Source organism: Vicugna pacos, chromosome 9 (assembly GCF_048564905.1).
Source record: "Vicugna pacos chromosome 9, VicPac4, whole genome shotgun sequence".
Lineage (NCBI taxonomy): Eukaryota > Metazoa > Chordata > Mammalia > Artiodactyla > Camelidae > Vicugna > Vicugna pacos.
In genome coordinates this window covers 62,239,327-62,311,415 of record NC_132995.1, presented here as the reverse complement: position 1 = coordinate 62,311,415, position 72,089 = coordinate 62,239,327, and the positions used below count along the sequence as shown (strand labels likewise).

General features: G+C 38.1%; 2 protein-coding genes across 3 annotated transcripts; both read left to right on the top strand.

Moving 5' to 3' along the window:
• The first annotated feature begins 12,562 nt into the window (after window positions 1-12,562).
• Window positions 12,563-13,510, top strand: LOC102530398 (olfactory receptor 11A1-like). The gene has a single exon (XM_006197505.2). It carries the CDS (start codon window positions 12,563-12,565, stop codon window positions 13,508-13,510), a length of 948 nt encoding a protein of 315 aa, XP_006197567.2.
• An 8,376-nt stretch (window positions 13,511-21,886) lies between these two features.
• CD53 (CD53 molecule) lies at window positions 21,887-62,816 on the top strand. 2 transcript variants are annotated; one of them, XM_006197441.4, is made up of 8 exons: window positions 21,887-22,000; window positions 39,691-39,770; window positions 40,668-40,856; window positions 42,299-42,373; window positions 42,936-43,031; window positions 59,825-59,905; window positions 61,010-61,093; window positions 61,963-62,816. In XM_006197441.4, exons 2-8 carry the CDS (start codon window positions 39,708-39,710, stop codon window positions 62,032-62,034), a joined length of 660 nt encoding a protein of 219 aa, XP_006197503.1. In that variant the 5' UTR covers window positions 21,887-22,000; window positions 39,691-39,707; the 3' UTR covers window positions 62,035-62,816. The 2 variants fall into 2 exon arrangements, with proteins under 2 accessions (XP_006197503.1, XP_072824947.1); XM_072968846.1 differs by lacking the exon at window positions 21,887-22,000 and adding an exon at window positions 33,859-34,123.
• The last annotated feature ends 9,273 nt before the right edge of the window (window positions 62,817-72,089 follow it).

Sequence of the window (72,089 nt, the reverse complement as noted above, 5' to 3'; positions counted from 1 at the left end):
AATTTCCAACAGAAATCAATATTACAGTCTATTTTATATGAATTTCCCAATTTTACATTAAACTATGAGAAGTTCAGGACTAAGCGTAGTGGACTCCTTATTTCTACTACTCCTTCATTGTATAGCTGCAGATGAAGAATTAGTTCAACTTTGGAGTTGGCCCCTGATTAAGTCAAGCATGTCCATTTATTCCCCTAGGCAGTGGCCCAGAAACCATGATGTAAGCCATTTATTGCATAGCATTCTCTACTAACAGTTTTTAGTCCAGAGGTAGGCATATGACTTAAGTTGGTCCAGATTGAAAAGAATTCTTGTTCTACTGTTTAGGTAAAATTACTTTTTCTCTGTTCTTCTGGATGTGTACAGAGAAGCACATGGTTTCTGTAACTACTATGGCTATATTAAGCCTGTGAAGAAAGCCAGTCTAAAGATAAAAGTGACACTTGGACAGCAGAACTATAGACAAATTACTCTCTGATGCAATCATAGTACCACTGAACCAAACCACCCTGAAGCTTGTCCAACCTCTGTACTTCCTGTTATATGTTTATACATTGTTTATTTTTAAAAGAAAACTAAAATAGACCAACAGATACAGATATTAACCAGAGCACTCTTAAAATAACAAAAAAGAAATAAATAATAACAATAGTATATTATTTAAATAAATTATGAGCAAATTCATACAATGAAATAAAAATCAGTCAATAAGAATATTGTTGTTGAGATATATTTATTAATATGTAGGGTTATTAGTGTTACATTAAATTATTATGAAACAGAGTGAACAGTGTTTTTGTAAGAATATGTGTGATATGAGCATTTGTGTGCTAAGAAGGAGAAGCATAGAGAGAAAGAAAAATTTGAAAGAATATACACCAAATATTAACAGTAGTTATCATTAGGTGATGGGAAGTAGTAATTTTATTTTCTTCTTAAAAATGAACTTTTAAAAAGCTTTTGTTTTCAGTCCATCTTTGACTTCACAATTAATTTTTTTATTTGCAAAATGATGAGGTGAGACTTTGTGTTACACAGATCAATCCAATGCTAAGTTCCAAATTCCTCTAGCTTCAGTTCTGACTTTCTACTGTTATCTGATTTCTGAATAAAATAATAATAATAATTTGTATCACTTTATAGTTTAAAAAACTTTTCATCTCTATTGTTTCATTTTCCCATTGGGAAAACTAAGAAAAAATTTAGTAACTTGACCAAATTTACATTGTAAAAAAACCTCCAACAGTATTAAGAGCTTAACTATTTACACAGCATAAGTGTTCAGAGTTTTAGTTCCTACAGGCAGATAAATATGTCTCAATGCTTTCCTTTAATTCATAGTTTTCTATTTTGGGTACAACTTTTCTGATTTTTTAATTTTTTTGAACCAGACACATGGTAAACACTCATTAATTCTTGTTTTTGAATGTTGTAGTTTGATGTTCTTGATTGCTGGTACTGATTTTGAATGTAATGATGTTAACTGCTGTTTGAGATGATGACAATTTTGATTTCCATTGTTATCTTTTTAAAAATTGAAGTATAGTTGATTTACAGTGTTGTGTTAGTTTCAGGTGTACAGCAAACTGATTCAGATATATATATATATGTATATTCTTTTTCAGATTCTTTTCCTTTATAGGATATTACAGGCTATTGAATATAGTTCCTTCTGCTATAAAATAGGTCCTTGTTGTTTATCCATTTTATATATAGTAGTGTGTATCTGTTAATCCCAAACTTCTAATTTATCTGTCCCTGTCTCTTTCCCCTATGTTAACATCAAGTTTGTTTTCTATGTCTATAAGCTTATTTCTGGTTTGTAAATATATTCATTTGTATCATATTTTTAGATTCCACATGTAAGTGATGTCATATGATATTTGTTTTTCTCTGTCTGACTTACTTCACTTAGTATGATAATCGCTAGGTCAACCCATGTTGCTGCAAATGGCACTATTTCATTCTTTTCATGGCTGAGTAATATTCCATTGTGTATATATACCTCATCTTTATCCATTCATCTGTTAATGGACGTTTAGGTTGCTTCCATGTCTTGACTGTTGTAAATAGTGTTGCTATGAACATCAGGGTGTATGTATGTTTTTGAATTAGAGTTTTCTCCAGATATATGTCCAGGAATGGAGTTGCTGGATCACATGGTAACTCTATTTTTAGTTTTTTAAGGAACCTCCATAATATTCTCCATAGTGGTTGCACCAATTTACATTTCTGTCAACAGTGTAGGAGGGTTCCTTTTTCTCCACTACTTTCCAGCATTTAATATTTGTAGACTTTTTGACAATGGCCATTCTGAGTGGTATGAGGTGATACCTCATTGTAGTTTTAATATGCATTTCTCTAATAATTAGCATCCTAAGTTTTCATATGTTGTATTGCCATTTTCATATGTCTCAAGATATTTTTAACTTCTCTTTTATTTCTTCTTTGACCCATTGTTTGTTTAGGAGTATGTTGTTTAATCTCTGCATTTTTGTAAATTTTACAATTTCCTTCTTATTAATGATTTCTAATTGCATGCCATTTGTTTAGAAAAGATGCTGGATATGATCCTCAACATTAAATGTATTAAGACTTATTTTGTGGCCTAACATATAATCTGTCTTGGAAAATATTTCATGTATACTTGAGAATAATGTGTATTCTGTTGCTATTAGATGGAATGTTCTATAAATGTCTTCCAGCCCATTTGATCTAACATGTAGTTTAAGTCCAATGTTTTCTTATTGATTTTTCTGCCTGGATGATCTATCTATTGTTGATAGCTATCTTCACTTTTTAAAAATTATTTTTTCTGTTTTCTCCTCTGATTGGATAATTCAACTGTCTATCTTCGAGTTCAATGACCCTTTCTTCTGCTTGGTCTAGTCTGCTATCGAACCCCCTCTATTAAATTTTTAAATTAAATTATTGTATATTTCAGTTACATGATTTCTGTTTGGTACTTTTAAATATTTTCTATAATTTCATTAAAATTATCACTTTGTTTATGTGTTGTTTTCCTGAACTAAATGAGCATCTTTATGAATGTTATTTTGAACTCTCTGTCTGGTAAGTCACTTATCTCTGCTTCATGAAAATCTGTTTTTGGAGATTCATCTTGTCCTATTTGGATATATTTCTCTCTTTCTTCATTTGCCTTGACACTCTGTGTTGGTTTTTGTACATTAGGTGAAAATGCCACTTCTCCCCATCTTGACAGAGTGTTTCTGTGTAGGAGATGAACCTTGTCTACTGGTCCAGCCAAAACTCCTGATTGCTTCTCAAATCTTTGATTGGGCAAGGTGCTGTCCAAGCTTGTTCTTAGTACCTCTCCATACCTGAGGGTGTGCCAAGACCTGTCAGTGTCCCAAAGAGAAGAATTACATTCAGCACGTAGGTGCAGGCTGAATGGAAGTCAGATCCTCTAGCGACAACTGAGAAAGTATGTAGTTAAGCTTCTTCCAAGGGAGAAGAAATTGTGATATATGTTTTTTTTGTCTGTTTTCTTTGTGCTGGGTCCAAGTGTATAGCTGCAGAGGGATTCTCCTGCACCTGTTAAGAATTGTTTATTCATGTGCTATAGCACTATGGGACTTGTTAATGCAAACCTCATTGGCAATCAGAGTCAGACAATCCAGAGGCCCATCCCTCAGGCAGCAGTCACAAGAGCTGGGAAGCCAGATTTGTGTACAGGCTCTTTCCTGGGAAAAACTTGTGACTTTTGAGTGGGCTGAAGGAGAATGCAGGGAAGGTGTCCGCCATCTTTCCCAGTTTCTGGGGAGGACCATAGCCAACTTCCAGATGCAAGCTAGATTAGAAGCCTGACCCTCAGGCAGAAAGTTTTAAAGTATTCAGACAGAGATTTTTCAGGGAAAGATGGATAAATTTTGCCTGCTCCCTCTGTGCTGAGCCCTGGGGAAACAGCCATGGTGAGTGCTTGCACCTTAGCCTGCTAGAAACTGCCTCTTTGTGATAGTTTCATTGTCTCATGGATGCAAACCTTGTTGGCTTTCAGAGCTAGGTGTTTTGGAAGCCTGTTACTCAGGTGGGAGTCTTAAAATTTGGGACCCTAATTATGGGGTCCAAACCCTTCACTCCTCAGGAAGAAGTTTGGAATGGGACATTCCCTCTCACTCTGTGACACTGTGTTGAGGGTGCAGTTTATGGCAAACTTGTCTCACTCAGCTTTCTTACCTGTTTTGCTGTGGGCATTTTTCATTCACCTAATGTGCAGGAATCACACAGCTTGCTTCTGGATTTCTCCCAGAAGTAATTGCTCTGTGTGTAGCAGCTGTGCATTCAGTGTGGAGTTAAGAGCCTCATGTCAACACCTTGGTTGATCCCTCTTTTCCTCAATCTTCTTTTAAAATAGTTTTACTTGTATCTCATTTTATTGACATTATCTCTTTGTAGTCAAAATCCCTAATTGGACTCTAAATAACATGATGGTAAGGAGTGTACTTTCATAATTTTCTATCTGCAGTACTTAATTAGCACAGTGTACACGGTCAATAAACAAACAAACATGTAAACCAAAGGGAACCAGAGAGCCTAGTAATAATGTAGGTAAATAGGTCCTTTCCTTCTGAACCTTCAAGCACAATGTTTGGAAAACAGCTTGAGCAAGATAAATTTGGAATGAGTAAATGGTTACCAAGAAAGCCTTTTCTGATTAGAAGGGAACCAATCAATTCAAGCAAACAATTTAGGTAGGCTCAAGGAGTCACCTTGAGAAATAGTTCTGTTCCTGCTTCCATTTCACAGAGAGAACAGTAAGGAATAAAGATGAAGAAGAGCTTCGAAATAAAGCCTTATAAAGTAAAAAGAGACCCCCCCTCACTCATCTTTTAACTATCGTTCACAAGTCACTTAAAAACCTAAGAAGGTAAGTTAGCACCTTCTCTTCTCATAGGTTATAAACAGGGAAGTGAGAGTGGACTGAAGCTACCTATCAACAGAGCCTGAAGCCCAGGTGCTGGAGCAGTCCACATTCCCCACAGTGCTGCTGGCCTCAAGTAAATATTAACTTCGCTATGAGACTGAGATAATAAATAAAATAACCTATGAGAACTCATCTGTAGCTAGAGTTTTTATATATATATATATATATATATATATATATATATATATATATATATTTAAAATCTTTATCTTCACTTAACTTTTGTACAGTGTAAGTAATTTATTTCTTTGCTATTCACATGTCTATTTTAATGTAAGGCCACCTCTTTTACCAAGGACCTGCCAACATGGGCCACATTCCCACCAAAACTGTGAAGAAGGCAGCCTGCGTCATCACTGAGAAGTACCACACACACTTGGGTGATGACTTCCCCACCAACAAGCACGTGTGCGAGGTGATCGCCCTAATTCCCAGCAAGAAGCTCCACAACAAGATAGCAGACTGTGTCACACACCCAAGGAAGCAGATTCAGAGAGGCCCAGTGAGGGGCATCTCCACTCAGCTGCAGGGGTAGGAGAAGGAGAGGAGAGATAATTACGTTCCTGACATCTCAGCCCTGAATCAGGAGATGAGTGAAGTAGATCCTGACACTAGGGACATGCTGAAGCTCTCAGACTTGGGCAGTCTGTCTAACCTGCAGGTTACTTAGCTTGCAGCTGGGATGAATTTCAAAACACCACACAGAGCCATTTAAATCTTTCTGTGGTGCTGTAATATTTTCCATAAACCTCAGACAACAATAACAACAAAAAGAGTAAGGCTAAGGAATGGAGTTGTCTGGTTCACACTTCCTCTCTCTATAGTCTGCATGTGAGGACAGCTTGGCTACTTGCCACTGTTGAGAATTTAGCTAAACTACTCCTTAATATTGCTGCCCTGGCATCCTTTTTATGTGGCCAGCCAGCCTGCAGGGGCCTTGAACTGACTCTAGCCCATCCCGTAAGTGCATGTCCTAGATAATAACAGCTTTTAGAGTCACAAGTAAATGTAAGATCCTGGTATGACTTGCCCAGCCACTCATGGTAAGCACTCACCCCGGCTCTCCTCTGCTTCCTAAGGCTTTGTGCATCCCCTAGATAAGACCCCCAACCCCCCCCACCCCCCATGAAGGCCACCCACCATCCCGCTCTTTTTCTTTTGAATTGACCAATCTAGACTTAGGCAGGGAATACCAAAGCATTTCATCTGTAGACCCTAATCAAGACATGTGCCCCAGGTCCTGCTGTGTTCTTTGCCAGCACCCCACCTTGACCTCCTTGCATGGCCCCTTAAGGCATACAGTGTATCTCCTCTAAGATCTGTGAGCAATAAACTTCTCTATTTCAATTCCCTTGTGGTCTTTCTTGAACTGTGGCTCAACAGCCAGATACCCAGGGCTATACTTAACAGATGTTCATTTAACAAAGTCACAATAGTCACACAAGTACCATTCCCCTCCTGAGGGCAAATCCCTAAAGAAAATAATCAGCCTCTAAAGGCTGGGCCTTGGGAATCCAGTCACTAAGAATAAGTGCAAACTTTGTAGTAATACTATAGATTTTTGTCTCATTATTTCTTGCAAATAGTTATTATCTACTATGTGTAGATACACATAGTGTCTGCACTGGGACACAGTAGCAAAAACAACGGAAGAGTTTCCAGCTCTTGTAGGATTATAGTCTTATGAGGGAGACGGCCAATAAGCAAATAAACCAGTAAATGAATTGAAATAGTGAAACCTGACACAAAGAAATAAAAACAGGGCATAATGTAAACAGAGTAAACAATTACAAAGTCTCTGAGATAAGAGGGAGCTTGGAGTTCTTAAGGGATGGGGACAAGGAGTAAACAAGAAAAGTAGGCAGCCAAACATACAGTTCACTTTCCATTATATCCACAAAGTCACATTCCTAATCATGTTGAATAACTGAAGTTAACAGATTATGCTCAAAAATCCGGTTTATTTTAACCCTTTAAACATTCTTTTTAGAATTTTTCACCTTTTTCGGACTTAAAGTATGTAGACTTCATAATTTAAATTCTTCCTGGAGTCAAAGAATCAGAACTGTAATTGCTTCTTGCACTGTGCTGTATGAGTTGAGAGTCCGAAGTGTTCAGCTGAATCTGTACCCGCTACAGAACATATCTGAAGCTTGTATTCTTGCGAAAGTTGTATCAGTGGCTTAGCTTCCAAAAAATAAATATCTGTCCTTTTTAAGAATAGAAAATGGTTTCACAACCTCTTAGAAATTGAGAAGTAGCCTTTCTGCAAAATAATTAATTGGCTTAAATATTAAACAGGTTTCTCTATTGACATTTTTAGATATAATTTGCCTTTAAAATTTTTGTTTAGCATCAGTAACTGCCTCCATTACCTAATTAACCTCAATTCAAGCGCTGGAGCCCTTCTTTAACTTATTAGGGTAACTACCATTTTGTGAAGATTTAGAGGAAGGAGCTTGCTAAAACAGAAAGAACACTTGACTTGAAGTCAGACATTTGCTCACACATTTATGCATTCATCTATTTATAACTATGTGTAAACAAATAATATAAAAATATAATAGTTTATAACTATTTTTTTAAAATCTTACTATAACTATTTATTCAAAAAAAACTTAACATAGGCTCTGAGGTAGATACAGTAGTGACTAAATGAGACATGCTCTATCTTCATGGAGCTTTCAGTCCAGCCTCAGTTCCTTCACATTCTTCTACCTGGGTAATTTTGAACAAGGCATTTCATCTCTGAAAGCATGGATTTCCACATGCATAAAACAGGCAATTTGCAGAGGGGCTATAAGGATTACAGATGATAGTACAGGCTTAGCCCAATGCCTGGCATCCATTGGTCACTTAGTAGATTTCAATAAAGACATCCTACCCAAACACCTCATGTATTCAGATACCTGTCACTTGTGAGTTAAAATAGTGACACATACCAAGGCTTCTGGAAACCTGGGTACTAGTTCATAGAAAAAATACTTCATTCTAAAGAACAAATGAGGTTGTTTCAGTTCATTGATTATTTTATTACTGTTTCATTTGTTACACTTGTTGGATAGCTATATTAACTTGTTAGCTTGAGCAAATATTTCTCCTGTTAATGCCTATCAGAAAATGATAACTCAAATTCTACAAGGTTGCAAGTCACAGACTTTCATTTCCTAGAACAAGACTAGCCTCAGTTACTATTTTTAATCCATAACAAGATTCCAGGAGGACACAAGTTCTTTAGAATCCTAATCAATGGCTTTGACAATAAATGTTTGCTATCATGGACATTTGTTTCAGTTTTCTACCAAATGTACATAGTAAGGATATGCACACTAATTTTTCTTCCTGAGGATGGAAAAAATTGAATATTTCCTTCAATATATTATTTTAATTTATTCCCCCAAAGTATAACATAATCATGCATTTTCAATTATTAAATTAGAGCTCTTTATAAAGGTAAATATATAAATGCAAATATATACATATATATATATACACACACAAAGAATCATTATTAAAGTAGAAGCCTAAGACAAAGCAAGGAAAAAAAGAGATTTCCTCTAATTTTCAAAATAACAATTCCCCACAAATGTCATTTGGGAAATGCCCATGAGCACCAATATCAGGGGAGATTACGGCTTTGCCCACAGAGGGACTCAAGTTTACATAGAGGAGGGAGGTTAGGAGAGGGGCCAAAACTCTACCAGCCTCCTAAAGGTCACGCAGAAAGACAGATCAGACCTCACTTATGTCAAGTGCACAGGGAGATGTATTTTTGTATAAAAGAAGGATTACAGATGTCTATCCCAGTTCTCTGAATCAAGGGAGATGGACATGCATTGTCTCTGTGGCCTGGATCCCCAAAGTTGATATAGACCCCTCTGAGGCACTGACAGGTAATGTTTACCTATTCCGCTTGTGTGCACATTAGTTTTTACTGTTTTAATCTGTGCTTTGCTAGATGAGGACAGGGTACAATTACCTAGCATACTAAATCAATTACCAGTTTAGTGACAAAATCAGAATATTTGCCTGTCTGGTTTTCCAGCTGTTCACCTGAATTAACCATCAGCTGGCAAGAATCAACAACTCTCATCAGTAAGTCAAATGTTGGCTGAATTGATTGGTTAATTAATTGATCACTGAATTCAGCTAAGAGAATGGCTCCCTTTCAGATAACACCTAAATCACTTCATGTCTTCCCTTGTTTTTTTGTTACTGGAGGCTACAAAACCTGTGATTATTCACTGAGTATTTGTATTTTCACTTTGCTTTGTGATAAGCCTCTTCTCTTTCCCACAAGCTTGCTTCGTGTGTGTGTGTGTGTGTGTGTGTGTGTGTGGTGTGGTGTGTGTGTGTGTGTCCTGGGGGAATGGAATGCTTTCCAATTATGAAAAAAATCAAGTACAGAAGGAATGTTAAAAATCATCAAATCCAAATAATTCTCCAGTGCTTTAGTCTCCTTTAATTGTTTTCATAAGTTGTTCTTATTGAACATCTTCATTGAAGGAAAGTAGATGCCTTCCTAAAAGAACTTATCTATCTATAGATAGCACTAACTGGGCTGGCATCATTGGGAGGAAGCAGGGAGTGGAAGAGAAAGAGATTAAGAGGAGAGGAGAGGAGGAGGAGAAAGCACATCAATTTACTGAGCACTTACTCTGGCCTCAGCTCTGTGCCATCATGAATTACAGAAATACCATGTGGTTTGGCTTATAGCTCTAGAGTCAAGCAGCATGCATGAGCAGACTTAATGTAGGTGCATGTTAACAGCGTCCACATCTCTAGCTTTTTCAATAATATCCTTTTTAATTTCCTCACTTCTGCTAAGGAGAAAGAGGGAGAGATAGTGGCTACATACTAGGGTCAGAGAAGGGGTAGTTAGTATTACTTTCCTCTCTGCTGCCCTCAAAAGCCTCCTCTGCACAGACCTGTAACAGAGTTTCTCTTTCCTTGAAGGTTATAAAATGCCTTTTCTCACACTGCATCAAGGTACAAGTGCCTGGTAGCAACAACTGCCTTACAATTGCCTGGTAGAGAGAAAGTAGTAATTCCATGTGCCCATACCCAGAAAGTGTTAGTTAGTTGTTTTCTGGGTTTTTTGGTTTTTGTTTGTTTTTTGAGATAATGGGCTGACCTGATTTTTTTTTTTAAGATTATAAAGAAAGGACATAAAAGTAGTAGTGTGAAAGCAAGACTAGTAGAAAAGGTTGTCAAAGTTTGTGACCCTTTATGGGATTGTTGCCTCATCAACCAACAAAACAAATCTCACTTGCCCTGAGTTAAAACTCAGATGAAAGTCTGCCTTCTGGAACCATTTCTCTTCCTACATCTGTGAGATAACGCAAACTAGCCTACATACCCAAGCCCCATGAGAGGCAGTGTTAGCGGTTAGGAGTGAGGGATCCAGAGCAAGTCTGAATCTCATCTGTGTCACTTTCTAGCTGATGACCATGGTTAAGTTATTTAGTTTCTCCGTGACTCCATCTGGAAAGTAAGGATAATAAGAATAACCATGACATGGGGTTGTTGTGATGATTACGTGAGTTATGTATTTTCAGCACTTAGAACAGTGCCTGGGATCAAATACTATCACCATCATTAGCAGCAACAGCGGCAGCAGCCAAGAGTTTGGCTGTACTCTGCCAGAACTGAAGCCCTCTCTCTGAGATCTCAGATTGGTATTTGTGCTTTGCAGTGGATGAAGAGAAGTCCTCTATTTGTGCCTTCCCCCTGCTCCGCTCAATGGTCTCAGTCTGAATCATCAATTGCTGGGCATTCTCTGGGCACCAGGACTGCCGATCAGCACAGATTCTGGATTAGTCTATGGGCCCCTTTGGAAAGCTGGAACTAGGGCTCCACAGAATGATATCTAGGCAATGGGTCAGTTTTAAAATGGGATTAATGTATTGAAGACCGTATAAGAGATTGCAGGAAGACCTTAACTACTCACACAATTACAGGCACACGCACTACAAGATACAGCAAAAGACACTGGGGTTTGTTGCCAGTGCCCCTTCAAAGTAAGGCAATTTCTTGGTAAACGTGAGTAATGTTAGCAGCCCTGAATAGCCAGTGATTTCCCAATCTTTGTACGTGTATTGTTTTTGTACATACTAAGCACATGTTAAGTTCTTCTCCCACTCTGTATCCCATTTTACAGATGAGAAACTGTGTCTCAGGGAAGTTAAACAACTTGTCCAAAGTCTGACTCATAGAGCAGAGCCCCAGGCTTTGTTTAGGTCTCCCTGGTCACTTGTAATAACTACCTCATTATTATACTCCCACAGAGTTTTCTATATCTGCACGTGGGTTGAGAATACTAAAATGGTTTCAGCCTAGAACTGTATCTGTGGACGGCAGTGCTTTTGGAGCAAGTTCTCCAACTGTCCTACACTTTGTGGTGAAGAGAATGGTCTGGACTGAGATAGAATTGAGAAAGAAACGTGGGCTTCCTTATCACACTCAAAAGAACCTGCGGCTATCCTATATTCACTTGGTTGGTTGCACAAAGTGCTTTTGCTACCTGGTTCTGAATCTTCTTTTCTCATTTACTGCAGCTCCAGATTTAAAAAATTTTAATGGCTTGGTTTTGATTTTATCTATTTAAAATTTCAAAAGAAAGCATTCTTGCCTTTGAATTACACCAGCATGGGCACTGACCTCAGAATCAAAGAATCTCAAACCTCACAGTTACAACTTTTCTCTGGCTAGCACTGTGGAAAACAAAACAGAAATAAGAAACTTACCTTTCAATTCACTAAGAAGATGAAAAGAAAAGAATAGATAATAGATATGATAAGGGCTATCTCCCTAAAGATAAACAGTGCTTGGGTATGAAAGGGAGGATCCCAGGCATTTGTATCTCTAGGTTCTGTCTGAGAGTTCACAAACCGTCTGGAATGTGCCCACCTTGCTTTTAGATCTTCTTCCTTTCTTTCCATAACTCCCCAGGCTACCATAGCATATTCAAGATGAGCATAGAGCAGGTGATTCACTTTCTTTTCTCCTCCTCCTCCTTCTTCTCCTTCTTCTCCTTCTTCTCTTCTCCTCCTTCTCCTTCTTCTCTTCTCCTTCTTCTCCTTCTCCTTCTCCTTCTCCTTCCCCTTCCCCTTCTTCTTCTTCTTCTTCTTCTTCTTCTTCTTCTTCTTCTTCTTCTTCTTCTTCTTCTTCTTCTTCTTCTTCTTCTTCTTCTTCTTCTTCTTCTTCTTCTTCTTCTTCTTCTTCTTCTTCTTCTTCTTCTTCTTCTTTCTTCTTCTTCTTTTTCTCCTTCCCTTCCTCCCCCACCTCCTCTTTCTCCTTCTTCATTTTTTTTGGGTCCTTCCTCCCTTTTGTACTTTTCTTCCCCTTTCTCCCATTTCCTGCTTTTCCCAAATCCTGACATTGCTCCTGATAAGAAGGGAGGATTGAAGTAGTCACAAGTTTTTATTGCAAATTCTTGTCTTTCCCATTTCAGGTCTTGAAACAAAAAAGAAGATATTCCTTCATGAAAATTAAAAAAAACCTTCCAAAACCTGAGTGGGAATGAAAATCATCCATTGTCAGTCTGTGCTCTATGTGTGAGCTAGAACTTTCTGCCTTTTGTGTGTTCTATCCCTGAGTGCTCAGGGAGGCCAAGCCATGGTGACCTTGCTCTGGAAAAACCAGACAATAGTGGAATTTGTGCTTAGGGGATTCTCTTCCATCCAAGAGGTAAATATTTTCCTCTTTATGATGTTTTTAGTTTTCTACATTTTAGTTGTTTCTGGAAACATTCTTATTGTCCTGCTAGTTTTATTCAGCCATCACCTCCACACCCCCATGTACTTCTTCCTGGTGAACTTGTCCTTTCTGGAGATCTGGTATACCTCCAATATTGTCCCCAAGATGTTGCTGATTATACTAGCCAAACAGAAGACTATCTCTGTGGCTGGCTGCCTGGCACAGTTCTACTTCTTTGGATCCCTGGCTGCAACAGAGTGCCTTTTGCTTGCTGTGATGTCCTATGACCGCTACCTGGCCATCTGCCAACCTCTGCACTATCCCATCCTCATGACTGGCCCCTTCTGCATTAGGTTGGCTGCCGGCTCTTGGCTCTGCTGCTTCCTTCTCACAGCAATTACTGTGGTCCTACTGTCTAGACTAACCTTCTGTGGACCCAATGAAATTGATCACTTCTTTTGTGACTTCACACCTCTAGTCCATCTCTCCTGCATGGACACCTCACTGACTGAGACCATTGCCTATGCCACCTCTTCTGCAGTGACTCTGATCCCATTTCTCCTCATAACAGCTTCCTATTCCTTCATTCTTGCTGCTATCCTAAGAATTCCTTCTGGCACTGGCCGACGAAAGGCATTCTCTACCTGCTCTTCCCACCTCACCGTGGTCATAGTATTCTATGGGACACTGATTGCCACATACCTTGTGCCCTCAGCCAACTCTTCCCAACTCTTGCACAAAGGGTTTTCTCTGCTCTATACCGTCCTGACACCCATGTTCAATCCCATCATCTATAGCCTGAGAAACAGAGACATCCATGAAGCCCTGAAGAAATGCTTGAATAAGAAGCCAAGTTTCCTTAGATAATGCAAAAAGGAAAAGAGCTATATTTGTCTGATGATTGATAAACTGGATTAAATAATTTAGATTCTATGTAAAAGGCAACTACCTAAACCAGTAACCACAAAGATTGATGACCAGATGCCTCTGACTGTGGCTGTGGACACTGCTAAATTCTGACAATGAAGCTGACAGGTGAACTGGTGTCTCAGGTTTGATGTAAATAGGTCAGATTTTTCTCCATTATCTTCAGTAAACCTGGATCCTTGTGTAAAAGCTCACCTACAAAATTAGTTGATAAGGCTGGTCATTCATTCATTTAAATATTCATTGAGAGTCTACTATTTCCAAGGCATTGTTTGACATATAAGTGACAAAATAAACAAAAATAGAGGCAATATATAGGGCAAAGACAAACGTTAATCAAATAACTAATGTAAAACTACATATAAACAAAATAATTATACTTGTGATTCAAAATTAAAAGTAATAAGATGGCTACTACATACCTATTAGAATAGCCAAAATCCAGAATACAGAAAACATCAAATGCTGGCGAAGATGTAGAGCAACAGAGACTCTCATTCATTGCTAGTAGGAATGCAAAATGGTACAGATGCTTTGGAAGACAGTTTGGAAGTTTGTCACAAAACTAAACTTGCTCTTACTATCTGATTCAGTGATCACATGCCTTGATATTTACCCAAATGGCTTGAAAACTTATGTTCACACAAAAAAACTACACATGGATGTTTATAGCAGCTTTATTTATAATTGCTAAAACTTGGAAGCAACCAAAATGTCCTTCAGCGGAAGAATGGAAAAATAAACTGTCATACACAGATAATGGAAAATTATTCAGCACTGAAAAGAAATGAGCTAACAAGTCATAAAAATACATGGAGTAAATTTAAATGCATTATTACTAAGTGAAAGAAGTCAATCTGAAAGGCTACATACTGTTTTATCCCAATTATATGACATTCTGGAAAAGGTAAAACTTCGAAGACAGTAAAAAGATCAGCAGTTGTCAGAGTTCAGGGTTTGAGGGAGGACTAAATAGGCAGAGCACAGAGGATTTTTAGAACAGTGGAACAATTCTGTACGACATTATAATGGTGGATACATATGTATATATATTTGTCAAAACTAGTAGAATGTACATCACCAAGAGTGAACCCTAATTTAAATTATGGACTTTGGGTGATCATGATGTGTCAATGTAGATTCATTGATTGTAAAAAATGTACCACTCTGATGTGGGATGTTGATAGTGAGGGAGGCTATGCATATGGAGGGGAAGGGGGTATATGAGAAATCTCTGCACTTTCCACTCAAATTTGTTCAGAACTTAAAACTACTCTAAAAAATTAAAAATAATAGTAATAATTATTATAAGGTGCTAATTATACATCAAGAATATGGAACTTCATTTCCTTTTTCTGGAGTAGATTTGGCCTAGGCAAAGAATTTTCTTATTCTTTGCACTGAAGAATTGGAAGTGGAAATAAAGATTTGGGGAAATGAGTCTAGGCAAAGGACTCATGACACACCTGTGATGCTCCATCTGCCCTGTGGCTATGGTTGGTAGGCTCAGTTGGAAGCTAAGGCTTCATACTTGTTGATTTCTACCTCTTCCTGCCAGACACTCTACCAGGCTCTTGCCTGCACTTCCTCCCCTCCCTGCTGGTGCATGTTCTCAGTAATTAGAACACAGGGCGTGGTGGGCATGTGTTCTTTGCTCTATGCGACTCTAAAGAGCTGAGTTGACTTTATAGTCAAAAAGCTGAGGTCAGCATTGCACACTCAGATGTTGCTTGCCTTATTTTTTGGCTCCTACAAATTATGCTCCCTCAGTGCCAAGGATAAGATGATCTCTTGTCTAAAATTTCTTTTGAAGTTTCTTCTTTTTTCGAGTTAAGAAAAGAGATTAGGTTCAAACTCATGGGCGTTACTCAAAACTCTGGCTGGGAAAAGCACAAGTGAGGTTGTACTGGGTATCAGAAAACATTCTCAGACTTTGCCTTCTGAAGAGAGAATTGTCCTCTTCCTGCTCCTCTTGTAAACAAGGAAAATACTGTGAGATCATCTTAGGGTACTCCTGGTAAAAGTGAAAGCTGTCAGCTTTCAACGGGCACAGGTGGCTCATCGGCAGCAAGTATTAATGTCAGATTAACTCTGCAGGAAGTTGGATAGGAGAGCAAGCACTTTTTAATTCTAACTCTTTCACTTTCTAGCAGTGTGCTTTGAGCAAGTTACCTAAACCGACCGATTTTAGCCTTTCTCATCTGTAAAGAAGGAAATGCCATGCCTATCTCACACTGCCCCTAACTGAGAACATGTACAGTGCTCTGGCCCATAGGAAATGCTCAATAAATGGTATCTCTTATAATGCTTCTTCTAGGTTCCACCTTCTGTACCAAATCCTAGCCAAAGCTATTAGCTAGTAGAAATTCATTTTTTGATATTACAAAGTAATAAATATTCAAAATATTTAAGGCCCACAGAGAGTGTATGGATTACCCAATCTATCTTCTTGCACAGATAAATAAATGATCCCTTAGGGAAATAAGTGGACTTTCCCTGGACAACACAGGTAAGAATCCAACACTTCTGTTTCTGAATCCAAGCCTCTATCTCCTATGCCACACCACCTGCCAACTCAGTGGCTTTTCTCCTTGCCCAGGGACACATAAGGAACTCCCCTGTATATGACAAAAATTGCCCGTAGCATCACCTTTTTGTTATAGTTGGCTAGGAGAGAGTGTAATGTATCATAGCACATGCCAGAGCCATTCACCTGCCCCTCCAGCTCCAGGCCCCACATTGCACCTCCCACAGGCTCACAGCTCCAATCTGGAAACAAAGCCTTAGGGTGTTTGTGGGCAGCACAACTGCTGTCACCTGGGAAAAATTTCCCAACTATTCCTTCTGCAGGAAGCCACAACTCCCAGGCCTTTCGAATGAGGAAGGGGAGATGTTGGGGCTTCCTGGATCCACTGAGACATGGCAATGAAACACAAAGCCTGGTTAGTGAGGGCTGCAGGACTGGAGCAGCCACAGCCCTGGCCCCACAACTAAAAATAAACCCTAACATTGGCAAGGAACCCAGGGGGTCTGAGCTCACCTGGATCACTGGTTTTCTGAATTTGGAGTTGGGCAAAGATGTCTAAGAAGCCTCCAAAGGGGAGAGGAGGATGAGCAGTCTCTGAGCCCCACCCTTGTGTTCACTGAGCAGTTCTATTTTTATCTATCTTATTTATTGCTGTTCCAGTTGTAACTTCATTTGAATGAAGACTTCTGCTGCTATGTAGGTGTACAGACACACACACAAACACATAATTTTTTTTTCTAGACCTCTCCTTTCATTATAGTTTCCCTTATTTTCCTTGCTGGAAAAATATACAAAAAAAAAGAAAGTCATGTTTGGATTAGTCTCATAAGGTCAAGGACAATTGGTGGGCCCTGACTGAAAGGAGAATAAGGAGAAAGTATTGAGACAAGGCTACGGCTTCTAGAATGATGAGCTTCTGCAGATAATTCTGCACGTCACAGTTACTTGCACTGTGCTTTTAAGCCTCTGAGTCTCTGTAACTGACTTCTACAAGGTTGAGTTGCAAAGCCACACTTGCCAATGACTTTCCCAGGTTTATCAAGGATGCTTGTCCTTGTGAGACACTGGACATATCCAGGTAGCATGGCCAAACCCTGACATATCTGTGCTTTTTGTCTTGGATTTTGTTTTGGATTGACCTGGAAAAGGAGCCTCTTGTGATCCACAGACTTAGAGTCCTTCTGAGGAAAAGTGAAGGGGAGGCTACACAGTGATGTAAGTTTCTGATTCTTGCCCTAGGGCTGTGCAGACCTTTGCTGATAGATGGGAGGGCTGCAGAGGTACAGCCAAGATTAGATGAGGGTCAGGGGAGACGGTCATAGCAACTGTTGCCATCACAGGGAATAGCTGTATTTGCACAGAGACCTGTCACCCTGTTCTCTCTCAACTCAGGCAAGAGGGCAAGGAAACCCATCTAGTCTGGGTTACAGTGTCGTATGACCTTGGTCGTTTCTCACTGGTCCACACCTACTTGAGCTCAAAGAAGATGGAACCTTACTAAGAGAGAGTCACAACTTTCAGGTAGAAGTCAAGAATCTTCAGCACAAGGGGTCCATTCCTTTTGCTTCCTCCTGGGGCCTGATCATCCCCCAACCACTGAGGTAGTGGAGGTCATGGTAATCTGCTTAGCTCTTTCCTGGCTGAGAGACCTGGGGAAGGTCTCTTCAGCTCTTTAAGTCTTAGGTTCTGAATCTGAAAAATCTGGAAGATTGCCTAGCTATTTTCTAAGGAGTATACTGCGAATAACAGCTAATGTTCATTTCATATTTGAAACTTTATAAAGCTTTTCCATATAGAAAATAAAGAAATGATCTATAAGAAATGATCCCACAGCACAGAGGAAAAAACTAAGACACAGAGATGTTAAATGACTTCCTTAAACTATCTCTGTGAATGCCTTCTGGTTTCCAGCCCTCTGTTATTTCCTTTACATCATACTCCTAGCTGTGAGATTCCATAATTCAGTTCTTCTCTTCAAGGTATGTGCTATAAACTGAAAGAGCTCCCCAAATTCATATGTTGGAACCTAACCCCCAGTGTGATGGTATTAGTAGGTGAGGACTTTGGGAAAAAATTAAGGCATGAGGGGGCACTCATGAATGGGATTAGTGCCCTTATAAAAGAGACCCCAGAACTCTCTATCATGCTCTCATACCTTTGAGGACACCACGAGAAAATGACCATCTATCAGCCAGAAAGCAGGCTCTAACCAAATACCAAACCTGCTGGTGCCTTTATCTTGGACTTCCCAGCCTTCAGAACCATAAGGAATTAATTTCTGTTGTTTATAAGCTACCCAACCTATGGTATTTTTGTTATAGCAGCCTGAACAGACTAAGAGAACATCTTTTAAAAATCATTTTTTATTGAGGTAATATTGGTTTATAACACTATATAAGTTTCATGTATACAACATTATATTTTTACTTCTAGAGCCCATATCATTCCTAGAGTCTAAATAAAAGTAGCCATAATATATCACAAACATTGTGTTAAAAGGTGCCAAACTTTCTGGCAAAATGGCATCTGGGACAATGATGCTAGTAAAGAGCAGCTATGGATGCAAGTTTGCTAGTCCCTGCCACATTGGTCTAAACATCAAAGGCACAGCGGTATCATTGCTGGTTATTGAAGCTGTAATAAAAAACATAGTGTCTACCCTCAGCTTGGGGGTTCCATCTGTATTCTTCTCATATTTCAATAGTGCCTATTTTCCAATCATTAAAAACAGACTCACTCATCTGAAAGAAAAAAGAAGTTCTAAATGGGAACCCTATGATTTCTCCATGAGGTTTTGTCCATTCAGGAGGCATTTTGGCAGATACTACTGCATGATAATGAAGCAACAATAATTTGTATTTCCACTCCTTGTCAGGCCAGCTGCAGGTCTCCTAAACTCCCAGGTTCCATTATCATCTCTGATGCTTGATCAATACCATGCACTGAAAAGACCAAACCATGATGAGTCTGAGCTTCGGCTAAATTCCTTTGCTTATTTATTTGTTTTCCCAAAGTTTTTGAGCATTCTTCTGGATTATTCAATAACATGGGCTGCCCTGAAATTGTCTTATTCTTCATTTTTCCCTTTTTCCTCCAAATGGATTGTGAATATCTGATGGTCATAAAGAGCATTAGTTCTCAATGAAATCTTGTAGGTTTGGGTTTAAGTCAATATACAATTCTCTACCCTTCCCTGACTCCCAGACCACAGGTGCCACTGGTTGTCAAGCACTTGGATCCCTCTTTCCAGTGGGATGATGGAGAAGAGTAATTAAAGGAAAAGTTCTCTCCATTAAAATGGTCATTCAATTCTGTGAGCATCTCTCATCGTGTGATATTCTCCCTGCTATTTCTAAAATTCCCTTCTAATAACCACTTCTCTCTCCATAGATGTTCACATTACATATCTCTCTCCTTATCTTACTTTCTCCTCCCTCCCTAAATCTCCAGTTCTCCTAACGTTCAGGCCCGACACTACCTGAGGTATTCAGATATTTGTAGGGGCACCCCTTATGTGCCAGACCCAATTGTTCAACATACACAGAGCAACACAGAACCTACATACAGATCTTTGAGTCTAGAGGTTGAAGAAATATTCCAGAGACAGGGAGACAGAGACAGAAAGAGAAAGGAAGGAAGGAAGGAAGGAAGGAAGGAAAGAAGGAAGGAAGGAAGGAAGGAAGGAAGGAAGGAAGGAAGGAAGAGAGGAGAGAGAGAGAATCTAGATCGACTTGTTCAAGCAACTCAAAGGAATTTGGTAAGAATTCAGTAACCAGTATGGCAGGACTATGGGGGTGGGGATGGATAAGGAATGGCCAGCTGAGGCTTAGGAGTTAACAGGAACTGTTTAAAACCTATGGGAAGCCATTGAAGAGTTTTAAACCGGAGAATGACATAATTAAATTTGCATTTTTAGAATACTCTCCTTCTCAGGACTGCAGGAGAAAACATCGAAGCTGATCGAGAAGGAGGCTGGGGTCCAGTAACTCAGGTGAGAGATAAGGATTAGTGTAATGGTTCTGGAGTGGCAAGAAGTAATCTGATTTGAGAAATATGTAAGCAAAGGTAAAATTTAAAGGACTTTGGTGGTTGACAGTGTTGAAATAACTCTTCAGGCCCAGGATGGAGCTGCTCCTGCCCCTTGGGTGCCCTGTCAGCAAACTGAAATTTTTACGATTTTCATGTCTCTGTAAATGCTTTGCTTTTATCCATCAGCCAAGTCAGCTCTAGGCTCTATACTTATTTCCTTGTTCTTTCTCACCTGAAACAATTTCAACGATGTGTCCTCAGCCAATCAGTTATTTCCTCTTTCTTTTTCTTTATTTTCTATTCTATAAAAGCTTCCTGCCTTCTGCCCCACTTTGTAGTTCTCCAGATGGAGACTGTCCACTTCAAGAAGTGTTTAAAAAAAGTTTGTGTCACCTAAATTATCTTCTTTAATCATTATTTTAGCAATAATATGTGGTGATGTGGGAGAGAGAGTAGCTTAAGAGGAAGACTGTTTTCTGACTGGGGCAACTGAGAGGTGAGTCCAGCTTTCCCTGAGATGGTAACGGGGTGGGGTTGGGAAGAGCAGACCTGAGAGGGAGGATGCCACATTGACTAAGCTGAATTTTGGACACTGTACTGGAGGTGCTTGTGTGGAGCTCAAATGAGAGATCAGATTGCACATAGAAATGTGAATCTTTGGTACAGAGAGCTAGTAATCAAAGCCATCAAAAGTTCTCCCCTCAATTACTCCACTTTGGAGGACTGTCAGTATGACAGCAGCCCTGACTGAGGGGCAGTGATTTCTCAGAGTGATGCCAGCCGAGGACAGGAGAGTTTATAACAGTATTTCCTAAAGCGTAGTTACACTGAAAAACTGTTCCCTTAGAAATAATACACACACACACATATTGTTCTATGGTCAAATAAGTTTGTGAAAATCTACGTATTTGGAGAATATTAATTAAGAGAATATTAATGACTGACATGTTCTACATTAAAGAACTTTTCCACTCAGCTTTCCCCATGAGCCAATCCTGGTCAGAGTTTATTCCAGAATCTTTATGTCTCAGGGTGAAGGAAGATAGCAGGATTATTCTTCGACTTACTATTAATAAACTGAAGCCAAGAGGTTGACATTTTCTCAGTATCTCACAGCTAACAGAAATAAAGCTGGGATGGAAACCCATATCTTTGGACTCTAAGTCAAGGGCTCCCTCTATTAACCAAGTCATTTACCAGTGATCCTTGGATTGTGCTTTGAAGTTTGTCCCTGACAATCCCCTTACATCAGGACAGTCCAGCTTCTGAGACACAAGATTCTGAAAATGGTGACCAAATCAAACTGGAGACTAGTGGGGAGAAGGTGGAGTTGTTTAAGAGACATTCCTAAGTCTCAGTCCTAGAAAACTTCTTAAAATATTGATTCTTGGGTTCCACTCGTGTCTCAGTCTACGTGAATGGGACTGAATAAGTACAGTGGGGCCAGGCTTACTTATTCTCATCCCACAGGTAATTCTGAGATGCCACCTTGATTGAGAGGCACTGTCATTTTCTAAACAAAAGCAATGCCCAAATCACCCCAGAACCCATCAAAGCTCACAGATCCGAGCCTGAACCAATTTGGCCTTGGAGTTTTTCCCCTGGTTTAGACATTTGGGTGGGTCGTAGGTGTAAGCTTCTAAAAAACCACAAGGGAGGGGTTGCATCTCTGACGCTAAAGAGGGCGGGCCCAGCCTCACTTCCTCCCTTGCCTCTTTTGGGCTTCCTGTCATCACGGCGTCATCACATTTATTCCCTCTTCACTTCTCCTTTTACACAAATAGCCCCGACATCCTTGTTACCAGCCTTGTCAAGCTACCTCGAGGATAGTCACAAATTCTATCTGAAGGACTGAGGAAAAGAGTCTGCCAAAGGTAAGATTGGTGACATTTTAATCTGGTTTGAGAACAAAGACTTGAACTGTATTATGTGGGCTGGAGTCTCTGCATACCTCTAGTAACTCTAAAATCTTTTGTAACTTCTGTTTCGTAAATATATACCGCAGGAAGTAAAATGATCAGCAAGGCCCTTGTAATTCTCGAAAGGCAATTAGGCCAGAAGGACTTTCAATTAACTGGGTTCCCGTGATCTGTTTGGCTCAGGGCATTTATGTGCTTAAATTGCTTCAGAACTTAAGTTTCTGTGTGTGGTCATTTCTGATCACCAGAGCCTTCTGTGAGAGATGAAACTGGGGGAACTTCCTACCTGCTGTGATCTTTAGAAAGTTCATCTTGTGATTTTAAAGTGAGGAGAGAATCAACAGCTAGAGCCATTTAAAAAGGCAGCAGGGAGATGCAGATCTTCTTCATTTGAGAAATTTCAAGAGTTAGTGACTCGCACTGTGATTCCTCAGAGCCACTAAATAGAGGGCATTACAACTGCTACACCCAGCTCAGAGTCAAGAACACAAGACATGCTCTGTACCTGTATTTCAAAAAGCTAGATGCCTCTAACGGATGCTTAGATTGGTTGTTTTTAAAGGGCAGGAAGATCATTGTGATCCTCAGGGTTCCCTCAAATAAACTTATCCTTAGTGTTTAAAACATGAATATCAATCAATATATGGCATGCACCAAATCTGCATGACTTACAAACAAAACTTGATATTCCAAGATTTCTAATTCACGCTCCATAACTAATGATTGAGGTCTTATGGACTCAGAAAGTGATAGCAAGCTATGATCCTGGCTTTCTGTGACCACTGTTGTTGCTGGGGGTCAGTTTACCACTGGGAACTCTAGATCATAGCTTTCTCCTTCCAAGACCTGCAAGAATCTTCCCTGGAATAGCGAGGGAAGTCCCATAGAACCACACACACCCACCTAACAATGAGGAATGGGAATGGAACCAAGGGCTCTAGATTCCCAAAGCACCTCAGGGGCTATCAAGCCTTGAATTTAAAAACAAAGACCAGACTTTTTAAATGAATTTACTTAATAATCAGATGTTAAGTGCTTCCTAGGGCCGGACCCTGTGCTTTGGAAGATATAGGTGGGGAGGAGGAAAGGCAAGTAGAAGGGAAGTATTTGTCCTGCAAACAGTCTTGCCCTTAAGGCACTCCCTTGGGAGATAAGAAATTTCAGATATGCATGCAAATGCTTTGGAAGAGAATTGAGCAAAAGCAGAATCTTAGCTGCGGGCTAAACAAAGAAGTTTTGCTTTCTCAATCTCCACCAGTATCTGCAGCATTTTGAAACTGCGGTTGTATTGGAGCAGAGGCTGAGCTGAAACATGATTTCCTGTGATGTTTCCTGTGTGGGCCAGTTAGGAGTATTTAGCCTTTAAATGAAAGCATTGGGCATCTTTAGATCTGCAAAAAATGATTCAAAGCCCAGCCCTTCACAGCTACAACTACCTAAATGACCTTGCTTTTGGTAATTGACAAGAGGCACAAACTGGAAATGTTGAACTCTGTTAGTCTTTAGTTTCTTGTGTCCTCAGGTTGACTTCTGGTCACCGGAAGTCTTCAGACTCTGACCTGTTCAGTTTCCTCACTCCCACCCTGAAACATACCAGGGACTAGGTGTGTGCTAAGCACTGGAAATACAAGGAGAGCCGATGTGGTTATTGGCTTCAAAACATTTGTAGAGTAGCATGATGGACAGACATAGCAATACACAAGCATGACACCAGGGGATCTTTTCTATAATGGAGCAAGAGTTACACAAAATGTAGGAGGAGTTTAGGAGTGTGCCAAAGATTCCCTGGGAGAGGAGGTGCCCGCTTGTGTTCATTTTCAAAGAAGGATGAGTTTTCTATGGACACTGGGGGTAACGAATGGCCTTCAAGACAGGGCACAGTGTATGCAAACTCAAGGAAATGTGAACACCCAGGCATGCTTGAAATAGGAGTAAGCAAACGAGATCAGAGTATGACAGGCTGTGGTTACAGGACCACAGGAAGTAGAACATTTCTCCTACTTGTTTCTAGAGCCCTAGCACCTGAAAGTGGAAGCAAGACCACTAATCAGGCCAGTCCCAGGCCCAGCCCTGGATGGAGCTATGCCTGAAACACCCCATGAGAGAAATGATGGAATGTGGCTTGAAATGATGGTGAAGAGGCAGATTTCTTCCTCCTCAACCTAGGTTTTCCCCTAGAGTGAAATGAAGGATGGAGCTTTTTGCAAAGTTACAACCGTTCTCTTTCTCTCAGCTCTGTTTCCGGAAATGCTGTGTTGTTTTAGTTACGGTGGTTTGGTTTATGTTCCTGAATTAGTCAGCCCACAGTACTTCTTTTACTAAGTGAGTGTCCAATGTGTATAGATGACCCTGAGCCTGGAGATGAGACACCTGCCCTCAGGAAGCTCCAGGACCCAGCTGGCATGGCAGGTGCAGAGCACTGAAGCAAAGTAACGCAGAAAAGTTAGACAGCTGTGCAGAGTGGGCCTCTGGGCGGCTGCCGAGGCAGAGGAGGAGAGGATTGCAGCTGGAGGTTGGGTGGCCAGTTTGGGAAGGCTGTCTGGAAGCAGGCTTTGAGAGAAGGGAAGATAATGCATTTCTAAAGCCAGTGGGTGAGCGCTCAGATAGGAGGCTATCAATCTCTGTGTTGGGCTATAAAGGCAAGTCCTCTATTCATTTCCCATGGTGGACTTTCTACCCAAGCAGTAGCGTCAATCCATCATAGCTGTGGCCAAAACTTGTTGTAAAAGCAAAGATGCCACAAGGAAACATTTCTATAATCATTTAAAATGCAAGCACTATGTGCTAAGTATTAGAATGTTGATATTTAAAGGGACCTTGGAGATTATTCAGGATCAAATATAATGTCCAACTCAGAGTGAGAGCCCAATTTTGCTTTTATAACATTCCAATCTGCTTATTTTTCAGGTCAGGTGACTTGTCCAAAGCCATAAAATTACTTAACTAGTTATTTAGAATGTCTCTGATTCTTTAGGAAATATTCTTTCCTCTGCACTATTCTCCCTTTTCTTATAGACTTATTAAATAGGCATCATTACACAGTGTTATTTGTTCACATGCAGACATTGCCAGTGCATTTTAACATAAGCAAACACAAAAACACAACTTAATTATAAATCCAAAAGGTCTGAAATCAATATGCTAGCAAATCAGATATTTAATATTTGTTTACTTTGTCAAATTTTGTTTGACATTTTATATTTCAGGAGAACTAGACTGAGGAATAAAGCTGAGAAATGATTTTGATACGTCACGTCTTTCAAAATTTGTTCAAGTAAATTTTAACTCATGGCTTCATATTTACTCTATCTCAGGAGCAAGTAGAGAATTAGCTCATGGTTTATTCTGCAAAAATAACTATTGTAGAATTTCAGTATTTATACCACAAGGGACTTAAGTTGTAATGATTTCAAGAGCAGAAGACCTCAGATCATTTACTCATGTTCAACTTTTTTTTTTCACTTTTTAGTTTGACGAAATTCATACTTACAGAAAGTTTACAAAAACACTACCAAGCATTTCTGATCCCCCTTCACTCAGATTTATCAAATACTAATATTTTACCACATTTTCTTTATCCTTCCCCAGCTTTCTCATTTGACAGGAATTGCAAACATGGTATCTCTTCCCCTTAAGTGCATTTTCTACAAACAAAAAAAATTCTTTTACATATCCACTTTACAATGATCAAAATCAGGATTTTGACACTGATGCAATACTATTAAAACTCTATAGATTTTATTCCACCTATTGCCCACTAATATTTTTTATAGCAAAGGGAAATCTTTGATCATATGGTGCTTTTAATTGTGGCGTTTCTTTAGTCACCCTATATCTGGAACAGTTCTGTCTTTCTATGTGTTTCACAATATTGATATTCTTGAAGAGTATAGGCAAGTTATTTCCTAGAATGTCTCTTTATTTGGATTTGTCTGATGTTTCCTCATTACTAGATTCAGGCTATTCCAAATTTTGATAGGAATACCACAGAAATGGCTTTCATTACCCCACAGAGAGCCTTGCCCACACTGGCCATAGCTTGCCTGTATGCACCATGCACCACGGAAGGGTCTCCAGGAGAGGGACCCTCCACAGCAAAATTCTACATATTTTTCAGCTAAGGAAAAAAACCACTAGTCCATTGACTCTGTAACAGTGGTAACTGTTTTATGTAACTGTTCCTGAGTCAGAAAGTGGCCTTATTATAAAGGTCCCTGTTTCAGCTCAGCTGCTAGGAGTATCAGTGCTTTTTCGGTTAAGCAGTATCTTGCTAAGCTCCCAAATGAAGTGAAATGAGCCCCCAGGATCATTTGGATTTGTTTTTCCTCATTTTTTTCTCTTCTCTTTGCTTCTTTCTTCTTTCCCTCTTTTACAAATCACCAATTCTCCCCTGAGAACAGCCTTGAAAGGAAAAAAATTGTCATCAGACCACAATTTCAGGGAAGAATAAGATGACAGACACATTCCTCTAACAAAGTGATGGAAAAACGAGAGGAAACTGATGCGTAAAAGTTGATGGTTTGATTTGGTTTTATTTTAGTATCACCCCTCCCCTTATAACTGCTCACTACTCCCTGAAGAGACATACTTGCATAACCTCCATCCTGCCTCAGCTACTGCTCACAGGGGTTTGAACCTAGGAAGATGGAGGGAGTCCTCCTGGACGCTCATCACATTGCAGGGAGGGAGCTGAGTTGGGAAGCAGGAGGTATGAAACCAGAGCCTGTGACAGTGGAAAGGATGGAGGCTTAGGAGGCTGAAAGACCTTGACCTGTGCCCTGGCTTTGCTGACTACTAGCTGGATGATGTTGTGCCTGTTGCATAAGCTGTCTGAGCCTTGGATTTCCTGCTTGCAAAGTGGGGCTTTTGACATCTAAGTTGCAGGATGGATATGAGTATTATAAGTAAAATATATTTATAAAGAGCTTGGCATTTTTCAGGATCCAGTGAACTACATCATTTATCTATATTTATTTTGTCAAGAGAGCCAAAATTTGGGGCCCTCATGAAGAAGATTTTCTTTCTTATTTAGGGAAAAAAAAAACTTTTGTTAATAAAGTCCTGAATTTTCCTCACTGATGAATCAAAGACCTCTACAGCTCTGTGTAGGAAGAAATGGGAAGCCAATATTTTCTTGCTAAATACCATGTTTTTCTATGTAAATCAGCAAATAGATTTGTATAGACAGAAATGGCTGGAAAGATGTTCACCAAAAATATTAATGGTGGTTATTTCATGGATGTGAAGTTTCAGAAGATACTAAGTGTTCTTTGTACTTTACAGTTTGACTTTTTCACAAAGGGAACATACAAATCTTTTTAAAAGTTAAAAAACAAAAAATGAAACAAGCAAAGGATTATTAAAGGCCTCCTGGATCCTGATGCATTTTATTCCTGAAAAATCTAGCAGAAATCTCAGTGTCACCCTTATAAATGGACTGTCAGGGAAGCTCTGAACTTGATCTTTTCCTCAGGATTCACTGAACCCCGACAATCTGCTACTGAGCCATTCAGGAAATATTTTCTCATTAAACCCTCAGAACAACTTAAGCAAGTTGCCCAGGGCCACGCTTCTGGTATGCAGCCCTACTAGGATTCAAAACTAGACCTGCCGGAGGCCATCACTGATGTTTGTCAAACTGTGTTCCATGGAACGCTATGTTTTCTGAGCTGCTAACAAGTCATCTGCGATAGAAGAATAGGTTTGTAGTTACATTAGTAGACTTTTAGAGATCCACAATGTACACTAACATATAACATGTTTCTCAGACATCATTCATTGAAATCTGTTTATTGCTTTATTTTATTTAATCCCATTTATTTCCAAAATTATTGACTATGGATTCCTATGGTTTTATTTATTTATTTTTGTTGGAAGAATACTTTTTAACTTCTCATGCATATAATAGTCTGTGTAACACCAAAACTGTCTTGTTGTAGCTCCAAATCTAAGATCGGATCAGATCAAGAATTGGTAATTTCTTGAAACTTCTATCCCTCATCTAAGAATAGAACAGAATAGAGCCACTTCTAAGCTCTGTTAGATTCAAGACTAGCTTAGATGGCTGCAAGGACGGGTCAAAGGAAAGAGAGAGATGGAATGAGAAGGCCACGAGACAGTTTATCAGCCGGAGCTCTTTGGTTTGCAAAACTAAAGGGCGAGCTTCCTCCCTGGCCTCCACACTGGGCTGTGGGAGGTGGCCGCAGTTACTTCAGTTCAGTCATGGAGACTTCCTGGAAGCTGACGTCAGGGACTTTCTTCACAGGGCGACATGAGTCACAGATTTTGACTGCAGAGGGGCGTCAGTTTTTCCAGACAGTGGGATTGGAAGGGGTGAAACTCAGTAACTGGCCAGACACGGTGAAGTAAGGAAAGGGGGAACAGAGTGGCCTTCTCTCTCGGTTTGTGTAAAACCTGGGATCATCATTGCACGTGGTGAGAGTAGTAACAATTTTCACAAAATGGGCAGCTTTTCTCCTTCAGTGAGGTGTGAGTGTAAGTGGAAAATCAGGGAAGGAGAAAGAGGTTCCATTTCCTGCCTGTGAAGGAAAGAATCGGTGGGGATATTCCCAGGTTTGTAGGCACCTCACGAGTTGGCGCTCTGGGGACAACAGATTACGGGGCCCTGAAGCAGCTGTCACGGCCAAGGATATTGGGCCTGCGGTGACTCTAGGAGGCACCTGGCCCAGTCTCCTTTTGTGTCAATTATTTTCCCACGTCCAAAAGATTAGTTTAATGGCACAATAAATCTCAAGCCCAAGGCTCCTCACTCTTCAGTGTCATTTTCTTTCCACTGCACCAGATTATGCAGAGTTAACGAGCAAAGTTCCAGCCATTTATTCACTCACAGCCTTACTTTTTTAATCGAATCATGTACTGTGTTGGACCTTGAGGATTCAGAGATGAATAAATTAGCTCCTACCCTCAAGGAGCTGACATTCTAGTGAGGGAAGAGATCATTGTAAAACAAAGTGTGGACTGGGTATGATGGATTAGACACAGTCAGAGAAGGTTTCTTGAAAAAATGACACTTGAGCTGAGTCTCAGGTTGATTAGTAGCTAACCAAATTAAGGGGTCAGAGGGGGAAGAAAGGGGCAAATTCCAGCAAAGAACCACTGAGCAAAGGTAAGGAAGGAAGCATGGAGAGCATTTTTCAGTGTTACTTGCTAGATTTTAAAATATAAGGCCAGGAATGTTGCTATGAATTTGGGGAGATGGACAGGAGTAAATCAGGAAGAGCCTTTTGACACATGCACACAAGCATAAAACCACCACTACAGACAGGACAACATATTCATCACTCTCAAAAGATTATTTGTGGCCTTTTGTGATCCCTTTCTCCTGCCCTTGCCTACTCCCTCTCTATTTACCTTCACCCCCATGCTTCTCTACCCCAGTCCCCAGGCAATCACTGATCTGTCTTCTGTTGCTATAAATTATTTTTTGTTTTCTAAAATTTTATATAACTGTAATCCTACAGGATGTACTCTTCTTTTGTCTAGCTTCTTTCACTCACCTTAATCATTCTGAGATTCGTCTCTGCTCTAGTGTGTACCAACAGTTCATTCCTTTTTTACTCCTGAGTAGTATACTGTTATATAGTTATACCACCATTTATTTATCCATTCACCTATTGTTGGAGCTTAGTTTGTCAGTTTCCTGGACCTAATTTCAACATATGTGTGTGTGTGTGTGTGTGTGTGTGTGTGTGTGTAGGCTTCCCCTACACCAACAGGAAATTCTTGGTTACCAGCAGAGTATCCAAGACTTCAACTCAATTCTGATACTATCTACCCAGAGACAGAATCAGATTCCATAAGTAAAGGACTCAGTCCCACAAGACTGTCTTCCATTTAAGATACCAACCCCAAGCCCAGGCTGTTACCTGTGCTTCTGACCTACTGGCTATAAATCAGAGGTTCCCAAGACCCCCTCCTTGGGTTCAACTTATTTACTAGAATGGCTCACAGACCTCAGGGAAACCTATTCACTCACAAGATTACTGATTTATTACAAAGGATATGTGATAAAAGTCAAATGAAGAGGCACATAGGGTGAAGTCCCTTACAAAGGAGCTTCTGTTCTCGTGAAGCTTGGAGCCTGGCATGATGGCACATGAAAGTGTCCTGGTTCCCCTAGGTGGAAGCTTTCTAAATCCTTCCTTTTTTGGTTTCTATGTAGGCTCCATTTAGGTAGGCATGGTTGACTACCTCATTGGCTATTGGTGATCAATGCAACCAACAGCACCTCTCTGTTCCCTGAAAATCATGGAGTTAAGACTGAAAGTTCCAATCCTCTATTCATAGTTGATTCTCCTGACAATGAGCCCCTAGCCTTAGGTTCTTTGTAAAAGCCACCTCCATTAACATAAACCCACTTGTGGTAGAAACGGCTTGTTATGAATAACAAGATACCTTTATGGCTCTGAAGCATTTTTAAGAATTCAGGATGAGACCAAATAGTACGTCAAAAAATGTTCCCATTGCTCTTATTACTCAGTAAGTTCCAAGGGTTATGGGAGCTGTGAGCCAGGAACAACGGATTAAGACCAAATGTATCTGAGAAATATATTTTAGTCATCTGAATGACCATATATATATATCACAATATCGCAGTTTGTTTCCAGTTTTTGGCTGTCACAAATAAATTTGCTATGAACATTCCTGTACAAGTCTTTGTATATATGTACATATAGGCAAGTATTTTCATTTCTCTTGGATAAATACCTTGGAGTGGAATAGCTGGATGATATAAGTGTCTGTTTAACTTTTTACAAGACAGGCAAACTGTTTTTCAAAGTGAATATAGCATTTTACATTCTACCAACAGTGTGTGAGATTTCCAATTCCATCACATCTTCATCAACCCTTGGTATAGTCTTTCTAATTTTCTCGTTGATTTCTTGTTTGACCTACGGACTATTTAGAATTATGATATTTAGTCTTCAAATATTTGGGGATTTTCTAGAGATATTTCTGTTATAGGTTTCTAAATTCATTTCTCTAGACTTATTGAAAGTTGTTATGGGGCCCAGAATGTTCTATCTTGGTAAATGTGTCATGAATGCTTGATATGAATGTGAATTCTGTTGTTGGGTGGGCTGTTCTAATACAATTGATTAGTTCAAGTTGATTGACAATGTTGTTTCTACTTATCTTCACTGATTTTCTGTCTACTGATTCTATAATTACTTCCATCAAGTATTTAATCTTTATTTTTTCCTTTTTTTATATTTTTTTATTGAGTAATAGTTATTTTACAGTGTTGTGTCAAATTCTAGTGTAGAGCACAATTTTTCAGTCATACATGAACATACATATATTCATTGTCACATTTTTTTTTCACTGTGAGCTACCACAAGACCTTGTATATTTTTCCCTGTGCTATACAATATAATCTTGTTTATCTAGTCTGCATTTTAAAATCCCAGTCTGTCCCTTCCCACCCCCCGCCACCTTGGCAACCACAAGCTTGTATTCTATGTCTATGAGTCTATTTCTGTTTTGTATTTATGCTTTTTTTTAATTCCACATATAAGTGATCTCATATGGTATTTTTCTTTCTCTTTCTGGCTTACTTCACTTAGGATGACATTCTCCAGGAGCATCCATGTTGCGCCAAATGGTGTTATGTTGTCAGTGTTTATGGCTGAATAGTATTCCATTGTATAAATATACCACTTCTTCTTTATCCAGTCATCTGTTGATAGACATTTAGGCTGTTTCCATGTCTTGGCTATTGTAAATAGTGCTCGCATGAACAATGGGTTGCAGGTGTCATTTTGAAGAAGGGTTCCTTCTGGATATATGCCCAGGAGTGGGATTCCTGGGTCATATGGTAAGTCTATTCCTAGTCTTTTGAGGACTCTCCATAGTGTTTTCCACAGTGGCTTTCCTTGCTTCCCTCTCCCACTCTTAATGATTTAGATGTCTTCTTTTACAATTTTGTGTTTATTTTATTTGTAATTCATGGCAGTTATCTCCTTTCCAGTTATGAGTTTCTCATCTCTGTAGCATCCTGCTTCTTACCTATTTAGAGTAGACCTGTGAATATTTCTTTTAGCATGGGTTTAGTGTTGCTGAAGTCTTTTAGCTTTTGCCTGTCTGTGAAGATCTTTATCTCTCCTTCTATTCTAAAGGATAGCCTTGCTGGATTAAGGATCCTATGCTGCATCTTTTTTTCATTCAGGACTTTGAATATATCTTGCCACTTCCTTCTGGCCTGTAGTGTTTGTGTAGAGAAATCAGCTGAGAGTTTTATGGGGGTTCCTTTGTAACTCACTCTTTGTTTGTCTCTTGCTGCCTTTAGGATCATTTCTTTATCCGTGACTCTGGCCATCTTGATTATAATATGTTTTGGTGTGAGTCTATTTGGGTTCTTCCTGTTTGGGACCCTCTGAGCCTCCTGTACTTGGATATCTGATTCCTTTAGGTTTGGGAAGTTTTCAGTCATGATTTCTTCCAATACCTTTTCAATCCCCTTTGTTCTTTCTTCCCCTTCTGGAACCCCTATTATGCATAGATCGGCACACTTTATATTATCCCATAGGTCCCTTGTGTTGTTTTCATTGTTTTTTATTTGTTTTTCTCTAAGTTTCTGATTGGGTGCTTTCTGTTGTCCTGTCTTCTAGGTCACTTATTTGTTCCTCTGCATTATCTAGTCTGCTTTGTACAGCCTTTAGGTTAGCTCTCATCTCAGCAAATGAGTTTATCAATTCTACATGGCTCTTCTTTATAGCTTCAATTTCATTTTTGACATATTTTATATCTCTAAGCACTATCTCTTTTAGTTCCTTCAGTACTTTGATCACTCCTTTTTTGAAATCTTGATCTAGTAGGCTATCGATGTCTATTTCATTGATCATTCTTTCAGGGGATTTTTCTTGTTCTTTTAATTGGGAATGGTTTCTCTGCTTCTTCATCTTGCTCATACGTCTCTGGCACTGTGGTTTATGGAGTGTCAGTTATCTATTGTGGTCCTTAAGGAGTTTATCTATCTATTGCCTATGTAGGAATAAAACTTAGAAAAAAAAAGGGAGAGAGAGAGAGAGACAGAATTTTAAAAGAAGGGAGAAAAGAAAGGTTTGAAAACAGTGTATAATGAATAATAGAAGAGCTAGTTGGAGCAGAGTAGCAATCGGGTTGAGACGTCCTTCAGAAACTTAAAAAAGGGGAAAAGAGGAAAAGATGTACTTGAAACCTGTGTATAATCAATAACAGGACATCAAAACCAAGAGAAATAAAAATGAAACGATGTGGATTTTTTAAAATAATAATAATAAAAATATTTTTTAAAAATTTAAAAGGGATTAAAACTGGGGGTATATATAATTGTTTAAGAAGTAAAAATTAAAAGGGTAATAGAAAACAGAACAGGTAAAAATAGATTTAAAAAAAAAAAGACGGAGGGGGTCGGTGTTCTCCTGGAGACTGTGTGCTTTTAATGCAGTCTTTCTGTCTTCGTCCTGTTTTGGAAGCTTAGCTTGCTGTATCTGGAGGCCCTCCGTTGGCACCCTTGTCTGTGCTGCTCCCAGTGCCTGTCGGCAAGCAGATCGTGCCTCCTCCCAACACTGGGTCAGGTGCAGCTCTCCTTTGCTGTGGGCGGGTGGGTCACTGCCCCTCCCGCTGCTGCAGTCAGATGTTACAGACTAGCCAGGTAGGAGGGTGGGTTGTGCCCCCTCCCAGCACCGCGATCAGGGCTGCGTTCTTGCCTGAAAGGCGGGTGGCCGCCTTCCCCCTCCCGGCCCCAGTAGCTCCGCTGCTCTGTGCCGCTGCGTGCTCAGCCTCGGTCGGCTCTCTGCAGACGGGCTCCGGGAGGACCGAGGGACAGCTCTGTCCCTGCTCCGGGCCAAAACCCAGCTCCTTGTTTGTCTTGGCCAAGCAAGTTCTCTGAGGGACCAGGATGGAAGGATCCTATCTGCCTCGGGCTGTAGACAAGTCTCCGTCTGGCCCTTGAGGCTGCTAAGCCCTTTGGTGTGGATACAAGTTTTGCCCCCACCCCCGCCTGGATGCTAAGCGCCGGAGGATATGGCGGCTGTGCCTGAGCCCCGCCTCTCTTCACCTGAAAACTTTCAGCAGGTATGCACCCTTCCCCCCAGGGCACATCAGCCGTGCTGTTTTATTGAGGGCTCAGGTTGTTCTGCCCTGTGCACCCACAACCACGGCGCACCACCCCCTGCAATCCCCCGGGGCTGCCTCAGCGCAGCCGTTCCCGTCCTCCGCCCAGCTCGGGCAGCCTGGCCCTGCCCCCAGCTGCACGGGCCCGCATCTCTGGGCTGGGTGTCGCGGGAACACTCTGTGCCTGTTTAACTTAGTTCTGTCGGTCAAGGGCTGCTCTGTACAGATCTGAATCTCAGAGGCTCCCCCTCCATCCCGCTGGCCTCTCAGTTGGAGAGGGGAGACCCATCGAACAAGCACAAGGCCTCCTTTGCCGCTCCCTCCCCGCGGGTCCCGTCCTGCTCTGTTTTGCCTTTTCTTCTTTTTCCCTTTTCTCCTACCAGATTTTTGGCGTCTCTATCTTTTGAAGAGGACGATGTTCTGTTGGAGTTCTGCAGGTGCTCTGTTTGGCTGAGTGGGTCTGTGGATGTGAGTGTTGGTGCATTTGTGGAAGAGGGTGAGCTACAAGCGGCCTTCTACTCTGCCATCTTGGCCTCCTCCTAATTAATCCATTTGTTTATCTCTGCCTCACTTGGAGTATTTAAACCATTTCTTTTTTTTTTTTTTTGGTGATATTAATATGGTTGGAGTTGAGTATATTTGTTTTCTATTTTCTCCATCTGTTCTTTGCTTTTGTCTTAGTCTGTATGGGCTGCTGTGACAAAATGCCACAGACTGGGTAACTTGTAAACAATAGAAATTTATTTCTCACAATTCTGGTGGCAAGAAGTCCAAGATTAGGGTACCAGCATGGTCAGGTGAGGACTTTCTCCTGGGTCACAGACTTCTTATATCCTCTTATGGTAGAAGGGGCTAGGGAGATCTCTGAGTTCTCTTTTATAAGAGCACTAATCCCATTCATAGGTTCCATTCTCATGACCGAACACCCAAATTATCCTAACACCTTTTCATTGAGCATTAAGGTTTCAACATGTGAATTTGGTGGGGACACAAAATCACCATAGCAGACCATAGCAGTTTCTCTTTTCCTCTTTTTCTGGCTTTGAAAAAAATTAATCCAGTATTTTTAAAAATAATTTTTATCTTCTTTGCTAGCTTATTAGTTATAATTCTTTGGGTTTTTAAAACATTTTAGTGATTACCTATGGTTTAGAGTGTACATCTTTAACTCATGACATTCTATTTTTAGGAAAGACTGATAGACCAATTCAAGATAGACCACTTCACATATAACATAAGAACCTTACAATAGTATGCTTCCATATCTCCCTTTCCAACCTCTATGTTACTGTTATCATAAATTTTACTTCTACATGTGTTATTAACCACATAAAAATTATTATTATTTTTGCTTAAATAGTACAGCATCTTTAAAAATAAATATTTTTTTTATTTTTTTTGCTTAAATAGTTATTTTTTTTTTGCTTAAATAGTCCAGCATCTTTAAAAATAAATAACAAAAAACCTTTTATATTTATCAGTGTACTGATTCCAGTGTTCTTCATTCTTTTGTGTAGATCTGTATTTCCATCTGATCTCATTTTTACTTCTACCTGGAGGATTTCCTTTAACATTTATTATAGCATCAATCTACTGGTGAGGAATACTTTCAGTTTTTTGTGTGTCAGAAAGTCTTTATTTTTTCTTAGTTTTTGAAATATATTTTTACTGGGTGTAGAATTCTAGGTTGACATTATGTTTTCTTTTTATATTTTAAAATATGTTTCTCCACTGTCTCTTGGCTTGGCTATTTCCCAATGTGGTCTGCTTTTATCTTTAGATTTGTTCCTGTGTACCTAAAATGTCTTTTTATTCTCTTTCCATTTAAAATTTTTTTTTAATCTCTGGTTTTGAGTAATTTGATTGTAAAATGTCTTGAGGTAGTGTTCATTTTTCTTGTGCTTGTTGTTCATTGAGCTTCTTGGATCTGTGGGTGTATTTTTTATGTCAAATTTAGGAAATTTTCAGTCATTATTTCTTTAAATATTTTTTCTCTCCAGCCCCATCTCTCTTCCCTTTTGAGGACTCCAATTGCATGTATTTTAGGCCATTTAACATTGTCAACTCATTGATACTCGGTTTATTAAAAATTTTTAAATTTTCTATCTGTGTTTCTTTTGAGATACTTTCCCTTGCTGTCTTCAAGATCATTAACCTTTCCTCTACAACCCCTAATCTGCCATCAATTCAACCCAGTGTATTTTCCATCTCACACATTGTAGTTTTCTTCTTTAGAAGCTCAATTTAAGTCTTTTAAAAAATATTTTCCATGTTTCTACTTAATTTTTTGAACATATAATATCTGACTTAATGTCTTAAACCACTCATTTCACATCTGGGTCAGTTTTATTTGATGAATCTATATCCATATTATGGGTTGTACTTCCTGATTCTTGCATGCATGCCTGGTATTTTGAGTGAATCCAGACATTGCAAATTTTACTTTGCTGGGTGCTGGATATTTTTATATTTCTATAAAATATTATTGAGTTTTATTTGGGGGTGCATTTAAATTACTTGGAAATGTTTGATACTTTCAGGCCTTGCTGTTAAGATTTGTTAGGTGGATCTAGAGTAGTGTTCAGTCTAGTTCTCTTTATTCCCTGCCAACTGAAGCAAGACCCTTCTGTGTACTCTACCCTGTGAATCTTGAGGTTTTCTACTCTGGTTGGTGAGAATAGGCATTAATTCCACTTTTGGGTGAATGCCAGTCACTTTTTATATGATATTCAGTCTTGGGTAGTTTGTCACATGTAGCACTAATCGATATTCAGTTAAAATCCTGATAGACATTATGGTCGACTGATTAATGGGACCCTCAGATAGGTTCATAGGGCAAAGGGAATTTTATAGAGAGTTGAATTAAACATTTTGAACTGGAGATACTATCCTGGATTATGTGGGTAGGCCTCATCTAATCATATGGGTCTTTATAAGAAAGAAGTAGATCAAAGTGGGAAGTAGCAGATATGTTTGACAAAAGCAAGAAGTTGGAGTGTAGTGAGGAAGGGGCCAAGTTATGCAAATAAGAAGCTGACAAATGCAAGAAAACAGATTCTCTTCCTGAATCCTTCAGACAGATGGCAGCCTTGCCAATATGTTGAATTTGGACTTCTGACCTTCAGAACTGTAAGAGAATACATTTATGTTATTTTGAGACACTAAGTTTGTGGTAATTTGTTACAGGCAAAAGAGAAAACTAGTAATGTAGGCATCCGCTGCAGAGCTCTGTGGTTCGTTCTCTGTGTAGCTCGCTCCTCTACATTACTCTGTCTTGTGAACTCTAGCTGCCTTGCTCTCCTAAGAATCTCAGTTCTGTCTCCTCAACTCGGATAATCTGCCAGGCTTCCTCTTTCTGCCCCATGGTCTGGAAACTATGTCAAGCAGTAAGCTGGGGAAATCATAGACTTCACATCATTTACTTGCCATCTCTCAGTGATCACTGTCCTTCATTGTCTGATGGTCAGTGTCTTGCAAGTTATCATTTTATAGTTTGAACATTTTGGAGTTGTTTTAAGTGAAAGGGCAAATCTGATCCCTGTCAATTCATCCCCAAAATGTAATTTTACATGTTCACATTAAAAAAGCTAAAATTAAAAAGGTGAAATACATTTTAGTAATATATTTTAGTTACCTCATTAAATACAAAATACTATCATTTCACACATACATGAATTTTTAGGAATGTACATACACAAAGTAAGAATTATTAATTCTTATGGTATAGAGATTCCTTAAAAAACTAAAAATAGACTTACTATATGATCCAACAATCCCACTCCTGGGTATGTATCTGGAGGGAACTCTAATTCAAAAAGATACATGCAACCCAATGTTCATAGCAGCATTATTTACAATAGCCAAGATATGGAAACAACCTTAATGTCCATTGGCAATAATTGGATAAAGAAGATATGGTATATATACACAATAGAGTATTTCTCAGTCATAAAAAATAATAAAATAATGCCATCTGCTGCAACATGGATGGAGATTGTCATTCTAAGTGAAGTTAGCCAGAAAAAGAAAGAAAAACACCATATGCTATCACTTATATGCGGAATCTGAAAAAAAAAAAGACACAAGTGAACTTATTTACAAAACAGAAACAGACCCACAGACATAGAAAATAAACTTATGGTTACCAGAGGGGAAAGCAGATAGGAAGGGATAAATTGGGAGTTCCAAGATTTGCAGATACTAACTTCTGTATATAAAATAGACAAACAACAAGTTTATACTGTACAGCATAGGGAACTATATTCAATATCTCGTAGTAACCTATAATGAAAAAGAATCTGAAAAGGAAATATGTATGTACATATATGACTGAAACATTATGTTGTTTACCAGAAACTGACACAACATTGTAAACTGACTATACTTCAATTTAAAAAAGAGTAACTCTGAGGGTCAAGACAAGAAGGAAGGGAAAAGAGAAGGACAAAATAAAGGAACAGGTATGAGATAAATATAAGTATTTGATCTTTTTAACAGAGAACATTACTCTATTATGGAACATAAGTAGCTCATCAGGCTTATCTACAGCCTGAATGAACTGTCTCTTAAGACCCTCTGACTTACAGGTACCTTGGCACTGCAAAGAAGGGATGATGGATTATAAAGCAATCTGTGCACTAGAAAAGGCATAGTTCTAATGGGGGAAAAATCCAATAAATTGACATTCTGCTTTCTGTATCAGTCTTATGTGCAGTTTTAAAATATGTCACTCTATAGAACCTCATTACTTCTGAGAGAAAATTCAGAACTGAGTATCTGGATCTCTAGAGTTGAGGACCAGACTTTAGATACTGATATATCCTCACTGAGAAATGAAATTTTATATTTTAAAAATTCAAGTTCTCATTGCTATCTCTTTTCATTTCTCCATTGGATATTTGTTGGCCAATTTTATCTCTGCTTTCATATTGACATTTTCTGGAGGATAGCTACCGCTTAGTCATGTTTGCATCTCCCACAGCATTTAGAACAGAAAACACTACATATGTTTCTTCAGTGAAAGAATGAGTGAGGCATAGATTTGTTCCCCTCACTTCCATGTGGAGAGAGTTATAGACCAAATGTAGAATGCATATGTATCTCAGTGCATTTAAGAAACTGGCTGATCAAGCCAGCACTGACCTTTTCCACAGCAGCTGATTGATCAGCCTATCTCTGACCCCAGGACTGCCTTCAGTCTCTGAACACTGGCCTGGTGTGTGTCACTGTGCCTAATCCTCCTCTTAGAATAGCTCCATTGCTTCCTTCTAGAGTGCTTAATTCAATATTAAGAATCATTGGCTTGCTGAATTGAAGCAAAAGTGAGTATTCAAGATGAGCCAATTTTTACCTCAGTTTAGAGACTAAAAGAGCAAGAAGTTCAGGGAAACTTTTCAGAGAAAATTCACAGCTCAAACTCAAGGTAATGCTGGAGATCTTTGAACCTGGACTTTTGTGGCCTCTGATCTCTGGTGCCACTTAGTGGAGCCAAGTCACTTACTTCCTCTCTTCTTATTTCTACTTTTTAGGGCAAGAATATCTCAGCATGGGCATGAGTAGCTTGAAATTGCTGAAGTATGTCCTGTTTTTCTTCAATTTGATCTTTTGGGTAAGTGTGTCTCTTCTAAGCATGATTGAGCTCACCTTTTCCCAGCTACACTCTACTTCTTTCTCTTCTCCTGAAGAGCCTGGTGTGGAATGCAACCCATGCATGCCCAGGTCATGAACAGTATACCCAGCCCAAGAACAAGAAAATAATAATTTCCTCCCCTCTTCCCATTCTGCCACAGTATAAGCCTACAAAATTGAAAGATATAATGCAGTTGGGGATGCTGTTTCTCTCTGGGAGCTTTAAGCTATCACTGCTCATTGCTGACATCTATGGGTGAGAAACCTAAGATTCTATATTCTGTGTATTGTGTGCCCCTTTTTCTTACTCTTCCTACCTCCAATCCTGGCTTCTTGGGAAAAATAGCTGATTGAAAGGGAAGTCACCTTTTCTGAGGAGGTTTCACTATACAAAATTCAGCAATTGAATTTCAGACATAAGATGGGTTGGTACTCATGCTTCTATGAGAAGATCTTAAAAGTTTGGCTTCTCTAATTTTCTGCCAAGGAAGATGAACTTCTCAAGTTCATCAGGGCATCCCCTTTACATGGTCTTGGTTTCCAAAGCGAAGACCATGTATAAGCAGTTGAAGAAACAAGAAGTAGGAATCTGAATTGTGAAGATATGAAGCATGAGCAGGAATCTGAAGCATGAAGATAACTGTGTTACTGATAGGAATGAACTTTCCTTGGTGTCTGATATGGGTAGGATAATGCATGGGTGGGACATCACAGGAGATGATAACTTTTTTCCTAGGTGTATGAGGAAATCTGAGTAAAGAGTTTGTTGGGTAGAGGCCACGGGAAAAGGTGATTCTGATCTCAACTAAGTGAGAATATGAGGAGACAGTCAAGAACCATGTTTCACTTTAGAATGTTATGTGATTCTTCCTTTCAGTTCTGCGGCTGTTGCATCTTGGGCTTTGGGATCTACCTCCTGATCCACAACAACTTTGGGGTGCTCTTCCATAACCTCCCCTCTCTCACACTGGGCAATGTGCTCATCATCGTGGGCTCCATTATCATGGTGGTTGCCTTCCTGGGCTGCATGGGATCTATCAAGGAGAACAAGTGCCTGCTTATGTCGGTGAGTTACTCTCACAGCTGATGTGGTGCTCTAAGTCGGGGGACCTGATGCCTTAACCAACAGACAAGATGTTTTATGGTAGCTCACCTATTAGCACAGGGAAATCATAGGAACATGAGATTCGCACCTCAGGTCAGTCACGTCTGTCTAGACCAATACTATTTGCTTTCCTACAGGATTCCCGGGGATAGATAAGAGAGGGTATTGCTGTCCTCCTTGGCATCCATTTTACATTGTTAATAATGACACCTGTCATTATAATTTGCCTTTATAGCTTTTTATTTCTCCTTTATATCTGATTGAAATCGAGTGTCATCCTTCTGCCTAAATCCTTGTGACACTAGTATGTATTCCCAGGATCTGACTCAGAGTCACTAACTGATGGAAAATATAGTCTGTAAATTCTTCTGAATTCTGTGACCCTCCTAAAATGGCAGAGGATGCTTACCTGTCTCACATCTGTCACAATGTGAGTGACCCAGCCAGGCGAGGAGGGCCTAGGCTGCAGCCACTGAGTTCTAACACGAGAGATGCTCCCTGTCAGTTAATTACCCTAAGGAGTGCCTTTAGACTTGGATTTTGCACTTAAGCTCTATGAGAGAAGAACTCCTCATTTCTCTAGTGTGCCCAAAACAGAGCTTGGTATAACAGTGCCACTCTATCCATAAGTATGGGTTCCCCATCACCTTGGTTCTTCCTCAAGCCATGTGGTTAATCTTCTCTCCCTTATGGATCCACTGTTAAACTGGAGCCAAGAGAGAGAATAAGAAAGTCCTTATTCTCAGATAGTTCTCAGACTAATGGCAAAAGACTAATGGCATAATAGACACGGAGAACAGGTTTAAGTAGCCACAATTTGTGTTGGAGTAAAAAGGTGAGGGAAGGTGAATAAGTGAAAATGTGTTTTCTATTAACTGTGATTAGCATAAGAATCTAAAGTTGGAGATAAATATGAGTTAGGACCATGATTAGAGCATCTCTTCTCCCCATCTGTACAGGGTTCCTCTCAATCTCCACCATCACTTATCTTCCACCCCAAAGTAGCCCTGCACTTGCAGAAAGGACCAGACCCCAAACTCTAAAGATACATGGTTTAATTTACTAGTCTTTTGCTCAATTGTCTCAATAGGTTGATGCCAAAAATGCTTCATTGAGTCAACAAATGGTATTGCATATTCATAATGCACACAGAACTCAATATTCACAATGGGAATAAGAGAACAAAGTTTGAAGACAGCTGATCTGCCCTCCAGAATCTTGGAGACTAGCTGTAGGAAAAGAAAAATATTCCTCACAGAACTAGAGAAGGCTTATAAAGGCCTGAGTAGGCAGGAACAGAACCTCCTGCACATGCACAGAGACATGCCGATGCTGCAGGGGTAAAGTGGGAGTGGGGGAAGAACTGGGATCAATGCTGTGAGCATCTCTCTGCTTTTCCCCAGTTCTTTGTCCTGCTGCTGATTATCCTCCTTGCTGAGGTGACCTTGGCCATCCTGCTCTTCGTTTATGAACGGAAGGTAAGTTATAGGGAACACAACTCAGTGTTGTATTGCTAAGAGTGGGGAGTAGGCAGTGGGGAAGAAGTTGGCACAAAATAAGTCCTATAATAGAGGTAGAATCAAGGTGTAAAGATGGAGGAAAGAGAGATTAATTGTACTTGGGGAAAGAAAAAAATTCATGAAGGGAGTTTCATTTGAGTGGTGTTTTAAAGGATAAACGTAAAGAACAGTAAAAACAAATTTATCTTCCTCCTACTCATTTTTCTCCATGTGTTTGGCAGTACAGAATATCTGTCTCAGAGCCCAAGACACCCATGCTTTTATTGTCTCTTTTCTTCCTTCGTAAAACCAGAGTTCTAGAAGGACAAGAGACAACTGTGTATTTCTTCCTTCAATGCCATTTCATCCTCAGCGTTTCTTCCTATATATAAGCTCCCTCCCCTCACTTCCTTAGTTCTGAGGAGACCATTTGGAAGGGAGGAGCAAGTGGAACCACTTTACTAGCCTATGCTAGAATTCTTTGTTCCTTCAACTCACCTGCTTTTTACAATGTCTCCTCTGCTGGAATGTGCCCACCCAGCTGAATGACTATGTGGCTGAGGGTCTGACCGACAGCATCAAGCGATACCACTCAGACAACAGCACCAAGGCGGCGTGGGACTCCATCCAGACATATGTGAGTACAAGAGGAATCCTCCTCAGTTCAGCCTGGATTTAATTTTCCAACCTCAGTTCCCTGGGACAGATCAGCCCCTAGGTTCGGAATAATGCTTGGCTGTCATAAACAGGAGAGCATGGGAATCAACCTGATCGGTACAAAACTCTCTGTTGTTCTCTTTTTAATCCTTCACCCAGCCTCACTGTTTAATCCCTACTAAGATGTAAGAAAGACCTGTATCATACTGGATTAGCTTATGTATTTTCCAAAATTCTTCTGAAAATACCATCAGAAATCTCTTAATTTCCTGAGTAACCCAAATCATTCTTGCTCCCTAGCTCACCAGCACCCCATTCCTCATGCTCCTCCCTACCAAGAAACATAAATATTGACCTGGCATTCCTGGCTCGGTGTGTGAGAGTAAGGGAGCCAGCATGACACCATAGTCTGTGTCTCAGACAGTACCATTTTGACTACATGGAGCCACCTGTGGCCCTGCCATGCCAACTCAGGGTAGAGTAAAAGAAATTGCATAGGGATTAAAGCCTGGAGACCAGACTGGGTGGCCTTGGAAAAGTCACGTAACTTCTCTGGATCCTCACTTCTTTACTTCCCTTTTTAAATTAAATTTAGAAACTTTTCTTATAGAATTTCCAGACTTATACAAAAGAAAGAAGACTAGCAGAATGAATATCCGGGTACATATCACCCAGCTTTAACAGTCAACATTTTACCAATGTTGTTTTAGCTAATCCTCTCTGCTTTTTTTGCTAGAATTTATTAAAACAAATAATAGACATTTCACAAATAAAATATAAAGATAATTACTTATTTTTTTTAAAGAACACTTGATTTTTCAGAACAGTCATATGTTTACAACAGAAATGAGAGGTAGAGACTTCCCATATACTCTCACACATGCTGCATTGTCTCCCCATTATCAACATCACTTGCCAGATGATATTTTTTTTTATGAAGGATGAACCTATATTGACACATAGTTATCACCTAAAGTCCATAGGGTTTACATTAGGGTTCACTCTTGGTGTTGCACACTCTTATGTATTTGAACAAATTTATAATATATATGCCACATTATAATATCATACAGAATAGTTTCACTAATGCTAAAAATCTTCTGTGCTCTATTTATCCCTCCTCCTACCCTCTTCCCTGGCAACAAATGATCTTTTCTATTGTATCCATAGTTTTGCCTTTTCTAGAGTGTCCTATAGTTGAAACCACACAGTACGTACAGCTTTTTCAAATTGGCTTCTTCCACTTAGTAATATGCATTTAAGATTCCTCCATGTCTTTCCATGGCTTGACGGCTCATTTCTTTTTGGTGTTACTATTCCATTGTTTAGTTATTCAGGCATCTACTGAAGGATATCTTGGTTGTTTCCAAGTTGCAGCAATTATGAATAAAGCTGCTCTAATCATTCATGAGCAATTTTTTGTGACATAAGTTTTCAACTCCTTTGGCTAAATACCAAGGAGCATGATTGCTGGATCATATGGTAAGAGTATGTTTAATCTTCTAATAAACCTCCAAACTGTCTTTCAAAGCATCTCTGCCATTTCTGATTCCCGCAAGCAGTGTATGAGAGTTCCCGTTGCTCCACATGCTCACTAGAATTTAGTGTCATTGTTCCAGATTTTGACCATCTTAATAGATAGATACTGAAAGCTTACTGATTAAATTTTCATTTCCTTGATGACATCTGATGCGAATTTTTTTTTGATGTGAATTTTTATATGTTTATTTGCTATCTGTATATCTTCTTTGGTGAGGTATCTGTTAAGGTCTTTGGTTCATTTTTTTAAACTTTTTTTTATTGGGTTATAGTCATTGTAGAATGTTGTGTCAAATTCTAGTGTAGAGCACAATTTTTCAGTTATACATGAACATACATATATTCATTGTCACATTTTTGTTTTCACTGTGAGCTATCACAAGATCTTGTATATATTTCCCTGTGCTATACAGTACAATCATGTTTATCTATTCTACATTTTGAAATCCCAGTCTTTCCCTTCCCACCCCCCACCCCCTTGGCAACCACAAGTTTGTATTCTATGTCTATGAGTCTATTTGTGTTTTTATTGTTTGTTTATTTTGGATTCCACATATGAGTGATCTCGTATGGTATTTTTCTTTCTCTTTCTGGCTTATTTCACTTTGAATGACATTCTCCAGGAACATCCATGTTGCTGGAAATGGCATTATGTTGTCGGGTTTTATGGCTGAATAGTACTCCATTGTATAAATATAACACATCATCTTTATTCAGTCATCTGTTGATGGACCTTTAGGCTGTATCCATGTCTTGGCTATTGTAAATACTGCTGCTGTGAACATTGGGGTGCAGGTGTCATTTTGAAAAAGGGTTCCTTCTGGATATATGCCCAGGAGTGGGATTCCTGGGTCATATGGTAAGTCTATTCCTAGTCTTTTGAGGAATCGCCATACTGTTTTCCACAGTGGCTGCACCAAACTGCATTCCTAACAGCAATGTAGGAGGGTTCCCTTTTCTCCACAGCCTCTCCAGCATTTGTCATTTGTGGAATTTTGAATAATGGCCATTCTGACTGCTACACCTGATATTTCATCATAGTTTTGATCAGCATTTCTCTGATAATTAGTGATATTGAGCATTTTTTCATGTGCCTATTGATCATTTGTATGTCTTCCTTGGAGAATTACTTGTTTAGGTCTTCTGCCCATTTTTAGATTGGGTTGTTTGTTTTTTTCTTATTAAGTCATATGAGCTGCTTATATATTCTAGACATTGAGCCTTTGTCGGTTTCATGGTTTGCAAAAATTTTCTCCAATTCTGTAGGTTGTTGTTTGTTTTACTTATGGTTTCCTTTGCTGTGCAGAAGCTTGCAAGTTTAGTTAGGTCCCATTTGTTTATTCTTGCTTTTATTTTTATTGCTTGGGTAGACTGCCCTAGGAGAACAATTTTGAGATGTATGTCAGATAATGTTTTGCCTTTATTTTCTTCTAGGAGGTTTATTGTATCTTGTCTTATGTTTAAGTGTTTGATCCATTTTGAGTTTATTTTTGTGTATGGTGTAAGGGAGTGTTCTAGCTTCATTGCTTTACATGCTGCTGTCCAGTTTTCCCAACACCATTTGCTGAAGAGACTGTCTTTATTCCATTGTATATTCTTGCCTCCTTTGTTGAAGATGAGTTGACCAAAAGTTTGTGGGTTCATTTCTGGGTTCTCTATTCTGTTCCATTGGTCCATATGCCTCTTTTTGTACCAATACCATGCTGTCTTGATGACTGTAGCTCTATAGTATTGTCTGAAGTCTGCAAGAGTTGTTCCTCCAGCCTCTTTCTTTCTCTTCAGTAATGCTTTGGCAATTCTAGATCTTTTATGGTTCCATATAAATTTTATTATGATTTGTTCTAGTTCTGTGAACTATATCCTGTGTAATTTGATAGGGGTTGTATTAAATCTGTAGATTGCATTGGGCAGTGTGACCATTTTAACAATATTGATTCTTCCAATCCAGAAGCATGGGATATCCTTCCATTTTTTAAAGTCTTCTTTAGTTTCCTTCATCAATGGTTTAAAGTTTTCTGTGTATAATTATTTCACCTCCTTGGTTAGATTTATTCCTAGATATTTTATTACTTTGGGTGCTATTTTAAAGGGGATTGTTTCTTTACTTTCTTTTTCTGTTGATTCATCATTAGTGTAAAGAAATGCCACTGATTTTTGAACGTTAATCTTGTAACCTGCTACCTTGCTGAATTCTTCGATCAGTTCTAGTAGTTTTTGTGTGGACCTTTTAGGGTTTTCTATATATAGTATCATGTCATCAGCATATAGTGACACTTTTACTTCTTCTTTTCCAGTTTGGATCCCTTTTATTTCTCTCTCTTGCCTGATTGCTGTGGCTAGGACTACAAGACTATGTTGAATAGGAGTGGTGATAGTGGGCAGACTTATCTTGTCCCAGATTTTAGTGGGAAGCTTTTGAGTTTTTCACTGTTGAGTACTATGCTGGCTGTAGGTTTGTCATATATAGCTTTTATGTTGAGATATGTTCCCTCTATACCCACTTTGGTGAGAGTTTTTATCATAAATGGGTGTTGAAGTTTATCAGATGGTTTTTCTGCAACTATTGAGATGATCATGTGGTTTTTGTCCTTTCTCTTGTTGATGTGATGTATTACATTGATTGATTTGCATATGTTGAACCACCCTTGTGTCCCTGGGATGAACCCCACTTGATCATGATGTATAATCTTTTTTATGTGCTGTTGGACTCTATTTGCTAATATTTTGGTTAGGATTTTGGCGACTATGTTCATCAGTGATATTGGCCTATAATTCTCTTTTTGGGTAGTGTCTTTTCATGGTTTTGGTGTCAGGGTGATGGTGGCTTCATAGAATGAGTTTGGGAGTATTCCCTCCTTTTCAATCTTCTGGAAGAGTTTGAGAAGGACTGGTAAGGGTTCTTCTTTGTATGTTTGGTAGAATTCCCCAGTGAAGCCGTCCAGTCCTGGACTTTTATTTGTAGGGAGTTTTTTTTATTGCAAAATCGATTTCATTTCTAGTGATAGGTTTGTTCAAGTGGTCAGTTTCTTCTTGGTTCACTCTTGGTGGACTGTATGTTTGCAGAAACTTGTCCGTCTCCTCTAGGTTATCCATTTTGATTCCATATAGTTTTTCATAATATTCTCGTATGATATTCTGTATTTCTATGTTATTTGTTGTAATTTCTCCATTTTCTTTTCTTATTTTGCTTATTCGTGCTCTCTGTTTTTTCTCCTTTGTGAGTTTGGCCAGAGGTTTGTCAATTTTACTCTTTCAAAAAAACAGCTTTTGGTTTGATTGATTTTTTTCAATTTTTAAAAAATCTCTATTTTACTTATTTCCTCCCTAATGTTTATTATGTTTATTCTTTCCTTCCTTCTGCTACCTTTTGGGATATTTTGCTCTTCTTTTTCTAATTCTTTTAGCGGGTGGGTTAGATTGTTTATTTGAGATTGTTCTTCTTTTTTGAGGAAGGGCTATATCACTATCACTGCCTTTGCTTCATCCCATAAATTTTGTGTGGTAGTGTTTTCATTTGTCTCAAGGTATTTTTTAACTTCAACTTTGGTTTCATCATTGGCCCACTGTTTTTTTTTTTAATAGCATATTGCTTAATCTCCATGCTTTCTTTTTTTTCTCCTTTGTTTCTCTGTAGTTGATTTCTAGTTTCATGGCATTGTGGTCAGTAAAGATGCTTAAGATAATATCTATCTTCTTAAGATTGTTGAGGTTTCTTTTGTGCCCAATTACATGATCAGTCCTAGAAAATGTTCCATGTGCACTTGAAAAGACTGTATATCCTATTTTTGAGGGGTGTAATGCTATGAAAATATCCACCAAATCTAATTTTTCTGTTGTATCATTTAATTTCTCTTTTGCCTTATTTATTTTCTGTCTGGAAGATCTGTCTAGTGATGTTAATGTGGTGTTAAAATCTCCGACAATGATTGTATTTCCATCAATATCCCCCTTTATCTCTGTTACTAATTGTTTTATGTACTTAGGTGCTCCTATATTGGGTGCATATATATTAACAAGTGTAATATCCTCATCTTGTATTACTCCTTTAATCATTATAAAATGTCCTTCTTTATCTTTCTTTATGGCCTTTGTTTTAAAGTCTATTTTGTCTGGAATCAGTTCTGCTACACCTGCTTTTTGGCTTTTCCATTTGCATGGAATATCCTTTTCCATCCTTTCACTCACAATCTATATGTGTCCTTCTCCCTAAAGTGAGTCTCTTGTATGCAGCATATTGAAGATTCTTGCTTTATTATCCAGTCTGCCACTCTATGTCTTTTGATTGGAACATTTAGTCCATTAACATTTACAGTAATTAATGATAGATGTGTGTTTATTGCCATTTTGAACTTATTTTTGCAGTTGATTTGGTATTTCCTCTTTGTTCCTTTCTTCTTTTGTAGTTTGGTAATTTTTGTTTATATTATCTTGCATTTTATTTAGTTTTTGTGATTCATTTGTAAGTTTTTGGCTTGTGGTTACCCTTTTTTTGTAACTCTATTAACCCATTACTATAACTGTTTGTATTAAACAGATAGTTAATAATCTTGAACCCATCCTACTGAAAACAGAACTTAAAAAAGCTTTCTTAAAAAAGAAAGAACAAAAAATACTCTATATTTTATTGCTTCCCTCTCCCACTCTTAATGATTTAGATGTCTTCTTTTACAATTTTGTGTTTATTTTATTTGTAATTCATGAGTTATCACCTTTCTAGTTATGAGATTTTCATTTCTATAGCATCCTGCTTCTTTTCTATTTAGAGTAGACCTTTCAATATTTCTTTTAGCATGGGTTTAGTGTTGCTAAACTCTTCTAGTTTTTGCTTGTGTGTGAAATTCTGTATGTCTCCTTCTATTCTAAAGGATAGCCTTGCTGGATTAAGGATCCTAGGCTGCATCTTTTTTCACTCAGGACTTTGAATATATCTTGCCACTCCCTTCTGGCCTGTAGTGTTTGTGTAGAGAAATCAGCTGAGAGCCTTATGGGGGTTTCCTTGTAGCTCACTCTTTGTTTTTCTCTTGCTGCCTTTAGGATCATTTCTTTATCTGTGACTCTGGCCATCTTTATTATGATGTCTTGGTGTGGGTCTATTTGGGTTCTTCCTGTTTGGGCCCCTCTGAGCCTCCTGTGCTTGGATGTCTGATTCCTTCTTTAGTTTTGGGAAGTTTTCAGTCATGATTTCTTCCAATACCTTTTCAATCCCCTTTGTTCTTTCTTCCCCTTCTGGAACTCATATTATGCGAAGATTGGCATGCTTTATATTATTCCATAGGTCCCTTATGTTGTTTTCATTGGTTTTTACCTTTTTTCTCTCAGCTTTTCTGATTAGGGCTTTCTGTTGTCCTGTCTTTTAGGTCACTTATTCATTCCTCTGCATTATCTAGTCTGCTTTGTACAGCCTTTAGGTTAGCTCTTATCTCAGCAAATGAGTTTACCAATTCTACCTGGTTCTTCTTTATAGCTTTAATTTCATTTTTGACATATTTTATATCTCTAAGCACTATCTCTTTTAGTTCCTTCAGTACTTTGATCACTCCTTTTTTGAAATCTTGATCTAGTAAGCCATCAATGTCTATTTTATTGATTGTTCTTTCAAGGGATTTCTCTTGCTCTTTTAATTGGGAGTGGTTCCTCTGGATCTTCATCTTGCTCGTATCTCTCTGGCACTGTGGCTTATGGAGTATCAGTTATCCATTGTGGTCCTTAAGGAGTTTATTTATTTATCTATCTAACTCCTATGCAGGAATAAAACTTTAAAAAAAAGAGAGAAAGAGAATTTTAAAAGAAAGAAGGAAAAAAAGGTTGAAAACCGTGTATAATCAATAATAGAAGAGAAATTTGAATCAGACTATCAATTGAGTTGAAACATCTTTTAAAAGCTTTAAAAAAAGGAGAAAAGAGCAAAAAAAAGATATTTGAAACCTGCGTATAATCAATAACAGGAAATCAAAACCAAGAGAAATAAAAATGAAATGTGGTGGATTTTTAAAAATAATAATATTTTAAAAGAAAAATTTTAAAGGGATTAAAACTGGAAGCATATACAATTTTTTAAAAAGTAAAAATTAAAAAGGTAATAGAAAATATAACAGATTTTTTAAAAGATTAAAAAAAAGAGGGGGGATGTTTTCTTGTAGAGACTGTAAGCTCTTAATAATTTTATCAAGAAGTCTTTCTGTCTTCACTGTTTTACAAACTCAGCCTGCTGCTTCCAGAGGCCCTCTGTTTGCACCCCTCATCAGTGCTGCTCCCAGTGCCTTTCGGCAAGCAGATTGCGTCCCCTCCCAGCACTGCAGTCAGGTGCTGTGCTCCTGCCAGGAAGGCGGGTGGCCACACGCCCTCTCCTGCCGCAGGTCACTCCCCTACTGTGTGAAGCTGCCCACTCTGCCTCAGGTCTGCGCTCTGTAGGTGGGCTTGTTGAAGACTGGGGAAGATGGCAGGACAGTCCTGCCCCTGCTCCGTGCCAAAACTCAGCTCCCTGTTTGTCTTTTTGTCTTGGTGGAGCAAGTCCTCTGAGGTACCTGGGCAGAAAAATCCTGTCTGCCTGGGGCTGTAGACAATTCTCTGTCCGGCCTTTGAGGCTGCTAAACCCATAGGTACAGATTCAGGTTTTGACCCTGCCCTTGCCTGGGTGTTAAGTGCCAGAGGATATGGCAGCTGTGCCTGAGCCCTGCCCCTCTTCTCCCAAAAACCTTGGGTGGGTTTTCAGAGATGGGGGTATGGCACACATCCCCCCAGGGCACATCAGCCATGTTGTTTTATGGAGGGCCCAGGTTGTTCTGCCCTGTGTACCCACTCATCCATGGCACACAGCACCCTGAAGTCCCCCGGAGGTGTCTCAGTGCAGCTGCCCCAGTTCTCCGCCCATCTTGAGCAGCCTGTCCCGTCCGCCACCTGCCACTTTGCCTCTAAGGCTGGGAGTTTCGGAGACTTTCTATGCCTGTTTAACTTAGTTCTGTCGGTCAAGGGCTGCTCCATACAGAACAGAGCCTCAGAGGTTCCCCCTCTGTCCTGCTGGCCTCTCTGTTGGAGAGGGGGAGATTAAGTGAATGAGCACTATTCCTCCTTTGCTGCTCCCTCCCCCAGGGGACCAGTCCCACACTGTTTTGCTTTTTCTTCTTTCTTTTTTCCTTTTCTCCTACCAGATTCTTGGCGTCTTTGTCTTTTGAAGAGGGTGATGTTCTGTCAGAGTTTGGCAGGTGCTCTGGTTGGCTGAGTGGGTCCGTGGATGTGAGTTTTGGTGTACTTGTGGGAGAGGGTGAGCTATGAGCATCCTTCTACTCCACCATCTTGGCCCTTGGTCCAGTTCATTTTTAAATCAGGTTTGTTGTTTTCTTATTGTAAAGTTTTAAGCGGTTTTTAAAAATATATAACTATTTAGATAAAAGTCTTTTATCAGATGTCTTTTGCAAATATTTTCTCCCAGTCTATGGCTTGTCTTCTAATTCTCCTGACACCGCTTTTGCAGAACAGAAAATTTTAATTCTAATGAAGTCCAGCTCATTAATTACATCTTTCATGCATAAGACTTTTGGTGCTGTTTCTAAAAATGTATCATCACAACCAAGGTCATGTAGGTTTTCTCCTATATTATCTTCTAGGATTTCTATAGTTTTGTGTTTTACTTTTGGCTCTATGATCTATTTTGAGTTAATTTTTGTGAAGGGTGTAAGGTATCTGTCTAGATTCTTCTTCTTTTTCTTTTCTTTTTTTTTTTTTGCTTGTGAATGTCCAGTTATTCCAGCACCATTTGTTGAACAGACTATATTTTCTCTATTGTATTGTCTTTGCTCCTTTGTCAAAGATCAGTTGACTATATGCAGGTTTGTTTTTGGACTCTCTAAAACTATTTGTCCATTTATTCATCAATACCATCCTGTCTTGATAGTAGGTTTATAGTAAGTTTTGAAGTTGAGTAGTGTAAGTCTTCCATCTTGTTCTTTTCCTTCAATATTGTATTGTCTATTCTGTGTTTTTTGTTTCTCTACATAAACTTTAGAATCAGTTGTTTGATATCCATAAAATAATTTGCTGGGATTTTGATTGATGTAGCATTGAATCTATAGATCAAGTTGGGAAGAACTGACATGTTAATAAAATTGAGTTTTCCTATCCATAAACATGGCTTATCTCTCCATTTATTTAGTTCTTCTTTGATTGTTTATCAGAGTTTTCCTCATACAGATCTTTTACCTATTTTGTTAGATCCATACCTAAGTATTTCATTTGGGGGGATGCTAATGTAAATGGTATTGTGTTTCTAATTTCAAATTCCATTTATTCATTGTTGCAATATAGAAAAACAACTGATTTTTGCATATTAACCTTGTATCCTGCAACCTTACTATAATTGTTTGTTAGTTCCAGGAATCTTTTTGTTAATTCTTTCAGATTCTCTTCATAAGTAATCATTTCACCAGTGAACAAAAACAGTTTTATGTCTTCCTTTCCAATCTGTATTTCCTTCCTTCCTTCCTTCCTTCCTTCCTTCCTTCCTTCCTTCCTTCCTTCCTTTCTTTTTCTCTTTCTATTTCTCTCTTTCTTTCATCCTTTCTTTATGCCTCTTATGCCTTATTGCATTAGCAAAGACTCCCAGTATAATGTTGAAAAAGATTGGTGAGAGGGGACATCCTTGACTTGTACCTGATCTTAGTGGGAAAGCTTCAGGTTTCTCACCACTAAGCATGATGCTAACTGTATTTTCTTTTTTTGTAGTTTTTTTTTTTTTATCAAGTTAAGCTAGTTCCATTCTATTCCAAGTTTGCTGAGTCTTTTTTTAAATCATGAATGGGTGTTGGATTTTGTCAAATGCTTTTCCTGCATCTATGGCTGGCTACAATCATATGATTTTTCTTTTTCAGTTTGTTGATACAACAAATTACATTAATTGATTTTCTAAGAGTGTTGACCTAGCCTTAATTCAATTTTATTGTGATGAGAACATTTAACATGAGATCTATCTTCTTTACAAACTTAACAGCACATTATTGTTAATTATAGGTACAATAATCAGTGATGTTTAGGTTGTATAGGAGATCTCTAGAGCTTATTCATTTTTAAATGTTGAATCAGCAAGTCTGGAATAAATCCTGCTTGGTCATGGTGTATGCTCCTGTACATACTTTTTGGATTGAATTTCAAATTTTTGAGGATTTTTGCATCTATGTTCATGAGACATTTGTCCTTAGTTTTCTTTCCTTGTAATATATTTGTCTGATTTTGCTATTAGGATAATGCTGGCTTTCAGCTTTTCACCACTGGCTGTGGGTTTGTCATAAATAGCTTTTATTATGCTGAGGTGTGTTTCCTCTATACTCACTTTGATGAGAAATTTTATCATGAATGGATATTGAATTTTGTTAAATGCTTTTTCTACATCTATTGAGATAATCACGTGAGTTTTATCCTTCTCTTTCTTAATGTGGTGTATCACACTGAATGATTTCAAATATTGAATCATCCTTGTGTCCCTGGAATAAATCCAACTTGGTCATGGTGTATGATCCTTTTTATATATTGTTGGATTTATTCTGCTAATATTTTGTTGTGTGTTTTTGCATCTATATTCATCAAAAATATTGTCCTGTATTTTTTATAGTATCTTTTTCTGGTTTTAATATCAGGATAATTGTGGCCTTATACAATGAATTTGATATTGTTCCATTCTATTCAATTTCTTGGAATATCTTAAGAAGGGTAGTATTAGTTCTTCTTTATATGTTTGGTAAAATTCCCTTTGTGAAAATATGGTCCTGGACTTCTGTTTTCTGGGAGCCTCTTTTTTTAAATTATAAATTCAATTTCACTTCTAGTGATCAGTCTGTTAAAATTGTCTGTTTCTTCTTGATTCAATCATGACAGATTCTTTGTTTCTAGAAATTTGTCCATTTCTTCTAGGTTGCATGATTTGTTGGTATATAACTATTTGTAGTACTCCCATTATTTTTTCTATCTCTGGTATTGGTTATTTCTCCTCTTTCATTCCTTATTCTGTTTATTTGGGTCCTCTCTCTTTTCTTCTTGGTGTGCCTAGCTAAAGGTTTATCTATTTTAGTTACTTTTCAAAAAAAAAGAAAGAAAGCTATGGTTTCATTGATTTTTTTCTATTTTAAAAAATCTCTATTTCATTTATTTCTTCACTGATTTTGTTATTTCTTTCCTTCTGCTGACTTTGGGCTTTGCCCTTCTCTTTCTAAGGCCTTTAGGTGGTAGGTAAGATTGTTTGTGATTTTTCTTGTTCTCTAGGAAGGCCTGAATTATTATAAACTTTCATTTTTTCACTGTTTTTGCTGCATCCCATAGATTTTGGAGCAGTGTGTTTCCATTTTCATTTGTTTCAAGATATTTTCTAATCCCCTCCTGATTTCTTCATTGACTCATTTTTTTTAGTAGCATTTTTTTTAGTATTCTTTTCCCATTTTTCTTTCTGTCATTGATCTCTTGTTTCATACCATGGTGGTACAAAAAAATGCTTGATATAATTTTTTATCCTCTCAAATGTGTTAAGATTTGTTTTGTGGCCTAGTGTGTGATCTATCTTGGTGAAAGCTCCAATATAGTTGAAAAGAATGTGTATTCTGATGGTTTTGAATGCAATATCCTATAGATAGTTACTGGGTTCTACTGGTCTATTGTGTCGTTTAAGACCAGTATCACGTTTTTGATTTTCTGTCTGGATGATCTCTCCATTGATGTAAGTGGGGTGTTAAAGTCTCCTAATATTGTATTATTGTCAATTTCTTCCTTTATGATAGTTAGTATTTGCTTTATACTTTTAGATGCTCCTGTATTAGTGCATACATTTAACAAGTGTAATGTCCTCTTGAATTTATCCCTGTCATTGTATAATGCCCTTCTTTATCTTCTGCTACACCTTTTGTTTTTGCATCCATTTGTCTGATATGAAGTATTGCTACCTCTGTTTTCTTATCATTTCCATTTGAATGAAATATCTTTTTCCATCTCCTACTTTCAGTCTGTGTGTGACTTCAGCTCTCAAGTGAATCTCTTATAGGCATCACATAGAAGAGTCTTTTTTTTAATCCAATCGTCCATCCTATGACTTTTGATTGGAACATTTAGTTCATTGACATTTATAGTAATTATTGATAGATATGTGCTTATTGCCATCCTATTACTTGTTTTTCAGTTGTTTTTGTAGTTCTTCTCTGTTCATTTCTTCTTCTTTTTCTTTCTTCTCTTGTGGTTTGATGATTTTCTTTAGTAGCATCTTGTGTTCCTTTCTTTTTGATTTTTGTGTGTCTATTCTTGGTTTTTAATTTGTGGTTACCATTGGGTTTATATATGTTGACCTATAGGTATTTCTACTTGTTTTAAACTGGTAGTCATTTAAGTTCAAACACATTCTAAAAGATCTACTTTTTTTCACTCCCTTACCTGAAATTTTGTATTTGTTGCTGTCCTATTTTATATCTTCATGTTTATCCCTTAACTGTTTATTATAGTTATACTTACTTTTATATTTTTGTCTTTTAATCTTTATACTGGCTTATATTTAAGTGGTTGATCCTTAGTCTTTACTATATATTTGCCTTTCCTAGTTAGATTTTCCCTTTTCTGTAGCTTCCTTACTTTGTTACTCAGAGAAAATCTTTTAAAATTTATTTTAGGGTAGGTTTTGTATCAGTGAACTCTTTTAGTTTTGGCTAATGTAAGAAATTTTAAAACTCTCCTTCCATCCTAAAGTAGAGTATCTTATGTTGCAGGTTTTTCCTTTTCAGCATTTTGAATATGTCATGCCACTCCCTTCTGGCCTGCAAAGTTTCTGCCAAGAAATCAGCTGAAAAACTTTACTGATTATACCTGTCCTTGCACCTTCTCAGGGTTTAACTCCCAACCCCATGTTTAAATGTTCCTGAAGAGATGCAGAGGCTTAGGAAAGAGAAAACAAGCCATTATAGGCTAACAAAATATGATCAATGTAATGACAGAGAACTAAAGAGGGAGGGAGAGCCCATTTCTCCAAGCCCAGGGCCACCATCCCATGACATATAGCAGGACTATGCAGATAACCTTGGGGTAAGACAGTAAAAGTCCATTGTCTTCCTTACCATGTGAAGGTGTACTGGTCCTGGGACCCCTTATCTAAGAGTTTGCTGAAAAAGTTGTTAGAAAGTCTAAGAAAGACACAATGCTATGTTTTGAGAGAGGAAGAGAGCATACTCAAGATTTCTATGAAACTGCTGCATAGATAAGGTGTACTACCTTGTTTAATTCTCTGTAGTCTGCTGTCATGCACCAGGTGGGGTTTGGTTTTTCCACTAGCCACATGGGGCTACTGAACAGGCTTTGTGCTAGTCATATACCACCACTTTCTCTAATTCCTTCATGATAGCTGTTATTTATTCCTGTCCCCCAGGTAAGTGATATTGTTTTGTTGTTATCAATCTCCAGGGGATAGGAAACTTCATGGGGCCTTATTTAGCATAACCCTTGATTACAGGCTTGAGCTCTCTGATCCAAAAGCAGAACTTGCCTTTTGAAGTCTAGGTCTTGTAGGACATCCATACCCGAAGTATACTCAGGTATGGGTAAAAATAAACAAAAGGGATCAGGGAGGCAATCTTCCAATTTGTAAATACAAGTTCATTTGTTTCACTACAACATTTGGCCTCCATTTCCATCAAAGGCTCATTTTCCCCCTTGGAACTTGGATAGATTCCCACAAATCAGGGTGTACTTGGCACCAGTATCCACTAAAGCCAGAACAATCTTTTTATTGATGCAGGAACAATAGTCTGTTCATCATGGGGCCTCCACTCATCCCCTCCAAGGAGCAACATTGACCCCACTCCTACTCCCTAGGAGTTGGGGGTATCCACCCCTGTTCTTCATCTTCTCTCAGTGGTAGAGCACTGGGTTGTGCCATTCTTCTTTTTCTCTTGTTGCCAGAGGAGTAAACTGTTTTTCTTTATTTTATTTATATATTTTTTAAAATTTTTTATTGAGTTATAGTCATTTTACAATGTTTTGTCAAATTCCAGCATAGAGTACAATTTTTCAGTTTAAACTGTTTTTCTTTAGGTTAATACTTTCCATAAGTTTAAAAGGACCGACTTAGGTTGTTTATCTGTATTCTCCTTAGGGGTCCTGGCTAATACCAGGTCTTGCCACAATTGCTTGCAAGAAATTCTATTCAGGCCCCTTTCTTTAGTTTCCTCATGTTTTGTTTTTTCTCTTTGGTTTTATCTAAATCTAATTATCTATTTCCCTATGTTGGATCCTTTCAGTGTCATTTAGATCAGCTATCATGGCCACCGCCATATGAATGAGTGGATTAACCACTGGAGCCAAAACTGAATCTAAGTTTCCCTACCAAACTCTTGGAGTGGACTGCAAGATACAATCCTTCATGCCTGTTGTAAATAACTTCTCTTTAGGTCTCTGGAAATTAAGAGCATAGATAGCACACTTCATTCCTACTTCCCTCACTATTTCTTGTAACTTTTCCATAGATGCCCATCTTAGGGGGTGACAGCTCTTCTCCCTCATTTGGCCAAATCATATCTATACCTACATGAATCCATTCAATCAAGTTGGCTGGGTGCCCTCAATTTTCTCCCATCTCAGTCACATACAAACATTGCCAGAAGGCAGGCTGTGCTGTAACAAAAGCCATTTTACCCATTTAACATAATGCCATCTCCCCTAGTATCCCATAAATGGAGCACCTAGGCTGCAATGCAGTCCTCACTCTTTTGTTTAAATCTGCTGGTTAATTCTACTAATTCAGGGAGGAAAATTCCTGCATGGTTGCTTTTTGGCTCTTAAGGATTTCCTCTCTATTATCTCTTCGTTCTCTAGTGGCCTGTGATTTAGTTTGGATCAGAAGCCAGGCCCATAGGTCCTCTTCCTCCCCCATAGTTATGTCCTTGTCTTCTGACAAGTCATTAGCCCAAGGATTCCACCTCTTCGAGTCCCAGTTCTCCTGTGAAATAATAGTCCTCACCTTTGAACAGGGCAGCCTATGGCCCTACATTTAGCCATCTTACATCCCATCACTTCACTATATTCTTCCTGTTGTATTTTCTTTGAAACAATGTCTGAAGTGGCAGAACATGCCATCCAGACATCCCTGTCTAGTGTTAGTGCCTCTTTAGTCTTCTCTAGTTCCCAGCTGAACTGTAATTCCTTGTCTGTGCTCATCCTTAAACTGCATAACAAAGGCCATGCAACAGCTGCAATAGCTTGCTCACTTTTTTTCCATTTTCATTTTCCAACCGCTTAATAGATCTAGTGAGCCCTTCACGTTTTCAGGGTACTCTTGCACCAGCCTGAAGTTTTCCATAAACGTAACCAGATCACGCCACATGGAAATGGCTGGCCAGTGTGTGATTTCCCCCACTGATAATGAGATTTTCCTTGCTTGGCCCCCGTATCCATTTCTGCATCATTTTCTGTCTCCTGCCTGGCCTCCCAATTGTCTGAGGATGGAGGGAATGAAAAGTGCCTATTGAACTCAAAAGACATCTTGAGGCCAAAAAATGAGGCAGACAGCTCCATATAATCACTGGATCAGTTTGTTATAGGGTGACTTATTCACAGGGTGAGATTGGAATCAGGTGGACAATAATCTGGAAGCATTTGCAGCTGCACTCTGCACCGCCAAGGGGTTACTGGGACAATTTTATAGTTAACTGAGGGTTTGAAGGTAAGTGCTTGGAAACAGAACAGCCATTCCTAAGTCAAGATTCATGAATGGGTAACTAGTCTTGTGGGAGCTGAGCATATGTCAACAAAGATTTTCATTATTATTTGTGGACCAACAGAGCATAGAAACCACAATATCTATTAATTACAAAGCCCTTGATGATAGAGAAATGATTTACTGCACAGTACAATCCTGGGTAGGGTTAGCTGTAGGACAGGAAAAACTATAAAGGGCCTAAGATGGCATCAGTATGCTAACAGCCTAGGGGTCTAGGTATGGTCAGTCTGATCCTTCCATTATAAAGTCCCCGGTATGCCTGAGTTTTTTTAATCTGTAAAATGTGAATAAATTAAGTATTACCTCTTTACTTGGAGAAGTTTTATGTGAGTGAAATGGTATAACAGATTTGAAAGTGCTTAGTTCTAAGGAACACTGTAGTCATGCCAATTCTGGATTTTCTGCTACAGAGTCAGAGCTGAAGGGTCCATCTTTTTCCCAACACCTGTCGTTTTATTTCTGTTAGCTTCCTAACCATAACTTTTTTGGGGTTTGACTTTTAGCTGAAGTGTTGTGGTGTAAATGGCACGAGTGACTGGATAGGCAGCCCACCAGCATCTTGCCCCTCAGATCTGCAAGTTAAGGTAATTTATGTGTGGGGCTGGGGGAGACTTTTCTGCTATTGACCCCTTTGGTTAAACTTTTAATTACCTTAGAAACTCTAGTCATACAGGACCTACTCCTCCCAGCCAGAAAGAGGAAACCTTTAACAAAATGGAGACCAGAAAAATAACCCAGGTAACTAGACAAATCAGAAAAAAAGAATAAAAAAAGGAACAAGCTCATTTAGACTAGAAATGCCATTAAGAATCTATCTATTTACTCTAAATTATTACATTAGCAAAGAAACGTTTATGTGATAGTGGCAGAAGACTATGTCTAGATTTGTCTTGAGCAAGAATGAGAAGTGAGATCTTCCTATGGTTGAAAATAAAATTTGTAAGGTTGAGGCAGAAAATCTCCTTCTACCTGTTCCCCTGCTCTCCTTCCTTGGAGATGGCAGCATCCAACTCCTTAGCAGAATGAATCATAAGCAAAGGTGTAAGGAGTTGGGAGAGAGAGTGTTGATGGAACTGTTGACTTAATTTGAACCTTCAGATGAGACCCACAGAAGAATCCAATATCATCTTCTAACTAGAACAAGTCCCTAAGGTCCTGTTATCCCATGTTACCCACTTGGGATGGTTTGGACATTTCTGCAATTTTCCCCAGTCTTGAAGACTGTGAAGAAAGACTGGGACACCCACCAATCAGCCACCTGCCTGGAGCTTGGTAGGGCTGTGGTAGGTTTAATGGCTTTTGAAATAGAAGCTGAAATCAACCAGTCCTAGGATTGCATAGCCTATAGTCCCCTTTGTCAACCCCAAGTCAGCAGTGAATGTTCAAAGACCACCAGAACATATGTTGCTGACCTGCCTCTTGGAAGCCATTTTAACTCAGTGAGTAAACACCTAAGACTTCTAATTTAGGTGCAATTATAACTATAATGATAATGATACAAGAAAAGTCTGTAGTTTAATATTCTTTACTTTATTCCTGTTTTTTCATCCATTTAAAGAAAATGAAAATGTAATACTGGGCCTAAGTCTCTTGGCATAAGGCAAAATAGAAACTCTCTTTCCAAATAAACCTACTAATATAAAGTTGAATAATATAGTAGTATCATTTGTACTTGTAATTTTTTCCAGGGTTGCTATGTAAAAGCAAAACTGTGGTTTCACTCCAATTTCCTGTATATTGGAATCATCACTATCTGTGTATGTGTGATCCAGGTAAGAGCTTAATCACAGGACTACTTTAAGGATTAAATGAGTTAAGTCATATAATCTTTAGAACAGTACCAGATACATGGTATGTGCTCAATAAATATGAGCTCCCCCAGTCAAGTAGCAAATGACATTATTACCAATTTAACACATACAAAAATAATGCTGTAGGATCTATCTGGTCAACTTATCCCTAAGAGATAAGAGTGTCTCATAATCAAGTTAAATGTCACCAGGCAGAACCTTACTGTGGTCCCTCACTCAGCTGGTCTGGAAAAGCGTGTGGTGAATAAAATATTCCACTGGAAAAAATTGGCCTTATATGCTAAGCAGAAGTTGCTGATGGAAATTGTGATCAACTTCCACATTGTTTCTCTGCTTAGTTTGACAAATCAGGGGTAGCTGGGGGTACTTTTGTGTTCTTTTTTATTATGTGAGATTTCTACCATTTTTATACCAAATGTCTTGAGCATATCACAGATTAGCTAAGACTTAATCAAGAAGCTGAGAGAGAAACAATTTTTCTCTTCTTGGAAACCATGGAGGCCTAAGACATGAGTAGAGGTGACTCATTGCACAAAGTGTTGACTTGTGCAGAACTTGATTATACTAGCAGCAGGACTTCTATGATTTCTTAAGGACACAAAAGATGTCCCAACGCTTCATACCCTACTGCCTTGCCATCATCACCCTCACTTGTCTCCCCATTGCCATTCTAAAGTTAAAGGACAAAACCCTGAGAAGGAATTGAAAATGATAGCAAGAGTAGTCTCAGTGTGACGGACACTTTCTTTTTCTCTGGGGCTGATCCCAGGGTTCATGGGTGAGATAGTTCCACATGTAAAGACCTCACATTTTCCCAACTCTTTTCTCAGGTGTTGGGGATGTCCTTTGCGCTGACTCTGAACTGCCAGATTGACAAAACCAGCCAGGTCCTAGGACTGTGACCTGCAGCTGCCTTGTACTGGAGAGACTTGTTTCATCTTTGGAAATCCAAAATCACTTGTAGCATGAAGCCCTAAATGATCACCTTCTGAACTGGTGTCTTTGTCCCCCTCCCATCTCTTCCCTGTTTGGGTCCCTGTCTCATACAACCAGAGAAGAGGGTGTTGGCCAGGCACTTCCCATTTCAGACAGCAAGACAGTCCTTTACCCACTCATAGCAACAGTCATGTCACCAATACCTGAGAATTTGTCAGACATGAAAGGCCAAGAGGATCTGTGGTACTAATGGCTCAAGATCAAAGGATGGGTCTGCAACTTGAATTTTTGCATCTTCCCATTGTTGAACCAGTCTTTAGCCTCTAAATCATGTCCAGTCCACTCTCCAGAGTCAAGTAAGAAACAAGGTTAAGGGAGCCCCAGGACTCAATTCACAGGATCGTTGTCATAATCCTTTGTTTTCTTTGACTGGGTGCCTTGGCTACAGGAATGACAGAGTACTCTTTCTCCAAAGGTGAGGTTTCATTTCAATTTCTTATTAAAAATTCCTTTTGATTCATTGTAAGGCTTTCCAAAAGAAACTATCCAATGATTTACATCCTGATTTCAGCCAGTCTCTCAGCCTTTGATTTACATAACTGTGAAGAAACTCAGCAGGATCAGTATCTCTGGTGGCTTAGGTGATAATCACACTCAGTAGAGTTCTGGTGTTATTTCTCTGTCAGATAAGATTCTGTTCAGGTACTATTTTAATACTTCAATAAATAAAATAGCTTTGATCTCTCAATCATTACATGCTCATTCTTATATCTCAAATACAATCTTCATGACAGCCTGATTGCCTTACCAGCAAGTTAGGGATGTTATTTATCTATTGCTGCATAACAAATTACTCCAAAATTTGTAGCTGTAAACAACAAACATTTATTATCTTACAGTTTTTGTGAGTCATGAATCTGGGAGCAGCTTAGCTGGGTGATTCTGGTTCATGATCTCTCACTTGACAAACAAAAAGTCAGCTGCAGTCATCTCAAGTCTCAACTAGCAGAGAATACAATCTCAAGCTCTCTTATGGCTCTTAGTAGGCATCAGTTCTTTGCCACATTGCATGTTTCCACAGCGCTGACTTATGAGATGGCAGCTGGCTTCCCCCATAGCAAGACATTTAAGAGACAGCATGAAATACAGAACCCAAACATAAAAGCCATAGTCCTTTAATATTCTAACTCAGGGGAGCCATCACATCAGTTGTGCCACACTCTATTCCTTAGAAGTAAGTTGAAAATTGAGCCCACATTCAAGGGGAGGAGATTTCACAAGGGTGTGGATACTATGGAGTGGAGATCACTGGGGGCTATCTTAGAGGTATCCAACTATACCATGTTTGCTGGGTCAGGAGAAGCTAAATTGAATTGTCTATATGATAAACATATTCTTTAAAGCCAAAGATCAGACCATATTTAACACAAAGTCAAACATAGAGAAGTCAAAGAAAGGAATGGAAGAATTGGTTTCTACTCTCAAAGTTTTGTGTAGGCTCTCCAACCTCCCTTTAAGGAAAATTGATCAAATTCATAGCTATTTATAGAGAAACCTATATCTTTTACACTTTCCTGAGGCAAAGAAGCAAAGGAGACATTCTCATGAGTATTGTAAGTATCAAAAGTATCTCACACTCAACATGTACAAAATAAAACTTACCATTGTATCTTCCAAGCCTGCTCTTCTTCTTTGCTCCCCATATCAATGAATAAGACAATCCTCTGATTTCCCTAGCCATAAATCTGAGTTTTGTCCTAACCCTAGCCTGTCCTTCACTCTCAACATCCAGTCAGTCATGAAGTTCTAAGGATTCATCTACAAAATATCAAATTCTTCCATTTCCTCATTTCATTTCTTACTGTATTCCTTCAGTTATCCACTATCTGTTCTCCTAGTACCCACTATTAGCCCTATCTAAGCTATTCTCCATACAGTAGCCAAAATAATATTTCTAAAGGATAAATATAATCAGGATACTTTCCTGCTTGAAACCCTTCAATAATTATGTTCTCTTAGGATAAAGTCCAGATTCCTTATTATGTCTACCAAACCCTACATGATATGCTCTACTCTTAGCTCTTTAGTCTCATCTCCTGCAATTATCACTCTTCTACTCTATGCTTTAGTTATATTAAAGTTTATTTAGTTACTCTAGGCTTTATCAATACTAATCAATTTTTTCCCACTCTTCCACTGTTCCCCTTTGTCTGGGCAATTCTTACTCTCTCCTTTCTCTAAGTAAGGTTTCCTAATACTACAAAGTTTAACAGCTATTGAGGGTTTTCCAAGTATGAGACAATGTGCTAAGAGCTTTACATGCATCTTCTCATTTAATTCTTCACAAAATGTCTCTTGTGTTTACCTCTGTAACCCACTCACAGAAGTTTCATAGATATTATCACATTTTCTTTTAATCACCTATTTGTCTTTATTAATCATTGGCCTGATCAAGTTAGAAAAAAAGAGAGAAAAGATCACCTATAAATAAACTAACCATAAATTAAAATTAATTATAAATAAAAATTGGGCCATAACCACAGATACAGTTAAGATTCGGAAGTCCATGAGAGAATATGATTAAAAAATTAGACTAATCATTTTTTAATGTAGATGCTATAGGTAATTTTCTAAAATAACAGAAATTATCCATATTGATTCAAAAAGAAAAATAAGATTTCTGTTTCTGATAAGACAACAGACAATGTTACTAGGCTAAACTCCCCTTTTTAAATAACTAAAATGCCAGATAAAACCTTTAAAATGTTTTATTATGAGAACTGTTGAGCTGCAAAGTAAGAAATTCTCAAGCCAGAGACATAGTGATGGTGTGAACCAGAGAGGTAAGAGGAATTTGAGTCCTCAAATTTGCCAAACTAGGTGAACTTGAGTATCAGCTTTCATGGTCTTGTGGCACCTGAAGTACAGGAGGCAAATTTCAAAATATGCTTAAGGTGGAGAGCCTAAGCAGAGATTTTTCTTCTTTTAAATCAAAGACTCCAAAGGGCTTTATCTTAATGTAAGAGGGAACTAGAAATACCACCCACTCTCAGCAAAGATTACATGAAAATTTGTCTGAAACTTGGCAATTTGGCAGAGGAAGGCAATATCTTTAAGAAATTGAATTTATAACCCAGCTACCATGTTGACTTAAAGTACAAATTTATAGTCTGAATCATTCTCAAAATCTCAAACTGAAAATTTAAAGTAGTTCCAAGTAAGTTATCTTGGGCTCTGGCAGAAGCAATACACACACTTTCTGAAGGAACTCACATTAATACCAAGTCTCCATGAAACTCAAAAAGCAAATTTTCAATGAAATTGAACTACTCACAATCAAAATTCACCAAACACATGAGAAAACAAGGAAGGCACTCTGAACCAAGAGAAACAGCAAAATAGGAAGGGGTCCACAAAACTTTAGATACTGTGGTTACTTGACACAAAATATAAATAGCCATGTTTCTATATATTTACAAAAATTAAGAACAGTTTTAAAACATGTGCAGAGAAGAAATTTAAAAAAGACAAAGTATTTTGAAGAATAAAAATTTAATAATTGAAAATTTAAAACCATAAATGAATATATTTAATAGTAGATTTGATATAACTAAAGATAGATTAATAAATAGGAAGATTTATATAAGTAAATTAATCAGAATGTAGCTGCAGTGTGTTGAATCATGTCCCCCACACCTAAGAAAGATATCCAAATCCTAACCCTTGGTGCCTATGAATATGACCTTATTTAGAAACAGGGTTTTTGTGGATGTGATTAAGTTAGTGATCTTGAGATGAGATCATCCTAGAATTAGGGTGGACCCTAAATCCAATGTCTGGTGTCCTTAGAAAAGAGTGGAAGATTTGAAACACAGATACAGAAGAGAAGACCCATGGGGAAGACCATGTGAAGTCATAGGCAAGGATGTGAGTGATGTGTCTATAAGCCAAAGAACACCAAGAACTGTCAACAAACACCAGAAGATAGGAGAGTGATATGGAACAGAATCTTCCTCAGAGCATCCAGAAGGAACAAACCCTGAAGAGACCTTGATTTTTTGGACTTCTAGCTTTCAAAACCATGAGAGAATAAGTTTAAGTAGTTTGAAGTCACCAAATTCATGATAATTTGTTCCAACAGTTCTAGTAAACGAATATAGTAGCACATAGAAAGAGTGAAAAATATGAAAGTGAAGTCAAAAAATGATGAGGATTGAGTTAGATAATCTAACATAAGTATGACTAGAGTTACAGAGAGAGAAGATACAAAGCATGGTAGACACCATACTTAAAGTTATAATGTCTAAGAATATTCCAGAAGCAATGAAAGGTACAATTCACAAATAAGAAGATATATAGACAGAAGGCACATGAAAGGATGCACAACATCACTAATTATTTGAGAAATGCAAATCAAAACCACAATGAAGTATCACCTTACATCAATCAGAATGGACATCGTCAAAGTTTACAAATAATAAATGTTGGACAGGGTGTGGAGAAAATGGAACCCTCCTACAGTATTGGTGGGAATGTAAATTGCTGCAGCCACTGTGGAAAACAGTATGTAAGTTCCTTTAAAAACTAAAAATAGAGTTACCATATGATCCAGCGATCCCACTCCTGGGCATATATCTGGAGGGAACTCTAATTCAAAAAAATACATGCACCCCCCAATGTTCATTGCAACACTATTTACAATAGCCAAGATATGGAAATAACCTAAATGTCCATCAGTAGATGAATGGATGAAGAAAATGGGATATATATCATATATTATATGTGTGTGTGTGTGTGTGTGTGTATAATATTATTCAGCCATAAAAAGGAATGAAATAATGCCATTTGCAGCAATACTGAGAGACTCAGAGATGATCATACTGAGTGAAGTCAGACAGAGAAAGACAAATATCATATAATATCACTTATATGTTGAATCTTAAAATGACACAAATGAACTTATTTATAAAACAAAGAGACACACAGACATAGAAAATAAACTTATGGTTACCAGGGAGAAAGAGGGGAAGAAGGTATAAATTGGGAGTTTGAGACTGGCAGATACAAACTACTATGTACAGAACAGATAAACAATAAGGTCCTATTCTATAGCACAGGGAACTACATTAAAAGGCTTATAGTAACCTATAATGAAAAGAAATATGAAAAAGAATATATACATATATATATATATATGAATCACTATGCTGTAGAACAGAAACTATAAAACATTGTAAATCAACTACACGTAAATAAAATTTTTAAAAATATTTAAAACAAAGAAATAATGGCAAAAAAAGAAAAGAATGCCTGAAAATGTCCCTAACCTGGGGAAAGATACAGACATCCAGGTTCAGGAAGGCCAGATAGAAGCCCAAATAAGATAAACCCAAAGACCCATACCAAGACATATAACTAAATTGTCAAAAACACAAGGAGTCTTAAAAGCAGCAAGAAAAAACAACTTGTTATGTAAAACTTTCAGCAGATATTTCAGGAGAAATTTTTCAGGCCAGAAGATGAATTCAAAGTGCTGAACAAAAAAATGCCAACCAATATTACACTACCTGGCACAGTAGGCCTTTAAAACTGAAGGAAATGTAAAGTGTTTTCCAGACAAACAAAAGCTTATGGAGTTAATTACCACTAGACTAACCTAATAAGAAATGTTAAAGAAAGTCTTCAGGCTGAAACAAAAGGACTCTAATAACAGAAAAATATATAAAAGTATAAAACTAAAGTATTAAAAATAGCTTGAACAACAGCAGTTTGTGAGTGGATAAACAATGTAAAAAGATGTAAATTGTGACATCAAAACAATATGTGGGGAGACGGAGTGTAAAAATGTTAGGTTTGTATGCATCCAAAGATTTTAAGTTATTATCAACTTAAAAGAGATAGTTATAAATATAATATATTTTAAATAAAAATCAAGCTAACAACAAGGTGAAAAATTGTAGTAGATACAAAGAAGATAAAGGAAAGAAATTAAAGAATACCACTACAAAAAGTGGCAATGGTAAGTCCACACCTATCAATAATTACTTTAAATGTAAAAGGACTAAATTTTCCACTTAAAACACACAGAAAAACTAGATTGAAAAAAAAAAAACCCCAAAACCCACCTATATGCTATGTACTGGAGATATATCTCAGATTTAAGGGCACATGTGACTAAAAGTGAAGGGATAGACAAAAGATTGTCCATGCAAATGAAAATTGAAAGAAATCAAGGGTAGCTATACTTATATCAGACAAAACAGGATTTAAGCCAATGACTGTAACAAGAGACAAAGAAGGTTATTATATAATGAAAAGGAGGTCAATTCATCAAAGGGCATATACTATTAGTAAATAGTTCTGAACCAAAATGTAGAAGCACCTAAATATATAAAGAAAATATTAACAGATCTAAAGGGAGAAACAGACAGCAATAAAATAATAGTAGAGAACTTAAATAATGCACATTCAATAATGTATAGATCATCCTGACAGAAAATTAATAAGGAAACATTGGATTTTACATATTAGATCAGATGAACATAACAAATATTTACAGAACATTCCATCCAACAGTAGTAGAATACACATTTTTCTCAAGCTCACATGAAACATTCTCCAAGACAGATCATAAATTAGGTCACAAAAGTCCTAATATATTTAAGAATACTGATATAATATCCAGCATCTTTTCCTGCCACAACTGTATGAAACTAGAAATCAAATACAAGGAGAAAACTAGAAAATTCACAACTACATGGAGAATAAACAACATGCTCCTGAACAACCAAAGGGTCAAAGAAGAAATGGAAGGAAAAATTAAAAAATACCTTGAGACAAATGAAAATGGAAACACAACATACTAAAATTCATGGGATGAAGCAAAAGCAATTCTAAGAGGAAAATTTACAGCAATAAATGCTTACATTAAGGAAAAAAGATATAAACTAACTGTAAACCTCAAGAAACTAGAATAAGAAGAAGAAACTAAGCCCCAAGATAGTAGAAGGAAGAAAGTAATAAAGATGAAAATAAAAATAAATGAAATAAAGATTAAAAAAAAATTTAAAAGTCAATGAAACCAAGAGCTTTTTTTTAAAGAAAAAGACAAACTTTTAGTTATAGTTACCAAGAAAAAAAGAGAAAGAATTCAAATAAATAAAATTAAAAATGAAAAAGGAGTCATTACAACTAATACCACAGAAATACAGAGACTACTATGAACAAGCATATGCCAACTAATTGAAAATCTAGAAGAAATGGATAAATTCCCAGAAACATAAATTCTTCCAAGATTGAATATTGAAGAAATAAAAAATCTGAACAATCCAATTACTAGTAAAAAGGTTGAGTCAGTAATCAAAAACCTCCCAAAAAAGAAAAGTTCAGAACCAGAAGTGTTCACTGAAAAACTCTACCAAACATCTGAAGAAGAACTAATACTAATCCTTCTAGAACTCTTTCAAGAAATTAAAGAGGAAGGAACATTTCTAAATCTTTTTTGTAAGGCCAACAATACCCTGATACCTAAGCCAAGCAAGAACACTACAAGAAAAGACAGTTACAGTCCAAAATCCCTGACAAATATAGATGCAAAAATCTTCAATAAAATATTAACAATTTGAAAAAGATAACACACCATGACCAAGTGGGATTTATTCCAGAGATATAAAAATGATTTAACATCCACAAGTAAATCAGTGTGGTACATTAACAAACTGAAAAATAAAAATTATATGATCATCTTCATAGATGCAGAAAAAAGGACAAAATTCATCATTTCATGATAAAAATTCTTGGCAAATTGACTATAAGGGGAATGTATCTCACATAATAAAATCTAAATATTATAAGCCCACAGCTAACATCATGCTCAATAGTGAAATATTGAGTTCTTTTTCTCTAAGACAAGGAACAAGACAAAGATATTCACTATTTTCAATTTTATTCAATGTAGTACTAAAATTCACAGCCAGAGCAATTAGGCAAGAAAAAGAAATAAAAGGCATCCAAAAAAGAAAGAAAGATGTAAAATTATTTCTATTGCATTTAACATAATATTATGCATAGAAAACTGAAAACCCCACCAAAAACACTGTTAGAACTAATAAATGAATTCAGTAAAGTTGGAGGATACAAAACTGGTATACAAAAATAATGTTTCTATACACCAACAATGAACTATCAGAAAGAGAAATTAAGAAGAGAATCTCATTTACCATACCATCAAAGGGAATAAAATACTTAGGAATAAATTTAGCCTAGAAGTTGCAAGTTCTATTCACTGAAAACTAAAAGAAACTGAAGAAAATCCAAAGACTGGAAAGATGTTCTGATTTATGAACTGGAAGAATTAATATTGTTTAAAGTTCATACTTCCTAAAGCAATCTATGGATTCAATGTAGTCCCTACAAATTCCAATGATATTTTTCTCAGAAATAATAAATACAATCCTAAAATTTATATGGAACCACAGAAGACCACAAATAGCCAAAGCAATCTTGAGGAAGAACAAAGCTGGAGGCACCATATTTCCTGATTTCAGATTATTTTATGAAGTATAATAATAAAAAAAAGGTATTGGCATAAAAACATACATATAGATCACTGGACCAGAATAGAGTCCAGAAATAAATGTATGTATATATGGTCAATTAATTTAGGACAAAGGAGCCACAAATATACAATGGAGAAACAACAGTCTCTTCAATAAATGGTGTTGAGAAAACTGTATGTGATCAGCTATATGCAAAAGAAAGGAACCTGACCCCTGTCTTACCCCATACACAAAAATCAACTCAAAATGTATTAAAGGCTTGAACATAAGATCTGAAACCATAGAACTCTTAGATGAAAATGGAGACTATAAGCTCCTTGACATTGGTCTTGGCAATTTTTTTAAACATTTTTTTCTTGAGTTATAGTCATTTTACAATGTTGTGTCAAATTCCAGTGTTCATCACAATTTTTCAATTATGCATGAACATACATATATTCATTGTCACTTTTTTTTTCACTGTGAGCTACCATAAGATCTTGTATATATTTCCCTGTGCTATACAGTATAATCTTGTTTATCTATTCTACATTTTGAAATCCCAGTCTTTCCCTTCCCATCCTCTGCCACCTTGGCAACCACAAGTTTGTATTCTATTGTCTATGAGTCTGTTTCTGTTTTGTATTTATGTTTTTTTTTTAGATTCCACATATGAGTGATCTCATATGATATTTTTCTTTCTCTTTCTGGCTTACTTCACTTTGTATGACATTTTCCAGGAACATCCATGTTGCTGGAAATGGCATTATGTTGTCAGTTTTTATGGCTGAATAGTATTCCATTGTATAAATATACCACTTATTCTTTATCCAGTCATCTGTTGATAGACATTTAGGCTGTTTCCATGTCTTGGCTATTGTAAATAGTGCTGCTATGAACATTGGGGTGCAGGTGTCATTTTGGAGTAGGGTTCCTTCTGGATATATGCACAGGAGCGGGATTCCTGGGTCATATGGTAAGTCTATTCCTAGTCTTTTGAGGAATCTCCATACTGTTTTCCACAGTGGCTGCACCAAACTGCAATCTCACCAGCAGTGTAGGAGGGTTCCCTTTTCTCCACAGCCTCTCCAGCATTTGTCATTTGTGGGCTTTTGAATGATGGTCATTCTGACTGATGTGAGGTGATACCTCATTGTAGTCTTGATTTGCATTTCTCTGATAATTAGTGATTTTGAGCATTTTTTTCATGTGCCTATTGATCATTTGTATTTATTCCTTGGAGAATTGCTTGTTTAGGTCTTTTGCCCATTTTTGGATTGGGTTGTTTGTTTTTTTCTTATTAAGTCGTATGAGCTGCTTATATATTCTGGAGATCAAGCCTTTGTTAGTTTCATCTGCAAAAATTTTCTCCCATTCCTTAGGTTGTTATTTTGTTTTACTTATGCTTTCCTTTGCTGTGCAGAAGCTTGTAAGTTTAATTAGGTCCCATTTGTTTATTCTTGCTTCTATTTCTATGCTTGGGT

Bases quoted from the DNA above. Each gene is read 5' to 3' on its own strand.
- LOC102530398 (XM_006197505.2), top strand. From the start codon at position 12,563: ATGGTGACCTTGCTCTGGAAAAACCAGACAATAGTGGAATTTGTGCTT.
- CD53 (XM_006197441.4), top strand. From the start codon at position 39,708: ATGGGCATGAGTAGCTTGAAATTGCTGAAGTATGTCCTGTTTTTCTTC. The intron at 43,032-59,824 runs GTGAGTACAAGA...TTTGACTTTTAG, and splicing joins GGGACTCCATCCAGACATAT to CTGAAGTGTTGTGGTGTAAA. The intron at 59,906-61,009 runs GTAATTTATGTG...AATTTTTTCCAG, and splicing joins CCTCAGATCTGCAAGTTAAG to GGTTGCTATGTAAAAGCAAA.